Below are 72089 nucleotides of genomic sequence, written 5' to 3'. Positions count from 1 at the left end.
AAGCCTATAAGCTTAAAGAATATGACGGTATGACTATTCCTCAAACTTGAACTATCGAGAACCTAAGAATGTATTATCAGTAAGCTTTCGAGCTTGTATAACTAAAAATATTAATAAAAAATATTGTTCAGTTTACTCTCTTTCAAGATTCTTGTGGAAAAGTTGTCAGGTAATGTAGGTTGGGATTCAACCGATCTTATTAGGGATTTTCCAGCTTGGACCAGGATCTCTAAATGAAGAGGTGGTTGGGGTTGGGATTCAATCGATATTTTAGATATATCCCAGCTTTGGTTGGGACCGCTAAATAAATGCACAAAAGCTCATTTATCATATGGAGACACCTGGGTTCTAACCTGGACCACCTCAATTTGGTTGGCAGACTGACCTCTTGGAGATATTCCAGCTTTGACTAGGACCTCCAAATATATGTCCAGCCAAGGTTAACCACAAGAAAACACCCCAACCCAAGTTGGAACTTCCGAACACTACAAGAAAATTGTGATACACCCATGTGAAAGATACACGGGTAAAGGCCTAAAAAATGTGGGGATACGCCTACACCCACATTGATACATACGTTTGGTTAAATGTGAGTATATCTGGCATGGGTGTAGCTTATACCTTCTGTGTGTGTATCCCCACTTTACCCACGTAACATCTAACGTAGGTGAGAGTGTATACGTGGATATAGACCTAGTGTACACCCTTCTTTATTAAACGTGGATAACTAAATACACATGAATCAGAATTCGTAGAAGTCACCAAAGTATGGATATAAATGGACCTCTACTATCAATAATAAAATATGGATATATAATCAATTTTTAAACGTTACTGTCCTATCCAATTTCAAAATATAGATCACCTATAATAATAAATAAAAATAGAAATAATGTATTGGTAATTTTTTTAAGCATTCTGTATCACTGAATAATATATGAAAACTAGTAGCTTCAAAGAGATGAAACAACTGCAAATAAGATAATCTTTCCTATCGTATTAAAGAGAACTGAACTTACATAGTGGTAGTCTCAGAAAAATTATCCCAACAATCTTTTTAGTTTCATCGAAACTTAAAGAACAAGGCCATACACCATCAAATTTTAAATATAAAAGAAAATAAATATTAAAACTCAAAATATAGAGTAAACAAGTTCCAGCTAATCTCCTGCACTTGATACATAAGTTCTAAGCTCACTTTTGCTATACCAAAAAGAGAATAAAGTAAACTTGAATTAATGACATCAAAAAATTAATTTTACAAAATTTGAGAGTTCATCAACCTATGAAGCCATCAGCAAGATAATTTCTATCTTTCCTTAGCACCATCTATCATATCTCCGACCCGAATCTACAAAATATATATATATATATATATATATATATATATATATATATATATATATCATTTTAGAGCTTAAATCACTATTAAAAATACATATACATAGACATATGCAAGTACTGATTTGATAGTATTTTGATAGTCTGAACAATTATCCCAAGCAGTACAGTATCAAAGCTTACCGGACATGATTTCATTTTTAAGACAAGTTTGCCGGACATGATTTTAGAAAATATCATCATCACTTGGAACTTGTTCAAAGTCTGGGAATATGAGCCGTAGTTTTAGTCCAAAAAATTTTCATTGTTAATGCAGTTGATGGCATCAACTATCAATGATACTGGCGGGTGATGTAGTCACTGTTTCTAATCAGTGACAACATGTTATTGTTAAAGATTGAATGAAGAGAAAAATTTGTCCAAACACCACAAAGGCTGAGCAAGCCTCATGTTCAATGAACTTAAATAGAAAAAGCTCAGTCTATTAGCTAATATCACATCAGTACTTCAAAACAGACATATTTAAATGCCTAGTAGTCACATGAGTGTCACTAACAACATCTTCCAGTAGCTTTTGAGGAAGTTTTCACCGTACCTATGATGTCAGCTGCCAATAGAAAATTGTTCGCCACTCATCCTCCCTGATGTTGGAACAAATATGTTAGGATTTGACGTCTCGAGATTCAGCCCACATTGAGCCCACAGCGAGGTTCGCGGCGAAAAACGGAGTCTAACGAGACCAAGATCACCTGAATCGAAGTTTGGATGGAGGAGATACGAGCTTTTGAAGTCGGCACGAGAATCGAGACGACGGAGGACCGCCGGCAACCGGCGGCGGGCGGCAGCGGCGCGGCCGCAGGCGGCAGCGTGCGGGACGCGCGACCCAGGCCTGCGCGGGATGCGCGACCCAGGCCCGCGGCCCAGCGGGGCGCATGGCCCAGCGGGGCGCGCGGCCCAGGCGGGCGCGCGGCCCAGGCGGGCAAGCCGCCCAGGCGCGCGCAGGCGCGACCCAGGCGGCCGCGCGGCCCAGGCGGGCAAGCCGCCCAGGCGCGCGCAGGCGCGACCCAGGCCCGCGCGCGTGGGCCGGCCCAGGCCAGCGGCCTGCTGGCCCCCTTGCCCCGGTCCATCGTGGACCGGGCGGTCCATGGCGGGGCCTGTGGACCACGTGGGCGTTTTCCACACGTTTCTCGCAGTCCATGGTACTATTCCGTGGACCGGAGCGCGATCAGACGACATGGGTGGCTCCCGATCTTGATCGGACGGTCTGAGACGTGATTTGGGTTGATTAAGGAGTCCTAATCACGATCTAAGTCGTGATTAAGGTCTATAAAAGTCCTGTGACGAAACAGAGAGGTGTGGATCGATTTTCTCGCGCCGTACGAATCCGATTGAAGAGAGAGAGGCGGACGTGCTGTGAGAGAAGGTGCAGGAGGCTCCTGGACAGCGGTCGCCAGGCTCTTCAGGGGTTCAGGGGGGTCTCCAAGAGAGAGAGAGCTTTTGTGAGGGGAACTTCAGGTGAGAGAGAATTGGGTGTACAAGGGTTGAGGGTGAGGTCTCCTCTTGTAAAATTTCTTTTTCATAGTGAAGTTTGCATGCCCCATGGAGGCGAGCCCTTTTGTGGCTGATCCACGTATTTTGATTGTTTTTCTTTTGTTTTGTTTCTTCTTTCTTTCTGCTGCATCGCGTGGTACTGAAAGAATCTTGGGAGGTGGTGTCCTGGCCAGACATCCTCCCAATAAGTGGTATCAGAGCAAGGCGGTACAAGGACGCAGATTGCAGCAGTGGTGAGCAAGACTGAAGATGGAGAAAATAGGAACAATCAAGATAGAGATCAACAAGTTCGATGGTAAGAGCAATTTCTCCTTGTGGCAGGCAAGGGTGAAGGACGTGCTCATCCAACAGGGGTTGATCGATGCTCTCTTGTGCGATGAGAAGCCGACCACCATGGAGGTGCGGGATTGGAAATGGCTACAGATGCAGACGGTGAGTACCATCTGCATGTACCTGGCGAATGAGGTGGTGATCCATATGCTGAGCGAGACTTCCCCGACGGTGCTGTGGTCGAAGCTCGAGGAGTTATACATGGCGAAGTCTCTCACCAACACTCTTTTCCTCTGGAGACAGTTTTACCAACTGCGGATGACTGAGGGACAGAGCGTGCAGGAGCATTTGAGCCACTTCCAGAAGATCCTCACCGACCTTCTCAGCGTTGGCGAGAACGTTGAGGAGAAGACCAGAGCGCTGGTTTTGCTGGCGTCGCTTCCCTCTTCGTACGAGTCCTTGGTGACTGCTCTTCTAGTGGGGAAGAGCACTATCAAGATGGACGAGGTCACCGCGGCGATACTCCAGAATGAGGTTCTCAGGAGAGAGAACCCAGCTTCGAGCTCAGGTGTCGATAGCTCAGCTTTGGTGGCTTCTGGAGGTGTAGGAGGTAGTAGACGGAGCGACAGGAGATCGCAATGAGGGCGGTCCAAGTCCAGGAGGGACTTGAGCAAAACCAGGTATTACCGGTGTGAGGAGTTGGGGCATCTAGCCAGAGATTGCCCTCAACTGAAAAATCGGACGGTGGTTGCTGTAGCGACGGCCGGCAGCGATTCAGATGGAGATGTCCTGGAGATATCTGATGAGGTATTTACTTCTTCTCAGCAGTGGATATTAGATTCTGCATTCCCCTATCATGTGTGTTGCAGAAAGGAGCAGTTTGACTCCCTAGAGAACAGTGAGGGCACTGTATATCTGTCGGACGGATCGAGCTGTGCGATCAGAGGCATTGGGACGGTCAGTTGGAGGACACATGATGGTGCAATGAGGAGATTGGGGGAGGTCCGATACATATCCAATTTCAGGCAGAATCTTATCTCACTTAGTAGACTGGATTCGAGAGGCTACAGGACGGTAGCGGGTGGAGGAATCCTGAGGGTGCTACGCGGTGATAGGATTGTGTTGGAGGGAAAGAAGGGGAGCAGAGGACATTATTACCTGACAGGGAGCCCAGTGCGAGGTGGAGCTCAGAGCGAGGTGGAGCTCCAGGAGGCGGATCGGACACGAGACAGGAGACTCAGGAGGACGAGAGGCGACGTCGCAAGGTAAGATTCCTATTGCCGCAGGATGATGCCCCGAGCAGGTCTCAGGTCAAGAGGAGCACAGCATACGACGGAGATGGGATCGAGCAGCCTGGCTCGACTCCCATGTTTGCCCATCCATGATCAGCAGGCGATTGCCCCAGGGCATGGGGGCGAGGAGATCCAGAAGCTCTCGGAGTTTGGAGGAGGCCGAATATCGAGTCGAGGTGGAGATTGTTAGGATTTGATACCTCGAGATTCAGCCCATATTGAGCCCACAGCGAGGTTCGCGGCGAAAAACGGAGTCCAACGAGATCAAGATCACCTGAATTGGAGCTCGGATGGAGGAGATACGAGCTTTTGAAGTCGGCATGAGAATCGAGGTGGCGGAGGACCGCCGGCGACCGGCGGCGGGCGGCAGCGGCGCGGCCGCAGGCGGCGGCGCACGGGACGCGCTACCCAGGCCCGCGCGGGACGCGCGACCCAGGCCTGCGCGGGATGCGGGACCCAGGCCCGCGGCCCAGCGGGGCGCACGGCCCAACGGGGCGCGCGGCCCAGGCGGGCGTGCGGCCCAGCCGGGCACGCGGCCCAGGCGCACGCAGGCTCGCGCTCGCGGGCCGGCCCAGGCCAGCGGCCTGCTGGCGCCCTTGCCCCGGTCCACCGTGGACCGGGCGGTCCACGGAGGGGCCTGTGGACCGCGTGGGCGTTTCCCACGCGTTTCTCACGGTCCACGACACTATTTCGTGGACCGAAGCGCGATTCGACGGCATGGGTGGCTCCCGATCTTGATCAGACGGTCTGGGACGTGATTTGGGTTGATTAAGGAGTCCTAATCACGATCTAAGTCATGATTAAGGTCTATAAAAGTCCTGTGATGAAACAGAGAGGTGTGGATCGGTTTTCTCGCACCGTACGAATCCGATTGAAGAGAGAGAGGCGGACGTGCTGTGAGAGAAGGAGCAGGAGGCTCCTGGACAGCGGTCGCCAGGCTCTTTAGGGGTTCAGGGGGGTCTCCAAGAGAGAGAGAGCTTTTGTGAGGGGAACTTCAGGTGAGAGAGAATTGGGTGTACAAGGGTTGAGGGTGAGGTCTCCTCTTGTAAAATTTCTTTTTCATAGTGAAGTTTGCATGCCCCGTGGAGGCGAGTCCTTTTGTGGCTGATCCACGTATTTTGATTGTTTTTCTTTTGTTTTGTTTCTTCTTTCTTCCTGCTGCATCGCGTGGTACTGAAAGGATCTTGAGAGGTGGTGTCCTGGCCAGACATCCTCCCAACAAAATAATTTTCTGAAACTGTAAGAACTGGCAGTTGCTGCTGTTAGATAATAGCAAATTGTCCATCACAAATTTAAAAGAACAATTTTTTTTATAATTCTCAAAACTTCACAGGTACTTCTTACAAGAAACTCAGCTGGATCTCCATTTCATCATCAGTAAATAACAAGTAGGCTTTAGAGAAGAGTTGAATCATTTTCCCCCTTCAAGACCAATCAAAACTAAGAAATACATGTTGATCTAGAAAATGCTAGCAGCAGTAAAACTGGAAGACGTCAAACACTTAATTCCTTGCAGATACAGCTGAAGGTATAATTTTATCTCTACAAGGAACGAAAAGTTTTTTTCTTGGCAGCAATTGCAAAACTTACCACCATCTGATTCCTCAGGGATATTACAAACTCTTCTACCTTATCTCCGACAAGAACATAACAATGTGCATCAATAGTAGAGTCCAAAGCTGCATTATTGAAAGTTCTCAATGCTGGTCATCAGAAAGTCCACCAGACAGGCATCTGCAGCATCTCATAAGTTGTGAAAACAATGCCAACATTAGGGACAACTTTATACTACTCAGTCAAGATACCTTTGTACAATCCTCGAAATTCTTCAGTGTCAATTAGCTGCCCTAAATATTCCAAACAGGCCACAGTTGTAAACACAAGCCTTTCCAGCTGCCCCTTGCAACTGCACTCACCGGCTCACTAGATCTAATGGGAATATAACTGCAAGACCATTTTAGATGGATCAGCATTTTGGGTTTTCTAAATGCAATCAAACAAAATATATATTGCTAGGAAATCTGTTATGGCCCATCCTGCATACTAGCTCAAATTATTACTACAATTATCATTTTCTCATTCTACAATTGACTGTGCCAAAAATTATCAATGCTATCCAAAAGTCAGTACAAAAAATCAGGTGTTTGAAAAAAAAAATAACATCAACATATCATGCATGAGTTCACAATCCTTGAATTAAAAAATAATAATAATTGGAGTCTTAATGTGTGTTGGGTATAAAATACCCCTAGCCAAAGTTTGTAAAAGACCGACCCTTCCAGGACTTTTCCGGTTTCCGACCTTGTGTGGCGTCTTTCTGAACATCCTCGACCGTCCGAGCTTCCATAATACCATCCGAACTTCTCCGATAATGAGCTTCTCCGTTCATCTACCGGGCCGCTCCAAAGGCTTTCTGGACTTCACTATCAGCCGATCTTCTACAGTGATCAACTATTCTCCGAATCCCTTCCAGACTTCTTCCGGCCACGGACGACCCTACTCCGAACTTCTTCCGAACTTCGTCAATATCCGAGCTTCTCCGACAATAAGATTTCTATAGTAACCAGACTCCATCCAAGTTTTTACGACGGTCGACCGCCTTCCGGATTCCACCCAAGCTTCTGCGAGAGCCGAACTTCTACAGCAAGCAGTCTACTCCGAACTCCTACTGTAGGTGGTCTACTTCGGATATCTACTCCGAATTTCGGACGAGCTTCTATAATAGACTGGCTCCAGCAGCTGGATTTCTACAACGATCGATCGCCTCCGGTGTCTGCCGAACCTCTCCAACCATCAACCTTCAATAGCGTCAACCGGACTTCTCCAATAGAAAGTCTTCGTCCGAGCTTCTACAGTAGATGGTTCCTGCCTACAGCATCAGTGCTCTAAGCATCCAACAACAGTAGACCCATCACAACCTCGGAAACATCCGAGCTTCTCCTAGATCGACGAGATAGAGAGCCATTCCGCTCCATCAGACATCCCAGTCGAGTTTCAGCCGACAGATCCGAACTCTCTAGCAAGTCACGACAATGGTTGCTACCCTACCCCACACTCTGTAACAGATTCCTCATGGCTCCACCACTCTTTAGCAAGTCGCGACAATGGACACCACTCCACTCTCTGTAACAAACTCCACATGGCCCTGAACGGCCCCTGACGCCACTACTCTCCGTAACAAACTCCGCGTGGCTCTGAACGGCCCACTACTAGGCAGTTACAGACATCGCTGTCAATCAGTTACGCTCTCCATCTATAAAAAGGAACCCCCCAGAAACGTTCTTCTCTAAGCTCTAAACTCTATCTCAAAACTCTGCTAAAATTTTTACTCGAGCACTCTATTTCTGTTGAAGCAGAGTACTGACTTGAGCATCGGAGTGTCTTGCTGGAGCACCCCCAACTCCAGTTTAGACTTTCCTTGCAGGTTCCGATGGCGGCCGCAGTCATCTCAACTCCAGCTTCTCCGGCTTCGATGAAATTTTGTACCAACAGAATTGGCGCTAGAGGAAGAAGATTGTGTCTTCGCAGTACCTTTGTTCTTAAAAGAGCGCTCAACGGGACTGTCTCCGATCATCTTCTCCGACATCCTCTTCTCCTTCTCCTTCTAGATCTCCACCTGATGCCTCCCCGAAAGGCATCCATTAGGCGATCCACGGCCTTGCGGCCAGATCTCAGCGAGCTCCGCAAGTTCCGACCTCGTCTCCAGTTTTTCAGCCTCCTCCTCCTCCGGCAACGGCAGTCGGCATGGAGCAGTTCGACCTGCTGGTTCAGCAGGTCAGAGGCCTCACCGAAGCAGTGTAGGCCATGCAGCAGTAGCAGCAACAGCCGCAGACGTTAGTGTGGCTGGAAAGAGCATCGTCGGAGTTCTAAAATCCGGCAATCGGGCAGGCCACCTAGGCCAGTCGCCCTATCTTTCCCAGAAAGGGGAAGCCGAGGGTGGAGAGCCCTCAGTCTGATCATGATTTCACCCTCGGAGGATCCCTACCTCCATTCTGCCAGAAGACCCTCAAGACTCGCAGTCGAGAGGACCTCCTAGATCAAAGGCTTCAGAAGATGAACCGGTGGATCAAAGAGCTCCGCCATGCTCCCCCTATCTATGGTGAGGACATATGTACTGACCCTCCTTTCTCTCAAATGATCATGCAGGAACCGATCCTACCAAACTTCAAGCTCTCCCAATTCGAAAGCTACGACGGGACCTCGGATTCGGTTGACCATCTGGAGGCCTTCCAAACAATGATGCTGCTCCATGGTGTGCCAGACGCCATCCTGTGCCGAGCTTTTCCATCTACCTTGAAGGGAGCAGCAAGGAACTGGTACTCGATGCTGAAGTCGGGTACTATCTTCTCCTTTGATCAGATGAGCCATCAGTTTGCGGCTCATTTTGTTAGCAGCCAGCATCTCCGGAGAGGTTCGGAGTCCCTTATCAACATCAAGCAGAAGGAGGGAGAATTCATCCGAACTTATGTCAACCGATTTAATGCCGCCGCATTGGAGGTTCGAAACTTGGACCAATCAGTTGCAATGGCCATCCTAAAGAGCGGTCTTCAAAAGAATGATCTTCTGTTCTCCCTGAAAAAGAAGTATCCCAGGGACTTTGCTGATTTACTGGCTCGGGCCGAAGGATATGCCCGAGCAGAGGAAGCCTTCAAGTTGAAGGACGAGGAGGCCGCGAAGGAGCGGCAAGCGGATGGCTCTAGCAAGCCCACAACTGAAAAATGGTCAAGTGAAGCTCGACCACGTTCTCGAACTCCTCCCGGACACAGGCATGTCCGGACTCCTCCCCGAGCTCGTAAGCAGAGGAGCCCGAATCGCAGAGTTTGATGGGACTCTCCCCCAAAAAGATTCTACAGCTACGCCCCTCTCAATGCTCCAAAAGCCCAGGTGCTGATGGAGGTCAGGAAGCAGCTGTCGAGGTCGGAAAGGATACGCTCGCACCTCGAAAAGCGCAACCCAAACAAATTCTGCCTCTATCATCGTGACCATGGCCACGACACGGAGGAGTGTATTTAGCTTCGAGATGAAATCGAGGAGCTCATCAGGTGGGGTCGACTCGACAGATTCATCCGACGCTGGCCTGAAGGTAGGGAGGATCGATCGAGGGCCCTGCCACAACCGGAGCCGCCAAGGAGGGAAGAACAGCCTGGAGATCGATCTCCAATCAGGATCATCAACACCATCTCTGGAGGGCCCCGGAGGGGAGCGCCCAGTAGATCGGTCGGACCGCTCAAGCGACAAAGAACTGAAGGATCTATAACCTTTACTGAAGAAGATGCCCAGGAGATCCAATTTTCCCATAATGATACTGTTGTAGTTTCTTTAAATATTGTTGATTATGATGTACGCCATATTCTTGTTGATAGTGGAAGCTCGGTCGATATTTTATTTTACGATATATTCTCAAAAATATCCATCCCTGATGGTCGGTTAGGGCCGATTAGCTCTCCATTGGTAGGGTTTACTGGCGATGCTGTGCCAGTGGAGGGAGTAATAACTTTGACTGTAGTTGCAGGTCAGTATCCAAAACAATCTAGAGCGCTAGTGAATTTTCTGGTAGTGAAGGCGCCGTTTGCCTACAACGCAATACTCGGCCGACCTGGCCTCAACGCCCTCCGAGCTATAGTATCGATCTACCATTTGAAATTGAAATTTTCTACTAGCCAGAGGGTCGGAGAAGTTAGAGGAGATCAAGCCCTGGCAAGACATTGCTATAACATAGCCCTACAAAGAAATGGTCAGCCTGACCCCTGTCCGGTTGATGGATTGGACATCCGCGACGACCTGACTGAAGAACGGGGTGAGCCAATAGAAGATCTTGTCTCAATTCCTTTGAATGATGGGAATGAAGAGCACGTGGTGAAGATCGGCTCCAACTTGAGAAAAGAGGTGCGGACACAGCTTATCAATTTTCTACAAAAGAATGCGGATGTTTTCGCTTGGGCTCCGACGGACATGCCAGGGATCGATGCTGAAGTTATGGAATACTGTCTGGCTGTTGATCCCAAACACCAACTGATGAAAGAAAAAGTTTGAAGTCATGCACCGAAAAGGCAAATGGCAATAGCTGAGGAAGTTGATAAACTCCGAAAAGTCGGGTTCATCAGAGAGGTCAACTATTCGAGCTGGGTTTCCAATGTGGTCCTGGTTAAGAAGGTGAACGGTAAATGGAGGATGTGTATAGACTTCAAAAAGCTGAATAAAGCCTGCCCGAAGGACAGTTATCCTCTGTCCAGAATCGACCAATTAGTGGATGCAACCTCGGGCCACGAGCTTCTCACTTTCATGGATGCATTCTCCGGCTACAATCAAATCAGGATGGCGCCAGAGGACGAAGAAAAAACTATTTTTATTACTAACTGTAGCCTTTATTGTTACAGGGTCATGCCTTTTGACCTCAAAAATGCAAGGGTGACCTATCAATGGCTGGTAAACAAGATCTTCAAAGAGCAGATCGGCCGCAACATGGAGGTCTACATGGACGATATGCTCGTAAAAAGCAAATCCTCGATGAACCACGTCGCCGGCCTTGAGGAGACCTTCAACGCCCTCCGAAAATACAAGATGAAGCTGAACCCAGCCAAGTGCGCTTTTGGAGTAACCTCAGAAAAATTTCTGGGCTTTATGGTATCGGATAACGGGATCGAAGCAAATCCAAAAAAGATTCGTGCCATCCAGAAAATGACCGCCTCGAAGTCAATAAAGAAAGTTCAGCACCTTACTGGGAGAGTAGCGGCTCTAAATCGCTTCGTCTCAAGATCGGTCGAATGGTGCCTACCTTTCTTTCAGACTCTCAAGCAGTCAAAAAACTTCTGTTGGACCACTGGATGTCAGTAAGCATTCGAAGAACTGAAGAACTACCTCGGCTCATCTCCACTATTGGCAAAGCCCGAATCTGGAGAGGAGTTGTTCCTGTACCTGGCGGTCTCCCCTGTGGCTCTCGCAGCAATTCTGATTAAGGAAGAAGCAAAAATTCAACGGCCGATCTACTACATAAGCCGAGTATTGAGAGACACCGAAACTAGGTATACTAAGTTAGAGAAACTAACTTACGCCTTGTTGATTGCATCTCGAAGGCTCCGATCTTACTTTCAAAGACACACCATAACACTACTCACCGACAAGCCGATCAAAGCAGTTCTGCATTGAGCGGATGCCTCTGGGAGGATAGCGAAATGGACAATCGAGCTCACGGAGTTCGACATCGACTATCGACCTCGATCGATGATAAAAGCCTAGATATTAGCAGACTTCATGGTGGAATGCACTATCCCGGAAGAGGCCAAACTTGGACGAGATGAAGCCGACAACCCAGGGCTCCAGTCGAACTCCCCTAAAGAAAGAACAGATCTCCCTGATGGTTTCTGGGCCCTCTACGTGGATGGTTCCTCCAACATGTCAGACACAGGCGCGGGCCTGATCTTGGTCAATCCAGATGGAATTATCGTGGAGTATGCGCTATGCTTCGAATTTCCTGCGATAAATAATAGAGCAGAATATGAAGCTCTAATTGCAGGATTAAGGATCGCCAAAGAGTTAGAAGTAGATCAGCTTCAAGCCTACAGTGACTCTCAATTAGTAGTGGGATAGGTCAGCGAAAATTATGAAGCTCGAGAGGACAATATGGTCAAGTATCTAGAAAAGGCAAAGGAGATCATCCCTATCTTCGGCAGCTTTGACATCAGGCAGATCCCAAGAGCAGAAAATACCAGGGCCGACCTTCTCTCCAAGTTGGCTACCCTGGCTCCGACTGAACTGCCTAAGGAAGTCTTCTTTGAAGTTCTGAAGTGCCCAAGTATGGAAGAATCACAGCTTGTGATGGAGATCAGCCGTGAACCCAACTGGATCGACCCACTAGTTTCATATCTCAAGGACAGGGTTCTTCCTCCTGATGCAAAAGAAGCTCGAAAGCTTAGGAACCAGACCTCCCGATATATCCTTTACGAAGGTCGTACTCTTTGCCCCTCCTGAAATATCTCCGACCTTCTGAAGCCGACTTCGCCTTGAGGGAGGTACATGAGGGAGTCTGTGGAAGTCACCTGGGGGCCAAATCTTTATCCCACAAACTGCTCCGATAAAGCTATTACTGGCCTACCATGTACCACGACTCCATCGAATATGTCAGAAGGTGTGATTGGTATCAGAGATATGCAAATATCCAAAGGCAACTTGCCTCCAAACTTACACCATTGAGTGCCCCATGGCCGTTTGTGCAATGGAGGATGGATATCCTTGGACCTTTTTCCATGGCATCCGGGCAGTGAAAGTTTCTCCTGGTGGCAATAGACTATTTCACCAAGTGGGTCGAAGCTGAACCTTTGGCAAAAATCACAGAAGCTAAAGTACAGGACTTCATCTGGAAGTCAATTATTTGTAGGTTCGGCTTACCTAGAACCCTCATTACTGATAATGGGCGACAATTTGTTGGACCAAGGTTTGCTGAATTTTGTGAGGATCTAAATATCTCCCATAACTTTACTTCGGTAGCCCATCCACAGGCAGACGGTGAGGCCGAGATGACTAACAGGACTCTGTTGCAAGGAATCAAGGCAAGACTTAAAAAAGCAAAGGAAATTTGGGCAGATGAGCTTTATCATGTGTTATGGGCATACCGAACTACTCAGAGATTACCCACAGGGGAGACCCCCTTTGCCTTAGCCTTCGGGATAGAAGCCGTGATCCCGATTGAACTCAAGCTTCCGTCGAGTCATGGCATTCGACGAGCAGCGCAACCCACAGGATCTTAAGGCCAACCTCGACTTGTTAGAAGAAAAGTGGAAGACAGCTCAAGTTCGGATGGCGGCTTACAAGTAGAAAGTAGCCCGCTACTACAATTCTCAGGTCAAAAGCAAAGCCTTCAGAGCGGGGGACCTGGTACTTCGGCGAGCTGCTGTCTCACAACCTCAGAATCAAGAAAAACTTATCCCGAACTAGGAAGGCCCATATGAAGTCAAGGAGATAGTTCGGACCGGAACATACTATCTAAAAGAGCTCGGAGGAGCAGACCTTCCACGATCATGGAATTCAAAAAATCTGCGAATGTATTACCAATAGCTTTGCCTTAAATAAAAGTTTCATATTTGCATAGTTTTTTTTTAGCATGAGCTTATAACAACAGGAAGTAACTCATACAATTGAAATTAAGCGTGTTAGGAACAGGAGAAAAATCTCGTCCTAACATGAGCAAGGCTGAAGGTCCGATTATTTAAAGATCAGATGGGAGGAGAGGCCTTTGCAACGGTCCTTATGTGCCCCCACAGTTTTGTTAGGAACAGGAGGAGAACCTCATCCTAATATGAGCAAAGTTGAAGACTCGATTACTTAAAGATCGGATGGAGGGAGAGGCTCTTGCAACGGCCTTTATGTGCCCCCACAGCCTTGTTAGGAACAGGAGGAGAACCTTGTCCTAACATGAGCAAAGTCGAAGGCCCGGTTACTTAAAGACCGAATGGGAGGAGAGGCTCTTGCAGCGGCCCTTATGTGCCTCCACCGCTTTGTTAGGAACAGGAGGAGAACCTCGTCCTAATATGAGCAAAGTCGAAGGCTCGGTTACTTAAAGATCGGATGGGAAGAGAGGCCCTTGCAGCAGCCCTTATGTGCCCCCACTACCTTGTTAGGAACAGGAGGAGAACCTCATCCTAACATGAGCAAAGTCGAAGGCCTGGTTACTTAAAGACCGGATGGGGGGAGAGGCCCTTGCAACGATCCTTATGTGCCCCCACAGTCTTGTTAGGAACAGAAGGAGGACCTCGTCCTAGCATGAGCTGAAATTGACTATGTCGGGGACAGGAAGAGAATCTCGCCCTAACACAAACAAAGACCCGATCGATCAGGATCGGATGAAGAGAAAAGCCTCCTTAGCGGCTCCTCTACATCCCCACAACCCCGTTAAGAGCAGAAGGAAAACCCTCGCCTAAAGAAAAAATCTTCACCCAAATAAAAAGAAAAAGGGAGATAAGAAGGGAAGGCAACGAACTATACCAGCGATAAGCGAAAAACAAACTACGTCAAAGATACGAGGGACCTCGTCTCAATGAGGAAGGATATTCCTATAAAAAATCCTCAATCGCTAAGAGGGAACTCAACACAGGCCGAGGAGAAATAGACAAAAGAAGTTCGGTAAATGACAACTCAATACAAGAATGAACAAGATAATGAAAAATTTTCTTTTCATTTCATTAGTGAAGTGTACATTACAAAGCCTTGAAGGCCAAAAAAGAGAAACGACAAGAAAAGAAAAAGAATACATAAAAGAATGAAAGAAAAAAAAAAGGGGCTCTAAGGAAGCCCAGCTTCTTCCGACTTCGAGCTCTCGGTTCCAGTCCTTATTAGGGATTGCTTTAAGTTTTCGACTTCTTCCTCCAATTTCATCTTTCTCAGCAGCATCTCCCGATACATCTGGTGGAACCGCCGGCATTCGCCCTCCAACTTTCGAAGCCTCTTCCTCAGGACCTCGGACTCCGTCTCAGCATCTTTGACCATCTGCTGCTCGTGGACCAGCTGAATCTTCAGCCGCTGCAGTTCGGCCTCCTCCCGCCCAAGGGCCACAGACAGTTCTGCCGTGGTCCCCCTCAAGGAGCGGAGCTCGTCGGAGCCTTGTGCAGAGGCAGGCTGGACTCTCTTAGACAACTGCCTCTGAAGGCGGGCAACTTCGTCGATCGCTGTCTGGAGCTTCCTTCGGTAGTCCTCTACCTGCCCGCACCAGCCGACCCGATAGGCATTGTAGTTCGCCTCAGCATCCTACAGCTGCTTTTGAAAGTCGGAGAATTTGATCGACTAGTCTTGATCGCGTTCGGCCTGAGTTGCGAGCCAGGATGAGCTCCCTTCCAACTGACCGATTTTTTCTCATGCAGCTGCTAGCTCAACTTCAAGAGAGCTGATTTTGAAAGCCTGAGTCCAAGATCGGTCGTTGGCGTATTTTCGGAGTTCCTCAAGGTCCACCACGAAGTCGGCCTTCCTCCGGGTGTATTCCATGAAATCCTTCTTGTGGAGGTCCCGAAAGCGAGTAGCCTCCGCAGTGACCTCTGAATGGCTCTCCCTCAGCCGGTGAAGTTCATCTTCCAGCTTCTTGGATTTCTTCGTCAACTGACGAACTTTCCTTCTGAGGTCTCGAATCATCGACTTCAGAGAAATCCCCTGTGATAGGCGAAGAGCTTCGGCAGGGCACTGTCGTTGGGAGACAAGAGCGCCATGACTCAAATTAGTGCAAGAAGACAAAAGAGAAGGAAAAGAATGCAGAAGAAATAAAGGGGGCTCTCTGTAAAAAAGAATCCAATTTCATTGATTAAATAATTTTTAAGTACAAGAGAATGAAGAAAAGTCACCACAAAGAAAAAATACAAAATTAGATGTTTTGGACCTCTGGGGCAGAAGTGAAGGGACTCGGCATCCCCGAAAGGTCGGTAGCGGCAGCCGCAGCGGTCGAAGAGGTCCCGACTGGAGGAGGACCGGCAGTGGCTTCAGAAGGTCCGGCTTCATCGTTGGATGCCTCATCCAGGAAGCCGAGGTCTAGTTCGAAAAATTTTGCGGCCACCTTCTCTTGGTAGAGTTTGAAACCCTTGATGAAGGCGTCCTGGCCGAACTGGACCTGTAGATCCTCCATCTTGGAGGAGGCCTTGAACTCCTCCACTGCTCGGGCCCCTGCCTCCGAGACCAGGGATGGGATCCGCACTTTCAGCTCTGAAACCTGCGCCTTCAGTTCGGAGACCTCGGCCTCTGCCTTCTTTCTCTCCTCCTCCAAGGCGGTTCTCAGATCGGACGAGGTTTGTCCCTCCTTTTGCAGCACCTCCTGGAGACTTATGACCTCGATGATATTCTCCTCGAGGCGGGCGGCTTCAGCCAGACGACCTTCCTCCGCCCGAGCTGCCTCCCTCTTGGCGATCTTCACCGTCTCGATGTTGGCGACAAGCTGGTGTCCAATCTGCAAGAGAGGCTGGGGAGTCAATATAAAGGCTAAGGAGTAAATTAAGTAAAGAAGCAAGAAGGAGAAAAAAGTAAATTAACCTACTTCGAGAAAAGATCCCAAAGAGTCCCAGATCCGCAGCTCAGGATCAGCAAGGACGATCCTCTGGATGATCTCGGACAGAATGCACCCTTCGACCAGCCTCTTTATTAAATCCCTATTGTTGAAGGAATTTTCCCCCAGGTCTTCCTCGGAGCCGTCGGCCCCCTCGACGGCAGCCTTGCAGCTGCAGCTCTTGCGGGCCAGGGTCTTCTTTCTCCTCCTCCTTTCGGCCCCGGATGCCCCCTCGAGATGAGCCTCTGGAGCGGGATCCTCGGTCGGAGGGCTCCTTGAAGAGGCTCGGGGGACTTCGGATTCGACGTCGGAAGGGACGTCGACGGCAATGGCCACCTGAGCAGGGGCGACCGAGCTTGTCTCTTCTGTCCTGGCTCTCTTCGCCGACCCCGAAGTCGAGGTGCCTTTTCTCTTGTGGGTCTTGAGACCCTGGGCTAACCTCCGAGCCATGCCTGTGTCCATGTCTGCAATAAAAGAAGATCAATATGGCTCAGGGATAGAAAAAGAGAAAGGGGAAGCAGCAAAAAAAAAAATGGTACCGGCAGGGTTAAGAGGACTCAGGCCGACGTTGAACAAGAGTTGTTCCTTCAGAAGTTCAGAGAGGAGGGGGGCTTGATAGGCCTCGAGCTTTTTGGAGGCTTCGAGGCCGTCCCTTTCCAGGCTAGAAGTCCGGTGGACGGAATCCCTCAGAGAGCCCCAAGGGGGTAATCCCAGCTCCAAAGTCGGGCATCGGACATAGAAGAGCCTCTCCTTCCAGTTGTGGATAGAAGAGGGGGCGCCTTTCAGCAACCCCTTTCTATCGAACTGGGGGGAGAAGTACCATCAATCCTTTGCCGAAGGGTGACGCTTAAAGGTATAGAAATTCCTGAACAGAGAAAGGGTTGGCTGGACTTCGGCTAGGCGACAGAGAGAAAGAAATCCTATCAGAAATCTAAAGAAGTTCGGCGCTACAGAAACTAAAGAAATATTTAAAAAGCAGAAGAGAGCGATGACAAAAGGTGGAAGCGAAAGTCGAAGTCCGACGCGGAAAGCCTCTTGGTACAAACAGAAGCAGCCAGGGGGAGGAGCACTGGCCCGGCCAGTTGGCCAGGGAAGCTCCAGCTCGTACTCCGAAGGAACCCCGTACTGAATCCTAATCAGCGAGAGTTCTTTCAGGGTCAGAGAACAGGGGATGGTGTTTGGTACAAAGATCGGACGAGGTTCATCTACAGAACTGAGATTTTCGGGAGCTGGGACGGACGAACTCCTAGAACTACTAGAGGAAGAAGTGCTAGAGGACATTATAGATCGAGCAAAAATCCTAAAAATCCCAAAAAAATTGAAAAAAATAAGAGATGGAGCGCTTGCGAAAAACTGAACAGGCGGAATGTAACAGGAGAAAAATGGAAGAAGAACAACAAAAGAAAAAGTGAAGAGGAGAGTTTTGGAACTAACCTAGACTGGTCCGAGAAGTGTAGAGATGCAGAGAAGGGGATCGACTCGAAGAATGCCTAAGGCCAAAAGGGATGGAGCTCTTGGGGAAGAAGAAGAAGGGCACCAACAGGAGGCAAAGTGAAATTCCTGAAAGGGGGGAGCGGGTTTAAATAGGCAACAGGGCCCGACGCAGTAATGATTGTGGATCTCCTCTGGCCGACCTACACTCACCGCGTGTCCCACTCACCATGATAGGCTGCTGAAAATGGCTGATAGCTGACAAAATCATCATTTTTCTGTACTTCCTTCATTCAGAACCCGAACTCGGAAGTAGAGGGACTGGTATTGGGTATAAAATACCCCCAGCTGAAGTTTGTAAAAGACCAACCCTTCCAGGACTTTTCCGGCTTCCGACCTTATGTGGCGTCTTTCTGAACCCCCTCGACCGTCCGAACTTCCATAATACCATCCGGAATTCTTCGACAATGAGCTTCTCCATTCATCTATCGGGCTGCTCCAAAGGCTCTCTGGGCTTCATTATCAGCCGATCTTCTACAGTGATCAACTATTCTCCGAATCCCTTCCAGACTTCTTCCGGCCATGGACGACCCTACTCCGAACTTCTTTCGGACTTCGTCAATATCCGAGCTTCTCCGACAATGAGATTTCTACAGTAACCAGACTCCATCCAAGTTTCTACGACGGTCGATCGCCTTCCAGATTCCACCCGAGCTCCTGCGAGAGCCGAACTTCTACAGCAAGCAGTCTACTTCGAACTCCTACTGTAGGCGGTCTACTTCGGATATCTACTCCGAATTTCGGACGAGCTTCTACAATAGACGGACTCCAGCAGCAAGATTTCTACAACGGTCGATTGTCTCCGGTGTCTGCTGAACCTCCCCAACCATCAACCTTCAATAGCGTCAACCGGACTTCCCCAACAGAAAGTCTCCGTCCGAACTTCTACAGCAGATGGTTCCCGCCTGCAGCATCAGTGCTCTAGGCACCCAACAATAGTAGATCCATCACAACCTCGGAAGCATCCGAGCTTCTCCTAGATCGACGAGATAAAGAGCCATTCCGCTCCATCAGACATCCCAGTCGAGCTTCAGCCGACAGATCCGAACTCTCTGGCAAGTCGCGACAATGGCTGCTACCCTATCCCACACTCTGTAACGGATTCCGCATGGCTCCACCACTCTCTGGCAAGTCGCGACAACGAACACCACTCCACTCTCCGTAACAAACTCCACGTGACCCTGAACGGCCCCTGATGCCACTACTCTCCGTAACAAACTCCGCGTGGCTCTGAACGGCTCACTACCAGGCGGTTACAGACATCACTGTCAATCGCTCTCCATCTATAAAAAGAGACCCCCCAGATACGTTCTTTTCTAAGCTCTAAACTCTATCTCGAAACTCTGCTAAAATTTTCACTCGAATATTCTATTTCTGTTGAAGCAGAGTACTGATTTGAGCATCGGAGAGTCTTGTTGGAGCACATTCAACTCCGATTAAGACTTTTCTTGCAGGTACCAACGACGACTGCGGTCATCTCAACTTCAGTTTCTTCGATAGAATTTTGTATCAATAATGTGCATGTAGGCATGTAGAGACTAGAGATTGCAAAAGTACCTTAAGAAGATACTTGAACATTATTATCACATCTGCGGTGCTAATTCCAAGCTGAATTGAAAAATATTAAATTATTTTAGAAGAATACTGAATTAATGAAAGTGGACACTTGCGGATGACATCACATCACAACGGCTTTCTTGAAATTTCGGACGAACTTCAACCTTCTTTCATGTTGCTTTAAATACCATCCCAATGAGTTTGTCTCTGAAACTTCTTATTTTGGAAATAAGTACATGAACAAACTTGAACTCTAGTAATAGTACCTTTTGGGTACAATTAGTGTTTATTAGAAACACATTATTTCATGCATTAAAGGTAGCGCTTAAGAGTACATAACTCTTCTGTCAGCCCATTCTCCATCTGCTTCCCTACCCTCATTCTTTTTTCTCATTTTTTTCCTCCTTCCAATTTTCCTTCTTTAAATGCAAGAAAGTTCTCCCAAAACCTATTTTTGTTCACATAAGGCAGAGTAAAAGAAATTTTGCTAGAACCAACTCGCATAAATGACCAAAAAGTCCCATGATAATCAATCTCATTGTGGAACTTATATTGCAATTGCCATAACTAATAGGCATGGGGCAGCAATTTTTATCATAATTGCTTGAGCAAGGATTTTGGTACTTTGTCTTCATTACTGACTTCCCCAGTATATCAATTTATCAAGATCCTGCATGCTCCTAATTAGTCCTGTGGTGCTTCCCCATTTTTTTTCCTTTCTCACTTTTGGTTTTAATTACTAGTTGATCCAAAATACAAATATAAAAATAGATTAAGTATTAACTCAAAATTTTATTATTTGATCGACTATCCACCAGGCAACTTAGCATACAGTTGGGAAAAAGAGTCAAATCAACCAATTTCTTCATGTCCTTTCTTAATTCCTCAAAAATACTTCTGCAAATATTGTTTAGGTGGTAGATATTTTTACTTCTTAAAATCAATTAGTGCTATGACTCATCCTGGTATTAGTTTCCATTCACCTCCAGTTTTCTCATATAATTCTGTGTTTATAAACCCGATGCCTAGATTCCAGATATCAAGTCAAAAATCATTCGCCTGTTGATGAAGCAATGACAGAAAGACTTCCACAAGCCAAACTAACAAAAAATACAGCAGAAGCATGTGGTCTAACATTTAAAAGTAAAAATCCAGATAATAGTATTTACCATACAATTACAAAAATTTAGTATCTCCTCACCAAACACCGAAAATTATTCAATCAAAGCACAAGGAAATCACCTTTGTAATTTCCAATGAGATCACAAGGTTCCATAGACACAGAAGCTGATTGCTATGCTAGGTCAAACACCCTGCATTTTATCAGTTGTCAACGGAAACACAAGTTTAAGAAGCGTGACCTCAACTGGGATTAACCTCAAAAGCTTACCAACAAAGTTGCTCCAAGACCCTTATACAGCCCTCTGATACCCTCGTCTCTGCAGATGGCATAAAGTGCAATACATAGGCTTCGTCTTCATAATTACAGATCACAAGTTAATTATACGCTGCAAATCCTGGTATAGATAGTTCTGTAAAAAATGAACAAAACATTGCAACAATGCAAACTTCAATATTTGTAAAAATATCAATGCCATTTAGACAAAATTGGACTTGTTAGAGTGTTAAAAAAACTGACAAGAAAGTTGGGAGTCAAGCAATTATGCTAGAATCTTTTCAGACCTGCATTATGCCCTTACACAAGCTCCATAGATCCAAGGTTTTCATCTAGGCTAAGATCTTGGCTTGTCCTAGTATTGGCACCTCCTCTTTCCTATCACATTTTATAGGAAATCTCAGCATCTAATATCTCAGCCAATATCAATAACTAAATCCTGACTTAGCCGATATACATGGCCAGGATTCTGTCAATGACATTTTTACTTCCTTAAATAGATTTTTAAATGAACAAGTAGCAATAACCAGTGCCCAATATAGTTGCTGATCTTGGATATACCATGTCAATTTTTGATATCTTGGTCCTAAAATATCAGCCGAGATTTCATAAAATCTCAGTTTTATTTTCAAATTTTCCCACCTTTAACATTCAGCCAAGATAATCCGAGACCTCCATTCATCTCGATCCAGTCACTCACCAAAATAACTAATATCTCTGTTTTTCAAAACCTTGCCTAGATCTTGGATGAACTTAAACCTAGATTTTGTCTAATCTAGCAGATTGACGGTCATAAGGGATGTGTTCTTTTGCCCAAGCACTTCAAAACATTTCACTAATCTCTCAATCAAAAAGCTATAAGTAATGTAGACAAACTCTTGATACCGACCCGTTTTCTAATTCTTTCAAGCGCAGATATAAGCATGTATAACAAGCAAGACCATTATTAGATTAAGCAGAATAACAAGTAGTAATTTTCAACCATAAAGACAATATGAGTACTAAAGGTTCATCCAAGTGAAGGGAATGGTGAGGTAGAAGTGCACTAAAACTTGAAAATTACCATGACATAGAAAGCCCAAAAAAAACTTAAAAGCCAGTCACATGGACGTAGGCGGTTCCTTAGTTGCACTATTTGGCGCACAAGTACAGCTCCTACATGCAGCTAACCACCTGGTGAGTAATCTAGCAACCTGCACATGGTTAGGAAGCACAGGCCTAATGGGTTTGGACTACTTTTTGGTACTAATTGAGTACAAGCAAAGTAGGCTTACGTATTAGGCAAATGACCGCTGCCTCCACCGCCATTCACGCCAGGCCTAAGGCCTTCACCTGGAGAGCAAAGAAAACAAGATTAGGGCATGTCGATTTGGGAGAAATAAAGAGAGAAAATGGAGAGGGAGTGGGGAGCAGAGAGCGGAGAGAACAGATGATCGCCGCCAATGACCGTCGTTCCTAAACCTCATCCTCACCAAATTGATCTAAAATAAGCAAATTCCATCGTAGAACCAAATCAACCACAGATCAGACACAATACGGACAAAAAAAAAAAGAAAAAACACACGAAGGTCTAAAATGATGCAAGCATTCTTCATATTGAGCCGCAAACCTTGCAAGCAGTTATAGTTCTCGGCCTCCTTCCTGATGACATCAAGAACGGCATCGATGAGCTTAGCGTCCTCGGTGTAGTGCCCCTTGGCCCAGTTGTTCCTGGATCCAGACTGGCTGAACACGGAGTTGTCCAGGCGGAAGACCTGGTCGAAGGGCCAGGATCTCAGTGAATCCATAGTCCCCAGCTCCAGATCCATAAGCACAGCCCTCGGGACATACCGCCCCCCGCTCGCCTCATTGTAGTAGATATTGATCCACTCGAGCTGGAGGTTGGAATCGTTGGAGTACTTTCTGGTCTGGTCAATCTCGTGCTCATCGCAGATCACCTCCCAGAACTTGGCTCCGATCTGGTTCCCGTACTGCCTGTCCTAGATGTGGAGGATCTCCCTCATATTCTCCGCTAAGTGCCGCCCTCATGCGGTGGGTCTCTGACAATCGAGCTTCGGTTCGGACGAGGAGGTGGCAGCAATGGAGGATGGGTATGTGTCGATGGGAGCAGAGAGTGAAGACAAGTGAGAGCTTGTAGAGGGATTTTATTTAGGGATCGGGGTTTCCATTGGTAGGGCGGGCGGTAATTTTATTATTTTACTTAATCAAGAGAGATGGGGCCGGTGCTTTTTTTTTTTTTTTTTTGACACTTCTCTCTTGGCATCAATTACTTTCCGCCAATGCTTTTTATATTTTTTAGTAAATTTGAGTTACCCAAGTTTACCTATTAGCAGATTTGATTTACTCATGTTTAATCATTAAAATATAAGTTAAAAATTAATTATAGCATTTTCACGTTTGACAAACATGGATATATATAACTTTTTTTTTTCAAAATTTGATCTTTTACCCATATATGTACTTTATATAACTAAAAAGCATGGGTGTATGTGATTTTTCTTGTAGTGGAAAGTCGACTTCAGATGATCAACGTCGACTATGAAATGTCTTACGGCCACAAGAAGGTCCTAGCCTTAGCTAGAAACTTATATTTAGGAAGATCCTAACAAGAGCCACTTCAATTTAACAAAAAACTCCTAAGTCAAGTCAAACATTGACTTTGATTTGAGACCATATCTGCTTCAGTTATGATGTAAATCCAAGCTTGAAAATCTACTGCGACCTCAAAACAAAAGAAACAAAGCATACAAGTAAGAGATAAAATGTGGCAAAAATGAGATTCAGTTCATTAAGTTTGGGACTTTGGTTACAAAAGGAAGTCCGATGATAAAAAGGAAAGCAAAAAGCTACAAAAGGAATAAAACGCAAAAGGGTCTCCTTGGCAGAGGACACAACAATGTCTTCCACATCGACTTTGGAGGCAAGCCTAGGGATGGCTTCGACAACAGCATTAGTAGTAAGTTGAACAATAAGCTTAGCAATGGACACCTCGGGGTGGCTCTAAAAGCGGTGCCAATATTTGCACCATCTTTCTTGGTTTTAGAAGTGGTGCCAATATTTGCACCATCTTCTTTGACTTTGGAAGTGGTGTCAACATGTACACCATTCTCTCAGCTCTGGAAGTGATATCAATATTTATACTATCTTTCTCAGCCTCATCCTCATTCTCCTTGGGATTCAAGCAACTTACATCAACCCTGGAGATGAACTAGACTACCTATGCCTTGCAGAGGTCAGACCCCATGATGAAGGCTATGGCCGAGCCTTTGACGATCTTTGCTTCAAAGGCTTCAAAGATGTTGTATCCCTCCATAGCTAAAAGCTTGGCTTCATAAATAGCTGTTGACTTCAGCAGCCCTTGCCTCAACTGTCTCGATCCTCTCTTTGGCCTCCTTTTGAGCTACTTCACTGGCCACCAGCTACTTTTCCAATTTGGTAATTCTCTCCTGATGGATGTCAGCTATGGCCCTCTCAAAGATGACCTTCTCCTAAAGTATCCCCATCTTGTTAAGGGGCTGTTGGAGCTCGGATCGGGCCTGCGAAGCTTCTTCGGCTGCCTTCTTTGCTTTCTCCTGGGGAGCCTTAGTTTGAGCCTCAATAGCACGAGCCTCACTATCCAACTCCCGCCCCATCTTGTGGAAGCCAAAGACTCCTTCGCTAAGCATGGCATAGTGATGAATGGTCATAGAAAAAAAAAAGACAGAAATGTTAAGTCAAGGATGTGAAAAGAAAATCAGAAGTGCTATAGAAGAAGACTTACTAGAAGGACTCCAGTGTAGCTCGAGCTCACCACCTCATTTGTGTGGCACCCTTGCTTGCTGACCAGTCAGCTAGCAAAAGAACTATGTGTATCAAATCCCGGGTAAGTTGATCATCTTGGAATCCGAAGTCAGATCTCTAGACTATCTTTGACAAAGTGATGAACTCTTTCTCAATCCCAGACCAGGTGGGTACAGCTGATGATCAACTTGGCTTAAACCCAGACCTCCATCAATAATAAGATGCATAGGAGTCTGGATTAATTTAATGTTTTTAGATCCAAACAGACCCTGTCCCTAGATGGTCCTACTAATTTATCGTGTGCTTGCTGATACACGTGTAATATTAATTTCACTCATGTCATCCATTTGTGATGAAGCATCAGAGATTTATAACAATAGTTCCTTAAGATATACTTTGAGAGCAATACATTTAATAATAAAAGTCAATACCAGGTAGTCTGTCGGATCGTAGAGCCCTAACTAGGGATGAAAGTGATATGGATATTAACCGTCTGGATTCATTTTCATATTCGAATCAATTAAGATATAAATAGAAATTTGAAGATTTGACTAATATCCATATCCATATTCATCAAAGAAAAATAGATATGAATATTGATGGATAACTATCCAATCCATATCCGAATATCCGAATCGATATATAATCTTATATAATTTTATATAGCAGTTATTTATTTATTTTTTTAAATATAAGAAATATATAACCATATAAATATGTTATTAACTTGATTTATTATCTATTTACAAATATTTTTAATTCTATAGTCATAAAGTTTAATTATCTAAGTTATATCTGTAATTATATTCATACTTTCTGCATTCGAATTGTATCCGTACATATTTAAAATAAATATGAATATGAATTTTTGTATCCGAATAATATCCATATCCGTATTCATCTTCATCAAAGAAAACAAATATGGATATAAATATACTGGTATTCGATGCGTATCTGATCCGATTTTAACCTTAGTCCTGATTGAAGAAGTAATTATTGGTTCGATCGAATCTACAGCTGAGTTGATGGGCTGATTCAGCCGCAGCAGAGCAACACGCATATGAACGGACAAAATGGACAAAAGCGCAATACATGCGCTCCTCCACCTCCGGGACCGGGTGGTGGGTGCTCCCGAAAGGTTGTTTGGATTGGAATTGAAGCTAATACAGACTTCTGTGTTGGATAGAGACTTTGATATATATTTTGTTGCTGAGGTTCACAAGATAGCAACCATTTGAAGCATATGTTATATAAGATGCGGTGTTTGAACGTCGCCAATTACAATGTGAAGCACAAAGTGATGGCATGTTGCAAGCATCTGTCATTGCTATGGATGGTTCAACTTGAGAAAGCCCTATCAGTTTATTTGATATTTTTCCTATGTCAATGCTTTCTATTGAAAGTTTTCTTTATTTTTTTTCCTTTTCTAAATGACTATTGTAAGTTTAAATAACACCAGTTTCTTGCTAGAAAAGAGTCAGGTGACATAAAATTAGTTTGTTTTCCCATCGAGACCTGGGTAGGATCCACACTTATTCGAACCCAACCCTGATCAAAATATCTGATGGATCTAAGGATTGGCTAGGGTGAGGACATGTGCTCTATTGTTAATTTGCTATAACTTAGTACTTTTAAAGCATTAGTTATTTCCAGCATTCCTATACATTTGGACCTACCCTTTTTTTTCCAGCAGTCAAACACAGTATCGTTTGCAAATAATGGGTTTGGATTGTATCAAAGAATGATTGAGTCTTTTCTCGCTACATCAACCTTGGTTCGCACTATACACAGATTTCAAAGCATTCCAAAATTTTTCTTTTATTTGTCGGCATACGGTCAAAAATAATATTGTATTGTAGAGATATCTTGCGTTTAGATTAGCACTGGTCATAGAGATTGTTGTGGATCAGGACTCGGACCGTCACGTAAAGTATTATCTGCTCTGGCCATGAGACTCACGATTTTATCCTTCAAAAAATATTTCATGTTGGAAGAATTTTTTTCTTCTTATAAATACGAATCTTTTTTGATTCACAATCGATGTGGGACTATTGGCGTCCTTCACATTATTAGAACCACAACAGAGATAATAGAAGCATTTCCAACTTGTTGGACAAAGAGTAGCCCAATACCGTAATGGAATCAATCTAGTTCTGATTATATCTCGGTGTATCTATTTTGGTGAGACATGTTGTCTTTGAGATATGAGTGCTTTTCTAAGATTTTTTTTTTTAATCTTATACTCTGTAATCTTCATGATTGAAGATAGTGAAAATTTCTATCCTTCTCCGTTTGTGATTTTTTTTTTTGATTTAAAAATTTTTTTATATAAATTCTGCATTTGCATTGATCTTTATCTTTTCGATTTCTCTTTTATTGGCACCTTGCTACAACAAGTATAGTGTTTTTTTCCCCCAAAAATACTAGGTTGAAGAAATTATGGGAGGGTGATTGGGATCCGAAGTCTGGATTTTGGTACCAATGCCCAATACTTTATTAACTGCAGTAGTTAGTACCCTAGCCCAAGCAGCAAGCACACTAACCCTTGCACCCTTTTTGATTTTATTATTTTGATCGTATGCTAATAAGCCTAAAATTGTGATCCAAACAATGAAGCCCCTTCTTGTCTTGAACATTGTTCCTTTTTCTCTCTTACAGTGTAGCTCAAAAATCCATGATGCCATCAAATTTATATCTCCAATTCATCTATGTTGCTATGTGTTGTACTCTGATACTATTTGTTGGAGGAAGAAGAAAGAAGAATGAGAGAAAAAAATATCATAAATAAATCAAGATAATGTGGATTGGTCTCAAACTTATCTCTACGAGACGTGCAAGCTTCACTATGAAAAAATAAAAAAAAAAAATATTTACAAAAGAAGAACTCACCTCAACTGTAGCATATCAATTTCTCTCCCTCTTTCAACTAGAAGCCTCTCTCACCCAATACAAAGCTCTCAATAAACCCCTGAAGAAGTCCCCTAAAAACCACTCCTGTAGCGCTGACCGTTGTCTAGTAGTTTGCCCCGAAGCACCGGTGCTTCTGCTCTCTACCGGCACTTCTCCATGGTCTGCTGCTCACTACCGATTCTAGGCCTCCAGCCCAATTTATAGCCTGTAGCATGCGTCAACCATCGCATCAAACGGAGCTCGATTTGGGTTCGGATAGGATTCAGAATCCTATTACAACACAACTCCCAACGCTAGAAAAACCTTTTTAACGGATCCGCATCCATGTTCGCTAGCTGCATTCGAGCCTGCTTGAGCACCACAACATTGTAGCTAAGCTACAGTACCTTATACGCCATGATTTTTCCCCGTGGACCCTTAAGGGTCCACAAGGCCTATATGAGCTGCAATATTTGGTGACTAGTCCATCGTGGACCAAAGAAAGTAACTGCCTGGGCTGTCGCACGCATGCGCTTGTGCAGACCTGGGCCGGCCCTGTGGGCCCGCGTCACCTGTAGGGCCCTCTCTGCGATTCGTGGGCTGTATCGTTTCACTTTCTGACATTCTTTCGTGCGTAGTTTTACTGTCTGAACTCCGTTTAGACTGTTTTTGAGCTCGTTGGATTTTGTTCGTCATAAAGGATCTCATTCTAAGCTTATTATAGATCGAATCTCGAGATATTTTTTTCAACAATCTCTATCTCGGCTTGATATTCAGCCTCTACGTATCTCTGAGAGTCCATGATCCATCTTGCCCCCATGCTTTGAGGTATGCCTGCTGCCTCATGGATGGACAAATGTGGGAGTCAAGCCAGACCGCTCGATCCCACCTCCGTCATAGACTGTACCCACTCTGACCAAAGATCTATTCGGAGAAGTCTTCTGCGGTAATAGGAACTTCACTCTGCGATATCGTCTTTCATCCTTTTGAGTCTCTCATCTCGTGCTCGATCCATCTCCACTTGGAGCTCCATCTTGCTCTGGGCTCCCTCTGGCTCCTGAAGCTCCAACTCACACTGAACTCCCTGCCAGATAGCAATGTCCTCCTCTGGTCTTCTTCCCTTCCAACATCACCCTATCATCGTGTATGACCTTCGAGATCCTATCACCAGCTACCCACCTGTAGCCGTTTGAATCCAGTCTGCTCAATGAGATAAGATTCTATCTAAAATTGGATATGTATCGAATTTCTCTCAATTTTCTCACTACACCATTATGTGTCCTCTAGCTAACCGTTTTAATACCTCTGATCGCATAGTTTGATTCATCTGACAGATGAATAGTGCCCTAACTGCTCTTCAGGGAGTCAAACAGCTCCTTTCTATAACATACATGATGGATGCATGCAGAATCTAAAATTCATTGCTGAAAAGAAATAGATACCTCATCAGATATCATTATAGGACATCATCCTCTGATCTGCTATTGGTTGTCGCTGTAGTAGCTCTCGTCCGATCTGTGAGTTGTGGGCAATCTTTGACACAATGCCCTAATTCATTACACGGTAGCACTTGATCTTGCTGGGGTCCCTCATATTGGACTTGGATTGTCCTTCTCGCGATCCTCTGCCGCTCTGTCTACTGCCACCTGCTCTTCCAGAAACCACCAAAGTTGAGTTGCCGCCATCTAAGCTCGAAGTCTGGTTCTTTCGTCTGAGAACCTCATTTTGGAGAATCACCGCGGTGACCTTGTCCATCTTGACGGTGCTCTTTTCCACTAGAAGAGCAGTCATGAAGGACTCAAATGAAGGAGGGAGTGATGCTAGCAAGACTAATGCTCTGATCTTCTCCTCAACCTTCTCACCTACACTGAGAAGATCGGTGAGAATCTTTTGAAAGTGACTGAGATGCTCCTATACGCTCTGTCCCTCATCCATTCGCAATTAGTAGAACTGCCTCCAGAGGAAGAAAGTGTTGATGAGGAACTTTGTCATATACAACTCCTCGAGCTTCGAGCACAGCATCGTCGGAGAAGTCTCGCTAAGTACATGAATCACCATTTCATCCATCGGTATAAACGGATGGTATTTATCGTCCGCATCTATAGCCGCTCCTAGATTTTCTCCTCCATGATGTCCGGCTTTTTTTTGTACAAGAGAACGTCGATCAACCAGTGTTGGATAAGCATGTCCTACACCCTCGCTCGCCATAAGAAAAAATTGCTCTTTCGATCGAATTGATTGATCTCCATCTTGATTGCGTTTATCTTCTCCATCTTCTATCTCGATCAACATCTCCTCTGTCTGAATTATCTAGTACTACTTGTCTATAGTAACTAGATTCTGATATCAATTATTGTGCTTTAATACCACTTGTTAGAGGAAAAAAAAAGAAAAAAAAAAAAATACCACAAATAAATCAAGATAATGTGGATTGGTCTCAAGCTTACCTCCACGGGGCATACAAGCTTCATTATGAAAAAAAAAAAATTTATAAGAGGAGAACTCACTTCAACTCTAGCACATCAATTTCTCTCCCTCTCTCAGCTAGAAGTCTCTCTCACCCAATACAAAACTCTCAATAAACCCTTGAAGAAGTCCCTTGAAAACCACCCTTATAGCATTGACCATTGCCTCATAGTCTGTCCGAAGCACTTTTGCTTTTGCTCTCAGTCGGTACTTTTCACGATCTGTTGCTCACTACCGACTCTGGGCCTCCAGCCCAATTATAGCCTCCAGAATGCATTAGCCACCGCATCAAACGGAGCTCAATTTGGGTTCAAATAGCATTCAAATCCTATCACAACACCACAACTCCCAGTGCTAGAAAAACGCTTTTAACGGATCCGTATCCACACCCGCTAGCCGCATCCACGGCCGCTTGAGAACCACAATACTGTAGCTAAGCTACAATACCTTATGCGCTGCGATTTTTCCCTTGCGGACCCTCAAGGGTCCACAAGGCCTGCATGAGCTGTGATATTTGGTGACCGGTCCACCGTGGACCAAAGGTAGAAACCACCTGGGCTGTCGCTCGCGGAATACGTGCGCGCGCTCGCACACGCTTGAGCCGGCCCTATGGGCCCACGCCACCTTTCGGCCCCCTCTGTGGTTCGTGGGCTATACCGTTCGTATCTAGTTCAACCATCCGAACTCCATTTGGACTGTTCTTAGACTCGTTGGATTTTGTTCGCCATCCTGAACCTCATTTCAGATTCATTATAGGCCGAATCTCAAAATATTTTTCTCAATACTATGAATATCTTTTCAACATCTTTGCCCATTTCCCCGTTATTTTGTAGCTTTTTATGGCAATGCAATTGCAATATATTTACGGTGTCCATAACGAATATAATTGTATTTGGGATCACCCGTGCCATGTGCAGAACTGTACTATTCATAGATGTGAGCCCCAGTGTTTCTTTTTCTTAGTCTTGACTCTTGACATCTATAATTTTGAATGCCGGGTCTGAAGTACATGTAAAACAAACACATCATTTTCCTATCATGTTGACGGAAAAACATCCTTTTGAAGCATTTCTCTTTCGAACGGGTTCCAAAACTAAGACATCGTATGTTTTCAGAAACATTGTTTCTTTTGACTTATTTCTTTGTTCATATCGTATGGGTACACCTTATTGTCCCCTTCATAGGTTGCATGTGCGGAGATGTCGACCTTTCTTGCATTTATCCATGAGGCATTAATTTTGCTTCCTTTTTATATGCGTCCATCCTTTCTATCAAAATATAAATTCCTTGTTCACTCTGAAATAGCCCAGTGAATGAAGAAAAACGCTTAGATTAGATGGGGATATATTTATCATTGGAAAGTGTATTAATATAAATACATCAATGAGAAAGGGCGATAAAAAATATGTAAACTATATAAATGAGTTAAGTTGAAAGTTAGCTCATTTCCTCTTAATAACGCTATCAAAGATGATTGCATCACTAGAATAGTGCCCAATATACTGGTCGTGATTTTTGCTGCCCAATAACCGATTTAGTCCCCGGCCTGTACATCTATCCATCAACTAATTTTCCAATGTTTCTCCATTTGGAATCGCATTCATATTTTCCACCTTGTATTGGTGAGAGCATGTGATTGTTAAACAAATGGTCAAAGGTTTGAATCTTTATTCTAGCATTTATTATCTATTTATTCGAATAAATATTATATGCACTCCATACTCTAGTTTTGTATAAGCATGGTATGTACTAAAGGAGATGCACGGTTCCTGGATATTAGCGTAAAACCCAATAAACATCTGTTTAATTTGCAACACATGTTTATTTACTAAAAGAATCACAAAAATATCTTTTCGAGTTTGGGCCATTTATATTTGACTCTAATTATTTTCACTAAAACTTCAAATTTATTTCGATGTGCCTTGGCCATGTAACACTGTTGATGAAGTAAGAAAAAAGATAAAAATATCCTTAATTCAAAGAATCTGTCTTTGTTATTTATCTATTTACACAAATTTCAAAATACTCCATTATTTATGATCCATCTACCACTACAGATCTTAAAACATTTTATTCTCTATCATCTATCTACCTACATAGATTTCAAAACACTCTATTCTTTGTCATTCATCCACCTGTATAGATCTTAAAATACTTCATTCTCTATAATTCATCCATTTATATAAATCTTTGTCAGGCAGTGGTAATCTGGATTACCTGTAATTTGGATAAATTGCGAGTAATGTTACTTACTGTGTTTGGTACATACAGGTAATGTTGTAGTAAAATTATTGAGAATCTTAATTGACATGTTTGGTATGACAATCAGATTATTGGTAATATAACATAAATTTTTTTTGAAATATCTTTATTATTAATTTAATATTTTAAAATATTTATTTAATTTTTTTAATGATAAAAATTATTATATTAAAAAAATATTTTTAATTAACTAATCAAATTATTTAATTTTTTTATTATTTTTTAATATTTATTATTATTATTATTATTATTTTTCTTCTTCTTTCCCCGCATGCCACACCCCCGACCCTCCTTCCTTCCTCACTACAAGAAATAGGGCTTTTGCTAATGCAACATTTATCTATACAAAATTTTACATAGGTAAAGAGCATAATTAGCTACACAAAATTTTAAACGTCAGTAAAAGGGGCATAATTAGCTATGCTTCAAAATAAACGTCGCAAATAATAATTATCGATGTAAATATAGTATCATTATTTAAACCAAAGCATCGACAATAGATGGTCTTAATTTTTTATTTTAGCAAATCCTTTGCCGATGCTAAATAAGCATAAGTAATTTCGCTTATTTCCTGCACTAAACTAAAGTACAGGCAATTAAACTAATTACCTATGCTTATTTAGCATCGGTAAAAATTCTCTTTTTATTAATTTTTTAATTTTGATAAACTATTTGCTGATGCTAAATTTTTGTAGGTAATTATCCTTATTGCTTACAGAAATCTGAAGCGTAGGCAATTAATGTAATTGCCTATAACTTTTTAGCATCGTAAATATTTTTTTTATTAATTTTTTATTTTGGCAAACTATTTGTCGATACTAAGTAAGCGTAGGAAATAAGGATAATTGCCTACACAAAATGAAAGCGTAGGTAATTAAACTAATTTTCTATACTTTTTTAGCATCGATAAATATTTTTTTATTATTTTTTATTTTGACAAATCATTTGTCGATGCTAAGTAAGCATGGGCAATAAGGATAATTACCTACACAAAATGAAAGCATAGGTAATTAATGTAATTTCCTATACTTTTTTAGCATCGATAAATATTTTTTTATTAATTATTTAATTTTGATAAATAATTTATCGATGCTAAATTTATGTAGACAATAAGGATGATTGCCTACAAAAAATAGAAGTGTAGGCAATTAATGTAATTTCTTATACTTTTTTAACGTTGATAAATTTTTTTTCTTTTTTATTAGTTGTTTTATTTTGGCAAATCATTTGCCCATGTTACGTAAGCATAGGCAAAAGATAATTGCCGATACAAAATATAAGCGTAGACAATTAACACAATTGCTTATATTTTTTAGCATTGGCAAATATTTTTTTTATTAATTTTTTTATTTTGATAAATCATTTATCGATGCTAAGTAAATGTAAGCAATAAGGATAATTACCTATACAAAATGAAAGCATAGATAATTAAATAATTATCTATACTTTTTTAGCATCGATAAATATTTTTTTATTAATTATTTAATTTTGACAAACTATTTATTGATGTTAAATTTGCGTAGGCAATAAGGATAATTGCCTATGCAAAATATAAGCATAGGCAATTAAAAGAATTTCCTATGCTTTTATAGCATTGGCAAATAATTTTTTATTAATTTTTTTATTTTGATAAATATAATTATTCCGTACTAAATTGATCATGATAATGATCTTCGATTGAAGTAAAATTTTAATAGTATGCTATAAATATCATCAAGATCATTGTTGTAAGTTTTTGGATTCATCAGTGGTCTCTATCTATCAGATCATTATATAGTTATTCATGACCATTGAAATCAAATTTTATTGATCGACATAGCTAGGACTGTCTGATCAAGGCAGATTTTTGTAACGATACTCTAACGATAATTATTTAGATAATGAATAGTGAAGATGGACTTTAAATTCTAAAATTATATTGATAAATTATTTAAAAAAATTAATTAAAAAAAATATTTATCGATGCAAAGTTTGTATAGGCAATAATCCCAATTGCCTACGCTTTTGTCTTGCGTAGGTAATTATTCTGATTGTCGATGCTAATTTAGTATCGATAAATATTTTATGAAAATAAAAAATTAATAAAAAATAAAATCATTTGTCTATGTTAAATTAGCGTAGGCAATTAGTATAATTACCTACACAAGACAAAAGTGTAGGCAATTAGGATTATTACCTAGGCAAACTTTACATCGGCAAATATTTTTTTTAATTAATTTTTTTTATAAATAATTTATCGACATAATTTTAAAATTTAAAGTTCATCTTCACCGTTCATTAGCTAAATAATTATCATTAAAGTATCGCTACAAAAGTCTGCCTCGATCCTGTAGCCTTAGCTATATCGATCAATAAAATTTAATTTTGATGACTACGAACAATTGCACGATGATTTGATAGATAGAGACCACCAATAGATCCAAAAATTTGTAACGATGATCTTGATGATATTTTATAGCATACTATCAAAATTTTACTTCAATCGGACAACATGATCGTGATCAATTTAGCACGGGATGATTTCAACCGTTAAATTAAAAATGAGTGATTAAAAGGCCAAACGATGTCTGATTAAGATAATTTTTTAGATAAATGATCTTTGTTACTATTTTTATTATTATACGGTGATGATCATAAAATTCAAATCGTACATATATGAACAATCCAAAACTATATATATCTTGATACTCATTCTTAAAGTTCTTAAGTAATTATACTTGTACTTTTATAAGATCTACTTAACGTAGATGGTTTATACACATATGATTTTGATTTTACGATCATTACTATACAAAAGATGAAAGTGGTAACAAAGATCATTTATCTGAAAAATCATCTTAATCGGATATCGTTTGGTCTTTTGATCACTCATTTTTTATTTAACGATCAAAATTATCTCGTGAATAATTGATCATGATAATGATGTCTGATTGAAGTGAAATTTTGATAGTATGCTATAAATATCATCGAGATTATCATTATAAATTTTTGAATCCATTGATGGTCTCTATCTATCAAATCATCGTGCGATCATTCGTAATCGTTGAAATTGAATTTTATTGATCGACATAGCTAGAGCTACCGGATCGAGACGGAATTTTATGATGATATTTTAATAATAATTATTTAGATAATAAATGATAAAAATGAATTTTAAATTTTAAAATTATACCGGCTATTTAGATAATGATAAATTATTTGTAAAAAAATAAAAAAATTAAATAAAAAAATATTTATCGATGTAAAATTTACATAGGTAATAATGCTAATTGCCTATGCTTATGACTTGCATAATTAGTATAATTTTCTACTCTAAATTAGTGTCAGTAAAAGATTTTATTTTTTATTAATTTTTTAATTTTTGTAAAACTTTTCTCGATGCTAATTTAGCATAGGTAAATATATTATTTTTTGACATTAAATTTTGCATAGGTAATTAATCTTATTGTCGACGCAAAATTTATGTCGACAAATATTTGTGAATAAAAAAAACCCAAAACCCTTCTCCCCCCTTCCTTCCTCCGTGTATTTTCGTCTCCTACCCCTGTCTTCCTATTTTCCCATCGAACCTATCTCCCCGCCAAACCCACTCCTGCCCTTCTCTCCACTTCCCTCTCTCCCTCCCTCTCCCTCGGCTCTCTCACTCCCTCTCTCACTGTTAGTCATCGCCGTCGCCACCACCGCCGTCGTCGACTTTCAAAGGTAAACTCTTTTTTTTTTGCTCCGTGGGGAAGGGGGGAGCAAGGGGCAGGGAGGAAGGAGAGGGAGGCGGGGTTTTGGCGGAGGTAGGGGGCGGTGGTGATGGGCACAAACCCGCGGGCTGGGGCAGAGGGGCACCATGGGGGGTGGGGGGCACGAGCAGAGCGGGCCCGCACCTTGCACGAGCAGGGTGGGACGGAGGGGCACTGTGGGGGGCGGTGGTGACGGGCTGTGGGATAGTGCGAGTGGTCGAGGGGTGGAGGACGGGGGGATGGGGGGTTTTGTATTCCCACGGATGGTCGCCAAGGCCCGGAGGGAGGGGAGGGGGGCTAGTCGAGCAAAGGCGAGCCGAGAGACCAAGAGCTGATGCAGGGGGTGGCGTAGACGGTCGGGGGGCCGAGGGCAGTGCCGAAGACATGACAATCGGTGGGCGGACGGTCGTGGGGCCAGGGGCGGAGCGGCCAGGGATTGGGGGGTTGTGGCGTGCGAGAGAAAGAGAAGGAAGGTGAAAAAAAATAAAAAAATATTTTTAAAAAATTATATTTTAAAAATTAATAATTTATTAATAAAAATAATAATAAATATTAAAAATTAATAATGATAAATAAAATAAAATAAAATATTTAGTATTGATATAATTTTTTATCTATATTATATTAGCTTTAATATATTATTTGATGTTGGCATGGCACCCGGAGGCTGACCACGTAGGAGGGCCCATGTGGAGATGAGGCAGGCACATTATCTTCCGTCATGACAAGTTGATTTTATATATTATAATTTTATATATTTAATTTATTTTAATTTTTTTATTATATATAAATAATTGATTTTAAGTTATATCATCAGAAGGACCATCTAACAAGAAAGAGCCACATGGAGATGTAGATACATCTCCATCTCAGCAGCAATCACATCAACCAAAGGCAGGCACATCATCTCCTACCATGATAGGTTAATTTTACATCTTATAATTTTTTATATTTAATTTATTTTAATTTTTTATCATATATAAATAGCTAATTTTAAGCTATACAACCAGGAGGACCATCTGATAGGAGGGACCCACACGGAGATGTCGATACCTCTTCATTTCAGCCACTCTTTACTGAGACAGGCACATCATCTCCTACCATGATAGATTAATTTTATATATTATAATTTTTATATTTAATTTATTTTAAATTTTTATCATATATAAATTACTAATTTTAAGTTTTTATTTTGCTGTAGCTGATACTGTCATTAGGCGGACTCGTGGAACCATCAAAAATGAGAAGCTGGAGGAATAGAAGAGGGCACATCACAAGGAGAGGATGAAGGTTGTCATCCCATTAGGATATGTTATGCCACTTCAGCACCACGTCAAGGATCCATACATATGCGAGGTTGGCATCATTGTCCGAGCGTATGCTCCCTTGATGATGTTCGATTGGTGGAGAGTTTCGAGGCCGCATAAGTAGATTCTCCTCGACTATTTATTGGTAACTAAATATAAATTATGTTATATTTTTTTAATACTGATTTTTTTATTTATTTTATATTTAATTTGATAAGTATTTAATTTTTATTTTTTTAAATCTTATATATTGTATATTATTTGTGCAGCACGACTTTGATATCGAAGAGATTGATACCCCACGCATGCGGGAGGCTATCCTTAGGCATATGGAGAGATTGCTTAAGGGATTTAGATATAACCTCCATAGCCATTGGAAGGAGATCTTCAATGCACGTGGGGCGATGGCAACCGCACATGAAACACCCCATAGGAATGTTTCACATCTCGACTGGGATCTCTTCTACAACAAGTATGAGAACCTTGCATACCACGTATAACTATTATATATAATAAAAATATGAATTATCAAATTGATGTGGTATAATATGTTCATTAATATCTTGAATGCATTTGTTTATTAGGTCTTTTGCGATGAGAATACACAGAACTGGTCGAGGCTCATAGTGATGCATTGTGGCAGATCGAAGTTGTTTGTGCAGCATCAATATGAGCTGGTAAGTACACATACATACATCTCTAATGATTTTTTAGAATATGTATATATCTGTGTACTTACATTCATAAATTTTAGAAGGACATCGAGACAGGACAGCTATCCAAGCGAATTGACGTCTACCAGAAAATCCATCACTAAGCGATGGGGAGTGGCTTCCTGAGTCTAGGGAGAGACATGTAAGTATTAATTGATTAAGTTCTATATTTTAATTTCATTATGAAGTTTAGATTTTTGATTATATTTATTTTTTCTTTATTTAGGAGCGGAAGATGGATATACGATCCCGACTCACCGCTGAGGGCTCCACCCCACTCACAGATGACGATATCTGTGACGAGATGCTTGGTAGGAGATCGGGTTGGGATATATGGTTGTGGCCCCCAACTCCTCTAGAGCACCACATATTTCTTGTGATGTTCATCTGCGTGAGGTGGATACTCAACTACGTGAGGCAGAGAGGAGACATGAGGAAGAGATGCATCGAGCTGAGGAGGAGTGCCATAGATCTCAGGAGGACATAGCGGCCCTACAGTGGGCTAATGTTGAGCTTATGTCCTAGCTTGTAGCATTTGGGGTGAAGCTTGATGAGTTATATTGCCGCATGCCTCCCCCACCGACTCTCGACATCACTGCTGATGCTTATGATAATGACTCCACTGATGATGATGATAGATGTTCTCCTATGATCAATATTATTTTATATTATTTTTAATCTAATATTTTCATCATTTAGTAAATAATTAGTTTGCTAACTTAATTTTTTAATCTATTGTAGGTCAGTGATACGGCCTGACATGTGGAGTTTTATTTTATATGGATGTATATATTTTTATATGATATTTTATATAGTTGTATATATACTTATTTTGCTATATATGTGGTTATAAAAATGAACACAATATTTTGATATATATATATATATATATATAGATTATGTTATTGTTAAAGTGAAATGAATTTGATTCTGGCATATGTATAAATGAAGAAGGTAGTGTACATATTGTATATATTTTATATATATTTATTTGTTTACAGGTTTATAGAAAAAATATAAAAAATTATCACGAAGGTAATCAATTTTTTTTTGTTAAAAGGATAATTAGTGATGCAAAAGACAAACATAGGTAAATCCATATAGCGATGCAAATTAACATTGATAAATATTCTGTAGCATCGCCAAAGGGCGTACCAGGATGCCTGGCATGCCACCATTAGCGATGCTATAAAATATTTATTGATGCTAATTTACGTTGCTAAATGGATTTACCTACGCTTGTCTTGCATCGCTAAATGGCGCTAGTTTTGACGAAGCTTAATAAGTATAGGTAAATTAAAACTTTTTTTTGATATAATTTTTACATCGCTAAATATATATTTATCGATATTTTTTAAATATAAGTAAATTGACTATTTCTAACATTAATTTTGAATCGCTAAAAATATTTTTTATCGATGTTTTTCTGTTGCGTAGGTAAAAGGAATCAATGATGCTTTCTATAAGTGTTGGCAAAATCTGATATTTGTCGATGAAAAAAATTAAGCATCGGTAAATAGAAGCAACGACCCATCTATTACCGACACTTATTTTCCGACACTTTTTATGTCGGTAGCTATTTTTTGCGACACTTTTTTAAGATTTAGCTACATTTTTTTTTACGTAGCTAATTTTCTTATTTCTTGTAGTACCTCCTCCCTCACCCTCGATCATCCAGCATCGCCCCCTGACCGTCGTGCCTCTAGCACCGCCCCCTGATTGTCCGTGCCTCCTCCCATCCTCCCGCACCGCCCCTTGACCCCTCAATGAACCCGCACCCCGCACTCCCTGCAGTCGCCTCCATCTCTGCACTCACCCACCCACGCCGCTGCCCTCACCCACCCCATCGGAGGCCATGGCTGTAGAAGAAGGCAGAAAGGGTTAGGAAAGAGATGGCTGGACGATTGTCTCCTCTTTCCATGTGCAGTCATCCCCTTGAGACCATCGGATCTCAATAGACTGGCGGTTTCTCTTTGATTATCGGTGACTGCCGTCCAGGAGATGACGATGATCTGCTAATTGGTTGGTTTTCGACCATCGCTGGTCGAATTTTATAAAGGAGGACACCGATTTTGATCCTCCTCTTTCTATTGCCCATCGTGAGGAAGAAGACTATGGGATGGGTGGTGGTGGTGGGAGGGACGATGGCGAGGGCCACGATGGTGGCGTAGGAGGTGGCCCTACTGTCGAAGGCACAAGCAAGCGATGAGTGGCACCACACGGGAAGGGGGGAGGGGAGGCATGGGTGAGCAACAAGTGGCACCGCATGAGAAGGGGGAGGGGAGGAGGGCAGTTTCATCCAAAAATTTTATTGTAAGATTACCAAAATAGTGGTAATCTGGATAGCCATCCCTCCCCTTGGTAGTCCAGATTACCTCATGAGAGATAATCTGGATTATGTGGTAATCTGGATTAGCAATACAAAAAATATATCAAATGTGATAATCTAATGGAGCCCCTTTAAATTGCCAGCTACCAAATGCAACCTTAAAGCCAACCTTCATCATTCATTTGCTAGCATAAATCTCAAAGAGTTCCATTCTTTATTATCCATCTACCTATACAGTTCTCAAAGCACTTCTTCTGTGATCTATTCTTATGCACAGATGTCAAAATGCTCATCCTTTATTATCTATTATCCATATAAATCTCAAAGTGCTACATCCTCTATTATCTATCCATTTGCACAAATCTTAAAGCACCATCCTCTATCATTCATATGTTTACACAGATTTTAAAACACTTCATCCTCTACTATCTATCTACTTGCATAAATCTTAAATGCTCTATCCTATATCATTTATCTTCTTATACAAATCTCAAAACACTTCGTCCTCTATCATTCATCTATCTATATTTATACCAAAGCACTCCATTTGTCTTTCATTCATCCATCTATATGAATTTGATGTGTCCTATTCTCTGTCATCAATTCGGCTACACAAATTTTAAAGCACTTCATCCTTAACCATTCATCTACCTACATAGATCTCAAAGCAATCCATTTCTATCATTCTTCTACCTATATAAACTTTGAAGTGCTCCATTCACAAACATGAATCTCAAAGTGGTCCTTCCCCCATCATCCATCTTTTTGTATAGATCTTAAAGACCTTCATCCCCTATCATGTATCCATATATGTAAAAAATACTTTATCCTTTATCATCCATTCGCATGCACTAATCTCAAACCGCTTCATCTATTATCATTCATCTACCTATATAAATTTCAAATTACTTTATCTATTAACGTTTATTTGCCTGCACAGGTTTGAAAGCACTTCATCTTTTATTATTCATTCATTTGTAAGGATCTTAAAGCATTCCATCTTTTGTTATCTATCCATCTGTATAGATCTCAAAGCACATAATACTTTGTCATTCATCATCATTCATCCACTGGTATAGATCTCAAAGCGCTACTCTTCCTCCCTTTTCCTTCAATTTCTGCTAAAATTAGAGCTCCTTGCTATGCTAGTAGGAAAGACAGTTCTAAAATTTTATAAAAAAATTAGTTATCATGTAATCCTCGTATGATAACGCCAGCCATATTGTAGTATATTAAAAGTTTTGATGGCTTTATCATTTCTTGAACTTTTGGAGTTTAAATGCAAATAACCCACATTTCAAGAAATATCTTTATAATTTCCACAAAAAAAAAAAAAAACACGCAATCGGATTACAAGATGATTTTATCCATTTAAAAGTTAGTTGGATAGTGGAGATCTATTTGTAAATCCCGTAGAGCCGGCTTAATTGGTTTATCGACCAACGAGATCATCGGCGTCGGCGAAACGGACAGATTTTGACAACTTTGAACGCAAAGAAGCTTGGATGGCGGACCAAACGATGACGCGATGCTTTAGAAATTATATAATTTTAAAAAAAAAAGTATTCGTGGATTGGAAAATCCGCACTATCAGCTAAAAGTAGAAGATTCCTGGAAGCATATTTCTTCTTGAAGACTGCTAACATGAGAGACGCAGGAGAATCAACGACTTCAAAAAAACTTACACGTGCGAGGAATGAATTTTTTTCCCAAAGTGGTATCAAAGGTGAAGAAGGTGCCATTGAGGTGGCATATCAGCAGAACGGTTCTTTATTTTCAACGACATGATTCGAATTCGAGTCATGATAGATATCGAATCTGGAGTCACGGTGAATATCAAATCGTGATTAAATATCAAGACGTGAATGACGTTCGAATGGAGTATATTCCCTCGATGATATTAGGATGACATACTCATCTATTGGGTTCGCCCATATGGTGGGGAGGAGACTATCTGTTTACCCAAACTGCATCTCAAATCGTCCAAAAAAAAAAAAATAGATGTGCCGGTTCACCCCCTCCAATCTTTTTTTTTTTTTATTTTTTTAGAAAAAAAAATGAAGAAGGCCAAAGTTGTAACAAAAAGTGATCCCCCGTTTTGTTTTAGCAAAAAAAATAAAAAAATAAAAAAAAGGTGAAGAAGGCCAAAGTTGTAACGAAAAGTGATCCTTTGGTTACGAAAAAAAAGGTGAAGAAGGCCAAAGTTGTAACAAAATGTGATTCTTTCGTTACAAAATTCCAATCAAATTATCAGATAATCCTGAGGTAATCTATATAAACATTCAAGTTCCCCCACTCTAGACCAAAGGAGAGACCAGAAACGAGGGAGAAGAATAGAGAAGAAGGAAGGATGGTGAGGGCTTTTTTGTGCTTGTTTCTCTGCTTCTTCGCGAGCATCGCAACAAATGATGCAGCAAGGCAAGGAGATGCCCTTAACAAGCTCTACTTCGACGTCTTCAAGTTGAAGAGACCAGCACCTGCAAGTGCTGATACTTACGCCACCAATGCTTTATCCGATCTATCGTTCAAAGTTTATCCCCAGCAAGGGTTGAAGGAGGGTGACAAGATCGGCAAGTTGCCTGGCCAGCCTGAACGTATAGATTTTGATCAGTATGGAGGCTATGTCACGGTCGATGCCGAAGCCGGAAGAGCTCTCTTCTACTACTTCGCTGAGGCTGTCTCTGCTGATCCTTCTTCCAAACCACTGGTTCTCTGGCTCAATGGAGGTGAACAACTACTGTATCATTTATAAACTTTGTATCTTAAGAATCTCTAATTGTCTTCTTCTTTTTTTGTTTTTAATGTTATCAGGGCCAGGCTGCTCGTCTCTCGGATATGGAGCAATGGAGGAGTTAGGGCCCTTCCGCGTCATGAGCGATGGCAAGACGCTCTTCAGAAATCCATATGCATGGAATAGAGGTGTCATTAAGCGTTCACATTAAATTTTATCGCTTACTACTATTCCTAAATTTCTTGACTTGCGACATATTGTTTGGTATGTGATGATGTTATTAGTTGTTTATTTCTAAGGGTCATTCGTGTAGTTAATCAAATGTTATATTGATTGGTATGCGATCATGTTTTGGATGCTGCAGTGGCTAATGTGCTGTTCTTGGAGAGCCCAGCTGGTGTTGGCTTCTCCTACTCCAACACCACCTCAGACTACGACAAGAGTGGGGACAGGAGGACCGCCGAGGATGCTTACGTATTCCTGGTGAACTGGATGGAGAGATTTCCAGAGTACAAAGGCAGAGATTTCTTTATAGCTGGGGAGAGCTATGCTGGCCATTATGTGCCCCAGCTAGCTCATACCATTCTCCAGCACAATGATACCAACATCAACCTCAAAGGCATCATGGTATCTAGTTAACTTTAGCTCTAGCTTCTCGCAGTATCGTAATATGAAGAAAGTCTTATATTTTGTTCATCTTGTTGGACGTATTAATTGGAATTGGTATTGGACGATGCTAGATTGGCAATGGGGTGATCAATGATGAAACCGACAACAAGGGGCTGTATGACTATTTCTGGACGCATGCATTGATCTCAGATGAGACCATTGATGCAATCCACAAGTACTGCAATTTCTCGCCTGACGCCACTGACCAGACTAAGCAGTGCTATCAGGCAGTGGACGTTACCGACCAGGTCTTTGAAATGCTGGACATCTACAATATCTATGCTCCTCTCTGCTCCTCATCCGGCGTCACGCCTTCTCCTAAGAGATACTCGGTTCGTCGCCTCTTCTTGTCACCTATTGCTGCTGCTTTAATAGAGCATCAAGCTTTCTAAAGGGTCTTCATGATTGCTTTGTGGATGAACAGATTAAAAATTTCGACCCATGCACCTATGACTACGTGGCTGCTTATCTCAATACTGCTGAAGTGCAGGAAGCTCTTCATGCCAATGTCACCAAACTCAATTACACTTGGTCTGGTTGCAGCAGGTATGTCCCCATGCTATTTTGTCTGTGTTAATTGACAAGAATATTTAGGTCCCTTGATGATTAGTGGGACAAATGGGACATGTTAATACGTGTGATCATTCGATGGAGTGATTGATGCTGCTCGAAGCTCACGTTGCCCTCCATAGCTATGATTAAGGAGAGAGCTAATCCAATATCCACCACTAAACATTGAGCCTCAAGTCATGTTCTAATGTGTGTGGTATGCACTTCCTATATCAAATACCCATGCAACAATTCACAAGATATGGAGAGGGAAGACAACAGAAGGGAGAAAACACCTATTGTGGGAATAGATAGGGATTGCTCTCGTCCTCACCTGTTGTAGATTCCTTCGGTTCCAAAATAGAAAGCTCTACAGTCAGCCAGCCACCCGAATTACATGACATAGATGATGATTGCAGCCCAGCCCAACCAACACTGGCTGAGGAAATCTACACAACACTTCTGTGGTCATGTTTTGTTTTTCATTCCTGATAACCCCTCCAAGCTACACTAGGTCATAAGCACATGATAGCGGGGCAATGGTGTAAATGAGTGGTTAAAGTTTCTTTTTCTGTATAGATCAAAGACAACCAATGCTGCAGGGCCATATAACTCCAGAACCATTTGCAAGCATTCGTTCGGTGAAATTTTTAGTTCGACCAGGTCAACTGCTAAGTTGGTGGATCAATCTAACATGAAACAACATGCACAGATATGCCTGTATTACTCTCATTTGTCTCCTATTTATTTTTTATCTGTCTTTGTGCATATTGGTTCATGGTTGGATTGGTTCACCGTTGAGCTGGTAGATTTGGTCTAATCAGTAATTTCTTGTTCACTTGAGTATCTTTGTCTGCAAAGCATGATGAAGCTTAGATCATGACATAAATATGTAAAACATATATTCTTGAAAGACTAGACAATCTTTTCTCCTTTTGCTACCTCTCTTTTTTTTTTAATAAAAAGATTATCTTGGAACATGGCTAGTCAACAAAAAGTAAGAGGAATAGAGGCCTTACTTCATGCCCGAGCCTTTGAACTTGGACTTGGAGGGGTGGACCAGTGCTGTTATAGAACATGGTTATTTATGTGATTTGTGGAATATTTCCCATTGGATTAGTTTTTTTTTTTTTTTTCTGATCATATCATGTGCATCAATTTTATATAATCATTATTAACACTTTGTCCTTGCACTCTTTTTTTAATACCCTTGCAACTATAACTATCATAGTATCAAGCTTCTATTCATTTTAATATTTTAATAGAAAATTAACTTAATTAGTTTTAGGAATGTCATCCTCTAATCGCTGGAAAATAATAAAACAATGCCCTATTGCTTCATACAATTCATTTTTATTAGGTGATATGCTTCCTCTGTCCAAGTTAAGACTCTACTATGTCCCATACATATATATTGTTATGTCTACTTATTATTTCTTATGAATTGGACACCATTGTCATCATATTGATGAAATATCTTTTTATAAAACACGTTGACTAAACTTCAAGGGGGTCTTTTTCATAATAATTCTCACCACCCTATTTTTATGGAGTGATCTTCCCTAACATTATTTGTGCACTTACCAACTCACTTTCCACTATTGGTGGTTCTTAAGCATCCTAAATTTGGATTAGTGTTCCTATTATAAATTTAGGGGAATGGGGTTAGATGATCTTAATGGGAGCTAATATTAGTAATATTGCTGGTGCAATCCAAACTATAACTTCATCTCTTTCCCCTTGAATAAAAGAACAAGCATAAACTAGGTATGCAAGACATTTCATTTTTATTGATTTCTAATATCACAAGAGATATACTTATTTTGACTATAATTCATTTGTTCCACCTAAAATAAATTGGTTTAGGCAAAGATGGGAATCATTCAATGGCATATTATGCAACCCAAAATCACTGCTAAAATTGTCATTACTAGCTAAAGATTACTCTTCCTCATTCATTTGTGGTTGGCTTATATGTTCTTGATAGAATATATCTCAACAACATGCATGGTAGGTGTAATTACAAGACAAAACAAATTGATCAATGGTGCATAAATATAAAAATAAAGTATGCACATTATTGTGTTTCAGGGTTACAACAAAATGAGTGTTGCATTCTAAGTCACAACTTTAGGTTACTTTTGAACTTTCCCTATAATAATATAAATTTTATATGGTATGTTTTTTATTTTTGCATAGAGGAAGCACTTCATATTTGTTGAAGATTTCTTGATAACTATTCAATTGTCACCCAAGATTACTTAAAAGTTTTAAATATGTAAATTCATAGACACGAGGATGGAAAGTAATACTCGGGTCTTGGAGCAGGTCTTTTTTTCACCCTATAGGATTGGGGCCGGCCCACTCCAAAGGCTTCTAGATATTTGAGAATATAAGTCTAGCTTAGGCTAACTTTTTAATTTAATTGTACTAGCCCAGTCTATGAAGTTTATAAGATTTTGGGACTAATCATCCAAACAAACCTTTCATATTTTTAATAGCCTTTCAAGTTTTATGATTTCATTTAATTTTTAAATACTTTTTAACCCAATAATATTATGATGCAGGCAATTTGCACAATGGATGGATAGCCCTTCTACAGTTTTACCACTTATCAAAGAATGTATGGCTAATGATGTACGAGTTTGGGTGTATAGGTAATATTAATGAGTTAATTTTTACAAAATCATGTTTTAAAAGTTCATAGATATTTTTGAATTAATAATAATTATATATCATTGTAAATATGTAATTAGTTTCTTTCTAATATTAAATGCAGTGGAGATGTTGATGGACGAGTTCCTGTCACTTCATCAAGATATTCTCTCAATCAACTAAATCTGTCAATAAAAACTGAGTGGCAACCATGGTTTATCAATAATGAGGTATACTATTCACCTAATATTTGGATTAATGAAGTCAATAAATTTTTTTAGTTAACTTTTTAAATATACACATAAAAACATTAGATAAAACAAAAAAAGTAATTAAGAAAATTAGTAAATATGTAAGATCATAACATAATTTAAAACTTAAACAATAATATTTGTTATATAAAGAAAACACACATCATACAAAAATTGATAACAATGTTTTTAAGTCATATGCTCCTATATAAAGTCCTTTTCAAATGCAATTAGCCCATTTTGTTGTTTCACTTTTTTCTTCATTGTCTTGAAAAGAAGCTCAGCGCCTCCTTCTCAATCTCTTATTAATGGTAATTTAGGATCACTTGTCCAACTTCCCTCTTGTTGTAATGAAGTTATAAGAAACTTCATTATCCTTTAATTTTGCATTTGAATAATTTGATAATCTTTTCAATTACTTTAATGGTTATTGATGACCTAATCCATAAAATCTAAAGAAAAATTTTACCTAGCAATGAATGACTTTATATAGTGAGGAAGATGTCAATTTTTGCTCATACTATTAGGCAAAATAATTTTAATGCCTTATGAGAATATATCAAGCCATTCTAATTTACAAGAGTCCTATGAAGCAATAGCTTATGTTTTTGTAAAATTCATCCCTTTGCCGAATTTCTCCTTTCCAACTTAAATCTAATGACTTTGCTTCTATCGATCCATATTTATAAATATAGAATTAAAAGAGTTCCTAATGAATTTTGGAACCATTTTTGTTACTTACCTTTTCCTAAAAAAATCACATAATTCAATTAATTAAGATTAACTCTCAAATGCCAATAAAAATCCTAAAATTCTTTTGCTATTGAAGTAGTATTTAAAGAATGTAAGGGTAAACTAAGAATTTTCATGGAATTCTATAATCTTTCAATAATAAAACTTCACTTAAGCAACTATACTAACTTCTCTTACTTTCGCTCTTTTAAATATTTTGGACAGGTTGGCGGATATAGTATTATTTATGATGGTAACTTAACATTTGCCACCGTTAGAGGAGCAGGACATGAGATTCCGAGCTACCAAGCACTTCGAGCACTTATCCTTGTCAAATTTTTTCTTAATGGAAAGCCGCTTCCTTCTTGAAACTACTTTGATTTAAATTTTTCTTAGATATATAGGTCTAAAGGTAATTACTTGTTATCCATTTGGACCATGTTTACTCATTTGGCCATTTATTTACTATCATTGGAAGACATACATCATATTTCGTAGTTGAAATATATAATTCTCTCTCTCTCTCTCTCTCTCTCACACACACACACACACATATATATATCAAAGTTCTATTATAAAGCACAAAGGCAATGCCAAACCATGTATTAAGCCATTCATTTTAGAAGATGCTTAAGCTCAAGCCTTTCATGATGTTATTCTTAAAGTACATGCTCAATATATTTTACAAAAGAAAGTACATGCTTAATATTCTTTCTTTTGCCTTCTATATGTGTGAATTCAATTATTTACAAATCACAAATCAAAAATTATGTCAAGCCATATCATGAGGCTTACTTGTGGATTATCAAGCTAAAGTCAAGCACTCGATTTATATCACTATAGACTTCCTTAGAAGAAGTTTCTGTATCGTAGAATTTTTCAAGATCTCATTGCAATGGTTTTATTTTAGCATTTTTGCCTGTGAAATATCGAAAGTTTGACATTGCAAAGAAAATAATGGTTTCAATATTTTTGCATTTTTCCAGTTAACTGGTGGAGATATTGATCACTTTCATTTCGTTCACCTTCTTAAACTGCTTCATATAGCTCCTTGTTCTCTTTGCCGTCTTCCTGAAAAGTGTTCCTGAAGAAATGATGATGTTAAATCTACTGAATATGGATTTTGGAACTTGAATATGCTCTAGTCTGGCCATGAATTATTCAAATTCATTGTCATACTTGCACAATGTTTGTACCGAAGGTTTCTAATTTGCAAAAAATTATTTTGCTAGCAGATCTACTGTCAGGGTACTGTATTATTATCTGTATATCAGAGGCTAGGACCTAAACCTGTGGTGAATATGGCTTCCTCTAATATTACAATATTTTTGTTAATGAGTTCCTTTGAGCAGAACAATTCTAGTTTATCTACCAAGACTCTTTGACATAAATTGATGTTTCACGGCTGGCCATGTTATTTGTCCCACTGGAACTAAACCAGAAAGCTATGAAGAAGCTTATATCCTATCCTCTCTTCAGGTTGTTGGCCAGATGTGAACATGATTGCACAGAAAATTAACTTTTGCATCATGGTAAACAAGGGCTATTTCAATAGCTAGTAATATTGTTTCCTAGTGGAATATTGATTCTCCTAATGCAAAAGAAAGGTAACAGGAAGATGGATATATGATTAAGTTCAAACTAAAGCTGGATGAAGTGGAGATTTTCTACTATATATCATGATTGCATCATGCCGGCAACATCGAAGGGAGGTTGTTACAATTCAAAAGGTGTGCAGTCTTGTATGTCAGAAAGTAAGCAAAAAAATTGAAGGACAGTCATATGAAACACGTTGCATTTAGGCATACTAGGTGAAGCTTCTGAGTTGCAACCTAGAAAATAGTGACAGATGTTCAGTGGAGAGTATTGTCACAGATGCAAAACAGAGGAATCCCTTGGAGGACATTACCTTTGATTGTTTGGAAATATTAGGAAAGAGAGGGAAGAAGGTAAAAGGTTGACAGAAATAGTGAGAAAGGGAAGATTTAAGCATAGTGCTAGAAAGAAAACATTAACAATCAAATTGGATGGTATAAAATCTGTTAGTAATTTTTATTCGAACAAATCAGAATATTCTAGTGAGAGCTCATAGCCCGATTAAATCTGCAAGTTCCAATTCCATTTGCATGCTTGGAATTTTCCATTTACTCAAATCAATTATGCAAGAAAGACGAAATAAAAAAATTTCGAGCTTCATGGTTAAGATCTGTTAGTAATTTTTATTGGAAGACATCAGAATACTCTTCTGAGAGGTTTACCTAAAGATTTTCAAGTTTTATGGTTTGAGCAAAATATTCGACGTCCATGCATAAGGAATCCATATAACTAAGATTAAGAATGAAAGTAGTGATAAATCAAAGGTCAGTACCATCTACATGGGAGAGTGAAGGACCCAATCTCTGAGGTTAAAGACCTACTCAAGCATAGGGTTAGCTGTGTATCACAAAAATCTAAAGGTGCTCCCTAGAGCATTACAAATGTGAGCAAGAGGCTTTAGAACCCTATTGTCACAACTCAGTCACTACTATAAAATGAGGCTACCGCAGCAGTTAGGACTTCAGAACCCTATTGTCACAACTCAATCACTACTACAAGATGGGCCTATCGCAGTGGTATTCACTACTGTAGCCCAAAAAATCACTGCCATAGCCTACGGCAGTGGTTAGACAACCACTGTCATTGTGGCCATCGCCATATGTCTATGACAGTGGTTATTGCAGCGATTGGGTCAACCAATACCATAAACAAGTATGGCAGCAGTTCTGCAATCACTGCTATAGAAAAGTTATTGCAGTGTTTATCCAATCGCTGTCATAGCTTCTATAGCAGCGGTTGTCCAATTGCTGCCATATTGGCTATAGCAACGATTATCCAACCGTAGCCATATGGTAGGGACTAAAGAGTAAAAGACAGTGAAAGATCAGTCAGGAGCCGGCTATCGGTGGGAGTCGATGGTGATGGTGGGGCCGCAGCGGAGGCGGCACGATGGTGATGGAGGCGATGGGGCCAGGTGGTGGTTTGACCGTGATGAAGGCAGCGAGGCTACGGTGGTGCCGACGGTGGCAATGGGGTCGCAGCGAAGGTGGCACGATGGCGGCTCGACCGTGGCGTGGCCACAGCACAGCCGCGAGGTTCGGGTAGAGAGAGAGATCGTGAAATGCTTAAGCCTAGATGGTTGTTGGTTGACTACTTAAGTCATTGTATATAGATCATTTATTTCTTTCACAACTGATATGGGACTATCACAATGAATCATAGATTGGATCTATCGCAGCGGTTATAGATACCCGCTGCCACAGGTCAATTTATGATAGCGGTCATCAATAACCGCTACTATAAATTCGAGATATGATAACGATTAGTAAACTGCTGTCATAGACCTATAGCAGCGATATTATACAACCGCTGCTATAGAGACATAATATATTTTTTTTTCTATTTTTCTTTGAATATGATATAATTTTAAAATTTAAAGTCTATCTTCACCGTTCATTATCTAAATAATTATTGTTGGAGTATCGTCACAAAAGATTGCCTCAATCCGATAGCCCTAGGTATGTCGGCCATTAAAATTTGATTTCAACGGTCACGAACGGCCGCATACTGATCTAATAGATAGAGACCACCGATAGGTCCGAAAATTTTGAACGATAATTTCAGTGATATTTGTATTATACTATCAAAATTTTACTTCAATCGGGCATCACCATCATACTTAATTTAGCATAGAATGATTTGGACTATTAAAAAAAAATGATCAAGACACCAAACGATGATTATAAAATAATTTTTTAGATAAATGATCTTTGCTACTATTTTGATTGTTTGTACAATGGTGATTATAAAATTCAAACCATGCATATATGAATGATCCAAAACTATATATCTCTTAATTCTCATTCTTAAAGTCCTTAAATAATTATACTTATGCTTTTATAAGATTTACTTAACGTAGATGATCTATATATGTGTGATTTGAATTTTATGATCACCATCGTACAAATAATTAGAATAGTAGCAAAGATCATTTATCTAAAAAATCATGTTAATCGGATGCAATTTGGCCTTTTGATCATTCATTTTTTAATTTAACGGTCAAAATTATCCTTTACTAAATTGACCATGATAATGATGTTCGATTGAAAAAAATTTTGATAGTATAATACAAATATCATCGAGGTCATCGTTGTAAGTTTTTAAACCCATCGATGGTCTCTATATATCGGATCATCATGCGGCCATTTATGATCATCGAAATCAAATTTTAATGATCGACAAACCTAGAGCTATCGGATCGAGATAATCTTTTATGACAATACTCTAACGATAATTATTTAGATAATAAACAGTGAAGATGGACTTTAAATTTTAAAATTATGTCATATTCAGAAAAAAATAAAAAAAAATATTTAGAATAACCGCTGCTATAGATCCTATAGCAGCGGTTGAAGAAGAACCGCTGCTATAGGATCTATAGCAGCGATTGCGCAACCACTGCCATATATTATATGGCAGCAATTTATCAACCGCTGTCATATCTCGAACTTTTGGTAGCGGTTAAGTAGAACCGTTGTCATAGTTCGAATCTATGGTAGCGGTTATCGCCAACCACTGTCATAGGTTAGATCTACTGTAGTGGTCACCTATAACCGCTGCTATAGGCTACCTATGGCAGTAGTAATCTATAACTGCTGCTATAGGTCTAACATATGGTAGCGGTTGGTGATAATCGCTGTCATAGATACTATGACAGTGATTTTGGAACTGCTATCATAGTAAAAGTTGCCATAGCCTCTTATTATAGTAGTAAGTGTTTAGACATTGATACGGAGCTGACTGCATTTTTTATTGAAGATGTGATACCCTAATCTCCAAAATTTTGAAATTTATTGGTACCTATGCAAATTATTATTGTTGCCATAATCTGTAAGACGAGTTTTGATGGAACTGCTTTATTCATCAACATCATAGATCACTTCTTATGCATACATAATCATTGGATTCTTGTATCCTCTGTATGGCTTTGTATAAACATAAAATGAATGATCCTTATATGTAGTATACCTTGAAGAACTAAAAATGAAAAGTAAGAACACGTGCAAGACATACTGCGAACTGCGCAAACACTATGGAATCTTTTGACCAATAACAAATTACCCTACTAGAAATCTAGGATTATGCAAAGCTCCTTCTTGCCTGAGTTAGCTAGAAAGTAAGCAGAAGCTAACATACGATAACATTTGATTATGTGATGGTCATTTAAATTCCTGAAAATTCAATAAATTATGGTTAAAACCAGAATACCTTCTTGTATAGGTGGATAATGGCTGCAAACTAGGGTTTGGTATTTCACGAAGTTATTGCAAAGCCTCGATTAATAAGTGATATGCATGGAACTTTTTTGCTAACTTGATCCAACTCGATCAGTTTCTATTAGTTGTTTTCCTTTGGACATATTCTAAAAAGTATCCTTGCTTCTTTTTATTTACCCCACTATACCTTTTGTTATTAACTTAGCCATGTGATATTCCAATTAAAACTTAGAAATTCGTGAGATAAATTTAGTTCATTTGGTTAACTAGCCAAGTCAATGAAGTTTTACAAATAACATGATGTTTTAAATAACTGAAGAAGTTTTAATGTTTCCTAGTTAATGGCTGCAAACTGGGGTTTTGTATTTAAGGAAGTTATTGCAAAGCCTTGATTAATAAGTGATATGCATGGAACTTTTTTGCTAACTAGATCCAACTCGGTCAGTTTCTATTAGTTGTGTTCCTTTGGACATATTCTAAAAAGTATCCTTGCTTCTTTTTATCTACCCCACTATACCTTTTGTTATTAACTTAGCCATGTGATATTCCAATTATAACTTAGAAATTCATGAGATAAATTTAGTTCATTTGGTTAACTAGCCAAGTCAATGAAGTTTTACAAATAACATGATGTTTTAAATAACTGAAGAAGTTTTAATGTTTCCATTTGGTAGAATAAAGGTGAAGTACAAAATTTCTCTAGCCATTACAACTAATTAAAGAACACCTATGGGCTCGTTGATCATGTTAAGAACATTGACAACAATCTCATAAAACCATTTAGGTTTTATGCATGGAAACTGGAAAGTGAGTTTGGGAGCTCTCCTTTCTTAGCTAATTGAGGAATATGCTGTCTTTTAACACTGTATGTCACAGTTGTCTTTGAAATGGTTATTCATCTTGAAATATTTTGATACAGTTTTGTCTTCTTTTTGCTCACTATTCAAGTTCCCTAGTATCATTAGCTGAAACATGAATCTGATGCAGCTTAGATCACATGTCAATGGAGAGAGAAAGAAAATGCATGAAACAAAGAAAACGTTAAAAAAAGAAGAAATTCTTTTATCTGGAGTTTTGATTCAATAATCACGAAATAATCTAAATTGGTTACAACATTAGTCAAAAAGGGGCCTTATTTATGGAGTAAAAGTCCTATCCTAATTGCAAAAAAAATCTGAAATAAAATAGAAAAAAGATTAACATAAAAATTAAAACTCCCAATTCGACTAGAATTCTTCTGGACTCCCATTGACCTGTCAAATAATAGAATTTGGCTTCGAAATCGGATATGATCGTAAAGCAGTTAAACCCATAGAACATAAAAAGAGCTTTCTAAATAGGGTTATGATAGTAATTCTTACACTGGATGAGAAAGTTATGACCATTCTAGCACAACAGTATCAAAATTGACAGGATCAAATGAAATTAACTAGATTTTCGATCGTTTTGGATTGGTTCATCAAATCAAGGTATTGATCGGCCAAAACATCTGTGTCATCATCTCCAGACTGAAAAGAACTTATTCTCGAGCTAAAAATCTCCTCATTCTCTAACGAATCACCTATATAGAGAATCAAGTGCTTCACATTGAACACATCAAAGATACAAAGATGACTAGGCAGCTTCAACTGATAGGCATTGTCATTGATCTTTTTGATGATCTCGAGAAGATCAACTTTGTGCTTGCTTAGCTTGTTGTATTCACCAACAGAATACCAGTTCTTGGTCAGAATAGCCGTACATAATCGCCAACTTCAAAAGTTAACTTTTCTCGATGCTTGTCAGTAGCCTCTTATATTTGGCATTACTGACCTCAATTTGCTCCTTGACTGATCGATGGATGGTCTGAATTTCTTTAGCCCAATTGTTAGCTTTTATATTGGATTGTCCCATAGAAGTTATCAAAGTTAAGTCCAGACCACTACTTAGGTTTGACCCATAGACTTTGGAATGGATTGTAGCTTATGGTCCGATTCACCAAACGGTTGAAGGCAAACTCAGTCTGCATCAAGGCCAAGTCTCGCTATTTTAGTCATTCACCAGCAAAGCATCTCAATAGATTTTTTAAGCTCATGTTAACAGACTCGATCTAACCATCTATCTCAGGATGATAAGCTGAGTTGAACTGCAGGGATGTACCCAACCTTTTCCATAGACTTCTACAGAAGTAGCTCATAAACTTTGTATCTCAGTCAAATATAGTAGTCTTGGGCATTCCATGTAAATGCATAATTTTCTTGAAAAACAGCTGAGCAACATTGGATGCATGCAGCATTTTATGATAGGCTATGAATCTTTAAGAATCAATCCACAATCACGAGTACTGAATCGCATCATTTTTAGGTCACAGGTAGTCCCAACACAAAATCCATACTAACCTCTTCCCATGAGCGATTAGGGACCGGCAAAGGGATATACAATCCAGCATTAGTTGCCGTATGTCCCCTTCGACATCTGGCACACCCGACAGTGCTGCACATGTCGGATCACATCATACTTCATCTTTGGTCAATAGTATTTGTTGTAAATCAATGTGAGAGTCTTGTCTCTATTGAAGTGATCTTTTCTATGGAGCTCCTATATAATCTTCTCCCACAAAGAATAATTAGGAATACAGAGCTGTACACCTCGAAATACAAAACCATCCTACAATTGATAATCAACTCGATCATAGGTTTAGACCTCCTATAGAATACTGACAAAGTCTGGATCGCTAGCGTAGAGATCCTTCAAGGTATCAAAATTGACCACCTCCATCCGAAGAACATCCAGAAGCTTGGTTGTCTTGCTCAGCATGTCTGTCACTCGATTTTGAGCACCAGACTTATGCTTCAGAATAAAGTGAAACTCCTACAAGCAGTTCACCCATTTGACATGCTTGCAGCTCAGCTTCTCCTAACGATTGATGTATTTCAGGGCTTCATGATCAGTGTAAAGGATGAACTCTCTTTAGAGTAGGTAGTGCCGCCATTGTCGAAGCACACTAATCACAGCATAAAACTCAACATCATAGGTAGAGTAGTTCAGCTTGGATCCTAATAATTTTTCGCTGTGGAAAAAAATGGATCGCTCTTCTTGGTTGAGAACTCCACCAACTCCAAAAGAAGCATCGCACTCTACCTTGAAGACCTTGAAGACATATGGAAGAGCAAGAACATCAACAGAAGTAATTTTTTTCTTGATCTTTTTTAAGGCAATCTGTGCCTCAAGAGTCTACTGGAAATGTCTCCTTTTCATGCAATCAGTCATCAAAGACATGATAGAGCTGAAACCCTGGATGAACCTATGGAAGAAAGAAGCCAAGCCATGAAAGCCCCATACTTCATTGATGTGCGAGGTATTGGCCAATTATGGATGACCTGCACCTTCAATGGATCCACTCGCAGTCCCTCAAAGGAAACGATGTAGCCTAGGAAGGTAAGACTATCCATCATAAAACTGTACTTATTAGGGTTAGCATATAATTTCTCCTCCCTCAGTGTGCCTAGGATCTCTTTAAAATGCTGTAGATGAGCTTCCAGAGTAGGGTTATAAATAAGAATATCATCAAAATAAATCATGATAAATTTATCAATATATGGCTATAGCACGTAGTTCATCACCCTCATAAAAGTATTTGGCACGTTGGAAAGCCCGAACAGCATCACCAACCACTTATATAGGCCCTCCCTTATCTTGAAGGCTATCTTCCACTCGTCCTTAGGTTGAATACACAACTGATGGTACCCACTCTTCAAATTGATCTTTGAAAAGATCTTAGCTCCAGCAAGCTAATCAAGCATGTCATCCAGCCTCAAAATTGAAAAATGGTATATGATAGTGATCCGATTAATTGCTCTACTGTCTATGCACATGTGCCATGAACCGTCCTTCTTTGAAACTAGTAAAACAGACACCGCGCATGAACTCATGCTCAGTCTGATGTATTCTTTGTCCAGCATCTCCTATACTTGCCGTTGTAACTCTTGATGTTTAGCTAGACTCATGCGGTCTGTCGGCTGGTTCGAAAGATTCATCCCTGATGCAAGATCAATGTGATGCTGAATATGCCAATCTGGTGGTAATCCCATGTAAATCTTTAGAAAAAATATTAGTAAACTCTTGAAGGATAGGTTGTACGATGGATGAAATTTTTTGCTCAGCTAACTTGGCCTTCTCCACCACCGCCAAGATGTAGCCGGCCTCCACAACTTCCTTCAGGTAAGAGTGCTTGATCAAAATGTTGATGTTGATCTCTAACTTTGGCTTAGGTAGATCCTCCTCCTTCATTGGCGCTAAGGTAATATTCTAATTATCCTTTCAGAATGAATAGATGTTTCGACAATCATCATGAGTAACACTGCAATCATATTGCCATGGCCTCTCCAAAAGCAGATAACAGACATCCATGGCAACAACATTGCAACAAGCCATTGAAATACTCCTGTCCGATTGAAAATGACAGAACCATGAAGTTTCTACGGCCAAGGATGCTTTTCGATGGTCAGGTTCAGCTTCGTGACAGTCTTTTAGGAGATGACATTCTCGTAGCTCCCTCTATCGATGATAACTTTGCAAACTTTTTTTTCAATGGTATAGTAGGTATGAAAGATGTTGGTCCACCTCTAATTTTCTTTCTACTTTTTGAAGCAAGTAGGCTTTTTTGAATAATTAGAACCTCTCCTCTATCTCCAAATAATAAGGAATCATCCTCCTCCTCACCTTCTTCATCGTAGGTAGGCTCTTGATCCTCGTTAGATGGTTCTTCTTCTTCAATCAGCAACTATTTCTCGAGCTGTCCTGCAGGCTTCTTGCACTCATTCGCATATGCTTGATCTCCCGACAGTTATAGCATCTCAGCATAGAAGATCCCGCCAAGGATGACTTTGTGGACCTCATATCAACAGCAATACAAATAGGCGGGGTAGAAGTTGTATTGCACCATGTTCCATTGATTCTCTGGTGCTAGGTTGCTTTGTAGGGGAGGATTAGATCTGAACATAGGCCTGCGACACAACCGCTCCTCAGTAACTGCAGCATGGTGGTATGCTTCCTTGATCGTCTACAGGATGTGGAGTCTCAAAACATCCTGGATCTACTACCTTAACCCACCAAGATATCTCACAACCATCTGCTTTATTAAATTTTGGTACCTTCAAATTTGATCCACAGCAAAAAAAATCCACAGCAGTGAAGCCCAAGATGGAAGAGACCTACAGGCACGACGAACAGTCGTACACACCGTGCATAGGCCTGCAGGCAACAAACCCACAAGCCATAGGCTCGACCTGCAGGCGTCCAGGCCCACAACGCACAGCTCGCAATGCGTAAGTCCACAGTGCATAGGCCTGCCATCAGTGTGTGGCCCAACATGCATGGTCCAGGGCATGCCCACGCGTAAGGTGTGCGGTGCACATAGTCCACACACGATGCACGTGTGGTCCACGGTGTGAAAACACACCTAGGCCACTACAACAAAAATAGGTTTTGATGGCAATTTTTTTACCTTTAGCGATGATTATAATCGTCGCAAAAGGGTTTCTGACAAAAGATATTCTGCCACCTAAAGTAGTATTGAGAAAGATTTCACCGATGATTAATGACAATGTTCGTAAAGGTCTTTTAATTACCGAAAAAGGTCGACTTTTGGCAGCAAATGTTTGTGGCATTTATTTTTGCTGCAATAGAGCATTGATCAGATGAGGGTTGAAACATCTATTACGGCAATTACAATTATCGAAAAGAAAATTTAAATTTTAAGCTAGCAATTGTTACTGGCGTAATAGGATGAGACAACCAACTGTTACAACATATATTGTGACAATTATAATCGTCAAAAAAAATTCAAACCTTAAATTGGTAAATGTTTATGCCATTAAAATCTGTGAAAATTGCCTCTAAATCTAAGCTTTTGTAGTTGCAACAATTAAGACTAAAACTATAATTCTATATTTTGCGGCAATTAATATTACCATGAAAAAGTTACTCTAAACCATATATTTATATGCCATACAATTTTTTTTGGTAGAAAGAGTAACAAAGCTAGATTAAAATAGGGATAATTCTAGATCTCAAAATTACAGATAGAGATATGATCTACCAAAATATAACTCCAAAACAAGGCATAAAGAGGAGTGAGAGGTGGCTGGTGACCTGCCTCCCTACACAAACAACAAATAAAAGGGAGGAATATGAAGTTACAAAAATATTAGAGGGATAAAAGCTAACAGTGCCTTGCCACCCTTTCCATAGACAGATATCCAAGGAACAGCAGCAGTTAGAAGGAACTAGAAGATATTTTGGATCCTGAAGTATTGAAAGACCTCCCATAATCCAATTTGAAGCCTGTTAAGCAGCAGATGAAGCTTGAGAAAACTAGCAGTACATAATAACAAACCCCATCTACTCCCATCAACTGGGACTACCTGTATCATGGTCACGCATAAAAGTAGTAAGAAACCAAATTTTCTTTCTACAAATGGTGAGAGAAACATATCAGCAATATGGTGAGTAATATGTGCAATAGATAACACCACATGATATGGAAAACTGGTAATCATAAAAATCTACCCAACAATAACATAATGAATTCAGTAGGATTATACAGGCACAAGTATATCCATAAGAAATATGTCTCTTGTGATAAAGCCATATAAGTAGGAAAGATGAGAAGAAGCCTGAAATGAGATGAAGAATTATAGGAGCCCAAACTGAGTATCGCAATCCGGCACAGATCAATGTGAAACAGCTTGTATTACTATACAAATATGCAACAACAAGACAATTAACGCAAAACATAAGTAGAGAAACACTGCCATGATCTGCAGAATATGACAACTAAATAATAGCTGGAACAATAAAAAACTGCCATTAGCTATCACTCCTTTACCTCTCTTGCAAGGACTCCTACATCCTAAATAAAAAACTGACCAACATTTTCCTTATATCAGGTGAGCAAATATGAATTAAATTTCTTCATATTAGGAAATTAGATAAATGATAGATTGTTTTAAGAGAACCAGATGAAATTTATTCATATCCCAATCTGAATTCTACTATAACTCTTTAAAAGAAAGATAAACTCAAAATTTTGGACATCTGAAACTCCTTTCGATCATGCGCAGAAACAGGGAAACAAATCAACTAAGTTTCCTTTTCGTGTGAAAATAGGGACACAGGCATCACAATGCACGCATGAAAACCCCTTTCAAGAAAGTTTGCATAGCAATGTAAAACTTAAGAATCCAAAGCATATACCAAAAAGAACTAAGTGGGAAGTTATTGGACTTGTATGCCTTATAAGCCATTGACAGTGGTGAAATTAAGAACATGAATCTCATGTTTTTTGTGATACATATGTTATCACAGGGTTAGTAATGTGTTTCACATCAAGTTGAGGTTAGTAATAGAGCCTATAGGTTGTGTTGGTAAAAATACCAAATGATTAGCTCTAAGCATAGTCTAGAGGATAATTTGACAGTTGTCAGACCTAAATTCTTTTATGTACAAGTGAGGTTCTTATTGCACCCATGTCTTCTGGCACAGATAAGTGAAGGAAAATTTTTCAAGGAAATTAGAGGTGGTAAATATCAGCAAATCTAAAACTTTACAACATCTTTATGTTTGTCTTCAGATCATACATTCCCTTTCTCATACATCTTGACATAAGAGAACTGTCGGTGATTCTGCCTTACATTAAGAAATATAGCACCATAAGAATGAGCATGCAGTATGCACATGTATGGTGCACATTCTGTTAAGGTGCTGAGTGCACATGTTTAGTCACAGAAAAAAGGCCAGATAACAACACAAAATCCAACAATGAAAATAATTTCAAATCAACAACATAAAAAACTTTACAAAAATTGTACCTGTTCGAGCACTGAGTTCACATCTCTACCTCTCTCAACTGTATCACGCCTTATTCTTCGGGCCAGCCTTATATCAGCATGTAAAGGCAGCATATAGCAGAGAACGGAATAAGAAAGAGACATGTTGGAAAACCTGTTGAAACTATGATCAAAATGATGCCCAACTGCCCAACTCCAAAACTATCCCAATTAACTGGACTTTGATGCCCATATGCACTAGTTTGAATCACATAGAAAAATGGGAAGATCAAAAGTTCACGTCAGCTTTAAAATGGAAAGGGTCTAACGTAAAATGTTAACCTGCTCCTGATGCACACATGCGTGACAACTTAAATTTAAAATCTCTACTATTGCAAGTTAAATTTTTATATCTTTTTTTTCTGCATTTTGCAATTAACTAAATATTACACTACTTGCCAAATTATTGTGCAGCAAATCATGTACTTCAAGTAAATTATAAGTCCAGTGACTAATTACAGTTTCAGATACTTCTACCACAATATGACGTCTCAGGAAGCAACATTGAACATTCCATTGACAAATCAAGCCATGAATGCCTGACACTAGAAATTATTCTAAAACTGAAGTTAGGCCATATATCATAATACAGGTGGTTTGCATTTTTAATGGCTTAAATAGATACCTTGGATTAAAAGCATGTTACTTGATAGCATTTCAATGATTTTAACAGATAAGCACGAAGTTTTCCTTGGGTATCATGCATGATAATGGTTTGAAGAAATTGTCAAATACTTCTTTCTGTAAATAATCCACCTGACATGAAAGATAACTTCTAGGAACAACAACACAACCTACTAATTGAAATGAATTACCTGGATGGTCAAAATTGTAGTCATGGACATGCTCAGATTCTTCAAAGGTTAGCCCACGGTAAAACAAATCCTGGATAATCACAAGTTAAATGAATATGCAAGTACGGATATAGCAACAGCCTGCACCCAATGGGCAATGAACACTGTGCACATGATAAGGCAGCAAGGAGGCAGAACCGGAGGAGCAATAAGGCAACGAAAGCTTTGCGATAACAGCAATGCAACCTCTCCCCAGAACATTGTAATGGGAACAGATCAGAATAGAAGAATCCGTCCCATCAGATATGTTTAACTGTGTAACATCATTTGGGACAAATAATTCATAGCAACCAAGGGCCACCAATATGTAGGATAAGACAGTGGTATGAGCATCCCTATCAGTACTTACATGGCATGAAACATCATTTAGGATGAAGTAAAAACAGTGGAAGAGTCGATACAACCAGCGAAACCCATAGGAAATATGCTTCATTTGCCACATATACCATATAAGACCTGGAATAGCATCAGAATTCAGGTAATTATAAAGGTCCAATACCTGATGCATGGTGGACACTAGAAATAGAGGCCGGCTCCCATCAGTAAGGTGAACATAAAAAGCATCAGTTGAGAGATAAGTAAAACACCAGTCAGAAATCCAAAGTATAATTTAAGAGAAGACAAATACACAGACACAGATCCCATCAGTGAACACATCATCTGGGGACAGATTAAGGACCATAATGCCTCCCGATGTCGATGGCATCTGGTCTTGGCCGGATTGGATTTCTTTATGACTGACATGGTCTGATCTTGTCTCCCCACAATCTCTTTCTGGTTGAGGAACCCACGTCTTAGCTTGACCGATTCACTCAACTGATACCACTAGCCTTGCATTGTGTGGACTTCCCTTCCCCAATGCAGAACTAGTCGACCTTTCATCACAAATTGAAGCAGAGGCAGTTGAAGATCCAATTGCAGATCCCCTTTGTGGAAGCGGAACCAACTCCACGGATAGCATATCCCTTTCTTTGTTTCAGTCGGATACAAAGATTACAGAGGAAAAGAAAAGTGGCTTCGTCAGTCAATTGAGCTGGAAGGCCAAACAGTCCATTTCTGTGTTGCCGTTGACGAGGCATAATGATGCAACAAACCCTTCAAAACCTGATGCATGTTGGACAGTATAGATAAAAACCAACTCCCATCAGTAACATAAACATAGGAAACTTCATTTTGGAGATAATAGCAGCACCAGTCAAATTCGGAAAACATAGTATAAAGAGAGAGAAATATACAGCCACTGATCCCATCAGTACACACATCATTTGGGGTCAGGTTAAGAGTCCAAGAACCCTATGAATTCATCCGACCATTCGATATCTGAATTGCAACTGTCCAAGCATACTGATGTAACAAGCCATCCAAAAATTCCCTTATAATCAGTAAAATCCTTTGAGTAAGGCAAGTAGTAGTAGAATTGACACTGTATATTAATGTATGTAGTATTCAATTAAAATAACCTTTTTTGCCATTAAACGTGCAAAACTCTTTGATCCTGCAGTGTGAGCCATCTTTTGCTTTGCACAGTTACTTCTATTTATCTGACTACGTTTCTATGATTAAAAAATCATAAAAGTATAAGTAGAAAAAAAAAAGAAGAAATAATAGTTATAAGTACTTGAACAGAAATGAGATAAGAATTATACCTTCTCTTTTTCTGAATGCCAATAACTAACCAAAGTGTTCCATTGATCTCTTGGTATACGGTCAGGTTTATTCAAACGTAGCTCCTGCAGAGTTCTATATTTTTCTATATACTCAGTCTTCAAATTACTTTTGTGACCCCTTCACTTTTTTGCTATGGACTTAAGTACCCAATCATCTCCAATTCGTGGAATAGTAAATTTTGTCTATAATGCCAAAAGATTAAAATAACAAAAAAAATATGAAATACAGACTCCATACAATTCATAATAGTTTAATAATGAAAAAATAAATATGAGTAACTATTTTACCTTCACAAATGCCAAAAGTTTGCTTTTTTCCTCCTCTGAAAAGATTCTCCAATCACTAAAATTCAAAGAAGTTAGTGTAGCATCCCTTGCCATGATACCTAAAAACTAGCTAGCACTCGCCCTTTTTCATCAATGGGTTGTCCACGATCACTAACTTTACAATAATTGTGTTTCCTTCAGGCATGTCCCAAATATCAGCCAATAGAGTAGGTCCACGTACAGCCCTTTTATTTTCTAAGGATTGTGAATGTCAAAATTATCATTAAGTAGTAAGCATCCTGATGCAATAGCCAATGAGGAAAAATATATACTAATAAAGACAAAAAAGGCAAACAGCCATTACACTCCTTAAAGTCAAAATACAATACCTACCCACCTAGTTCAATCTTAGCCTATATTTTCAATCTCAATTTTCAGCAAGTTCGAAATAACTATTCATAAGTACTGTTCAACCTTCTAAATTCCAAAATCTGAATTATTTTAGTTTCTAGAAACACATGACCATCTTAAATAACTCCTACCCTACTTTCCCTTATATGTATGCCATAAATTTTAAAGGCCCCACATTAGATTTTATCCTACACCACAAACAACTATATAATACTATATTATACTTGATATATTTTCTTCCTCTAGAAATTCATCATCATTTTCCATATCACTATTATTATGATGTTCCGAGTGAGACTCATCATTCTCCATGTAACTATTTGATTGATGACTATGATCAAATGACCTATATAATCGACATGATCAAATTTGTAGACTGCAAGCACTTCTTATGTACTCAGCCATTCAAAATCAAGTTCGATTGAACTTGAGATATCTAATACCTAAATGTCTTTCTGTCAGTAATTCTTAAGTTCAAAAAAACGAAGCTCATTCAGATAGGTATGATCCATAGCATACGATTTCAAAAAGTAAATCAAAAATATTAAATAAGTAAAATCCCAATTGTTGAGATTATGGAGCCGGATCCATCTCCTTGATCGGGGGGTCCAAGGGAGGTTGAAACCCCACCAAACAAACGGTAGAGGGTACATGATACTGATTGCAATATTTGATCATTATTTTTCTTTTCAAGCTGCTTAAAAAAAAAAGAGTCGAGACAATTACCAAGGTAGGTCAAATGTCGGAGAAGGGGAGGGAGAGCAGGGGGTCCGGCATGGGTTTCCTGCAAAATTTCAGCAGCAGGGAGGGAGAGCAGGGAGCCCAATGCGGTTCTGACGAATGACCCACCATCGATCGGAGACCAGAGGTGGGAAGGGGCCAACCAAGTTTCGAAGATTGAACCTCGCTGAGGAACATTGGCAACATCCTGAGAGAAGAGAGAAAGGGAGAGACTAAATCCAATCGGAGAAAAAAAGGATGCCTACCATAGGTGGGAAGGGGGCCACCCATTTTCAAAGATTGAACTTCGTCGAGAAAGAATGGTGACTCCACACCATATGCTGGAGGTGGTCTCGAGTACGGCCGGCTCCCAGCCGAAGATAGGGGAGCAGCAGAAAGAGGAGAAAGAAGGCCTCGGAGTCGGCCGCATGACTCCCCACAGAAACCCTGTAGCAAGGGAGCAAACTAGGGGCACAACAAGGAGGGGGTCTCGAGTACAGTCGGCTCCTGGTTGAAGATGGGGGAGCGGCAGGAAGAGCTGGGATACCCTCGCCATCAGTCGGAGAAGAGAAAGAAGGCCTCAGAGTCGACCATCATCAGAGGGAGGGGAGATGATGGGGGAAGAGCGGGGAGGAGAGGGAGGGAGGGAGAGAGAGAGAGAGGAGAGAAAGAAAGAGAGGGAGAGTGAAAGGGAAGGACAAGAAGAGAGAGGGGTCCGACGGCCGCCGGCCATCGGAAGAGGCCTCGATGCTCGAAGAAAAAGGGAAGGATATCTCGCCATCTCACGAGAAGAGCTGGAGAAGATAAAGATGGCGGGAAAGGCAAAAGAGAGGGGAGAGAAGAACAGGGGAAGGGGGAGAGAGAGAGAGAGAAAGAGGGGAGAGAGGAATAGCACCGGAGAAGATAAAGATGGGGGAAGACGAAACAGAGGGGAGAGAGGAATAGCACCGGAGAAGAGAGAGAGAGAGAAAGAGGGGAGAGAGGAATAGCATTGGCCCGATGGCCAGAGAGAGGGAGAAAGAGAGAGAGGCCGAGAAGATGAAAAAGGGAGGGGTCCGACGATCGGCCGACGCTGGCCGACCGTCGGAGGGAGGTGACGTCGATGGAAGTTTCTGCACTCAAAGAGAAATCTATGGATGAATTAAAAGGAAGAGAAGGCAGATGCTAACCTTTAGACAAGGTAAGGTGAGCAAGACAATCGACGGCGATGGCGACGACGACGGCGACGGCGACGAACGATGACCGGAGCAGCAGCGAGGATACGAGAATTTCACTGTTGGCGACGAAGGAAGGGAAGGGAGGAAGAGTGCGCGGGCTCAGAGCAGGGGAAATTTTCTTCTACGTGCGAGACGAAAGGAGAGCAAGAATTGATGAAAAAAAAAAAAAAAACATGGGTAAAAAAATAATAAAAAAAATAATGAATAAATTATGAAAATTATTAATAAATATTGATAAAAATATGTCTTATAATGATAATTATTAATAAATATCGATAAAAATATATTTTATAATAATAATTATTAACCAATGCCAATATAAATATGATTTATAATGATAATTACTAATAAATACCTGTATAAATATATTTTATAATGATAATTTATATATTTATTGATAAAAAATAGATATTAACGTCAATTATTTTTATTTGTCACTAAATTTTATTATCTTAAATTACATTCGTGGCAATTAAATCATTTTTTGTCTCTAATTAATTGTCACTGCAAATGAGTTTTATAGTAGTGGACGTTTTGCACAGTCTACAGACCGTTTCGCACAATCTATGCACGGTTCACTTGTGAAAAAGTGCGATCCAATAGTTGAGGACACTGATTGAGAGTTGTTTTGCACGGTCGGATAGTCAGAAATGCAAGTGAATGAGATCAGACATTTAGAAGGAATTTTCGAGTGCAAACAAAAGTATAGATGCAATTGGGACTCAATTTAGACTCTTTAAAAGGGGCTTGATAACTTATGGAAATACAGAGCGAGCCTGAGGATCTTAGAGAGTGACAGAAGATTTTTCTTGAAATTTTTTGAGAGCTTTGTAAGGGAGGATCGACAGCTTCTTGTTGAGAGAGAGAGATTGATGTATGAGAGTTGAGGATGTGATATCCTCTTATATTTATTTTTTCTTTCATAATGAAGTTTGCATGCTCCATGAAAATAAGTCTAAGACTGATCCATATATTTGATTATGTTCCTTCTATATTTCTTTTTTCTTCCTGTTGCAGTATCGACATCGTCACCTGGATGAGCGATCTTGGATGGGAGATCTGTATTCCGTACTCATAAAAGATCCTTTCCAACAAGTGGCATCAGAGCATATGGTTGTTCAGATTGCAGCGATGTTGATTGAGATTGAAAAAGATGGAGAAGATAAGCTCAATCAAGTTGAAGATCAACCAGTATAATGGAAAGAGTAATTTTTTTTCTATGGCAAGCAAGGGTGAAGGATATGGTCATCCAACAAGAATTGATTAATGTTCTCTTGTACAAAGACAAGCTGACTACCATAGAGGAAAAGGACTGGAGGTGGCTCCAAACATAGATAGTGAGTATGATCTACTTGTCCTTAGTGGATAATATGGTGATCTGTGTGCTTAGCGAGTCTTCTCTGATGGTGATGTGGATGAAGTTCGAGGAGATGTATATGGTGAAGTTACTCTCCAATACTCTTTTCTTTTAGAAGTAGTTCTATTAGTTGTAGATGAGCGAGGGGCAAAGTGTGCAGGAGTATCTCAGCAACTTTCAAAAGATCCTCACTGATCTCCTCAACATTAGTGAGAAGGTCGAGGAGAAGACTAGGATATCGATCTTGCTTTCATCGCTTTCTTTTTTTTTTGAGTCTTTGGTGACTGCTCTCCTTATGAGAAAGAGTACCATCAAAATAGATGAGGTTACTTCTGCACTTCTCCAGAATAAGGTTCTTAGATGAAAAAATCGAGCTTCGAGTTCAAGTGGTGACTCAGCTATGATGGTGACTGAAAATGGTGGTGGCAAAGGACGAAAGGGCAGAGGATCGTAAGATAGACGGTCCAAGTCTAAATCAAAGGACTACAGTAAGATCAGATATTACAAGTACGATGAGTTGGGACATTGAGTCAGAGATTGTCCATAGCTCAGAGATTAGATGAAGGCTATTGCGGTGGTGATTCAAAGTAGCGATATAGAAAAAAGTAATGATGTTCTTTTGGTGTCTGATGAGTATCTATTTTTTTTCACAGTAGATTTTAGATTCTACATATTCGCATCATATTTATTATAAAGAGAAGCTATTTGACTCCCTAGAGAGCAATGAGGATACTGTTCATCTATCGGATGGATCGAGCTATGCAGTCAAGGGCATTGGGATTGTCAGCTTATAGACCATGATGGCATAGTAAAAAAATTGAGCAAGATCCGATACATAATCTCAAAAATAATCTGATTTCACTAAGTATACTAGATTCGAATAGCTATAGATGGAGAGCTGATGATGAAATTCTGAAGATTTTGCACAATAGTAGTGTTGTGTTGAAGGAGAAGAGGTATGGAGAACATTATCTCTTGATAGGGAGCTCAGTGCGAAGTGGAGCTTCAGGAGCTAGTGAAAACTTAGAATAAGGTAGAGCTCCAGGTACAGATGGATTGGACACAAGATGAGAGACTTGAAAAGATGATAGGTGATATCGTAGGATGAAGTTTCTATTATCGTAGGAGACTATTCCGAGCATGTCTCAGATCAGACAAATCACAGCATATGACAGAAATGAAATCGAGCAGTTTGGCTCGAGTTTTATGTTTGCCCATCCATGAGCAGCTAGGTATTTATCCCAGGACATAGGGGCGAGATCATTTAGAAGCTCTCAAAGCTATATAGAGGTCGAATATCGAGTCGAAGTAGAGATTGTTGAGTTTTAGCATCTCAAAATTTGATCCACAACAAAAAAACCCACAACAGCGAAGCCTAAGATGAAAGAGATTTATAGGCGCGACGAACAGCCATGCACAAGCCTACAGGCACCCAGGTCTTTAGCGTGCAAGCCTGCAGCGCACGTCCCACAGCACGTAGGCTCGCCCACAGCATGCAGGCCCTCCTCCAACATGCGGTCTAAGGCGTGCCCATGTGCGAGGCATGCAGTGCATGCAATCCATGTTGCGAAAATGCGCCTAGATGTTTCGTGCAGTCCACAGACCGTTTTGCATGGTCCATTGGCCGTTTTGTGCGATCTACATGAGGAAAGGCTCGATCTGCTGGTTCAGGGTGCTGATCAGGTGCTATTTTAAGCGATCGACATATTAAAAAAGCTAATGATTAACTTCTTAATTATTCTAGAACTAGAGGGGCTCCAAAGTATATGTCAGAGCCGGCAGTGATGACGATGATAATGGAGTTGGATATATATTTTAATATATATCTCCCCCTCAACTCCTCAATAAATTGTTTAAGCAGACGTCAATATCATTACATAGAACAAATGGGAGCCTCCAGCATCCTTGCTACATATCATTCCCGTGTGTGATAAGTATGCCTCTGTTCAGATGATTTTCACTGTCCTGCAAAAGTATTTAATGCAATACGAGAAATTTTAAAAATGCTTATTATCTTTGATTGATGTTTCCAACCTACTTAAACCTAAAGATTGTAACTACCACCCTCCATTTCTGTTTTATATTGCAATAGTTCCATGAGTTGCAGCATCACCTTTGACTAAATCCTTACTATCTTCTGCTTGCAAGACCTCTATTTCCATGACCAACCAATAAAACTTCTACAAACTCAAAAAAATACCTTTCTCTATCCCCAGGTGAGGACAAAATTTTATCAACTCAATTATCCATGCAATATTCGCAGTAGGATTTTTAACATGTACTCCGGCTCAAATACTGGAACTCATTGTCATGTAACCCTGCTTCTAACTTCTTTTCTTAGCAGTCCAAGTTTAAGATTGAATTCCAAACGCCCCACAGCGCGCGTAGGTTATTTGTTTTCTGTGAAATTTTTAATTGCAATATTTAAACCAAATTCAAAAGCAAATAAAGCTAAAAAGCTGAAAGTAAGACTTAATTTCCGTTCTTGAATGCACCACTATTTGGTTGTACCAAACAAAAAGAGAAAACATCATTTTGGAAAGAATAATGCTATTTTTTTTTTGGTAGAAGAAAGAATAATGCTATTCAGCACCAATTGATCCTTGGAAGCCTCATCAATGCCATATGAGGATTTGTTTGATGAGGAGAACATGCCAGAGTCGGCAGCGATGATGATGATAATGGAGTTGGACATAAGGAACCAGAAGGTCGTATCTTTGAAGAGAGTGGAAGGAGGGATGTTGAGGAGAAAGACATAGAGGACAAGGGAGGGAGATGACAAAGATGGAGAGGGATATCTTGCTTGCCTTTGGGGGTTTGTTAGTGTTGGAGCTGTTGTTGGGCTTGGCCTTGATGAAGTTTGGTGATTGTTCCATCCTTTGGAGATTTTTCTCTTTATAATTTGCGCTTGTGGAAGCTGGGAGGGATTTTTATAGGGAAAGGGAGGGAGTTCTGATGGAAAATGTTTGTTCTGTGGGCAAAAATAATGGAAATCTAGAGGGAGGGGGTATTGTCCACTTCTTGGTCGAGCCCACAAAACCTAAATTACCTACTGCTGCTTTTTAATCAAACGACCACTCTTGGACGGTGAATTAAGTAAGCCAGGTTATTTGGATGGTCCACAAGTAAACAAAATGTTTTAGTTGATCAATTGATTAGGATAATGATTTATCCAAATCTTAATTTAGGATAGATGAATCTAATCATGACCATGAACTATTAGTGTGATTTTTGATGATCACGTGAATTCAGAGAATATTTTTTTTTACAAAACATGTATATTTCTAGAGAAGAGTAAAATCTGTCCCTTGTCTATAAAAAAATGAAATATATCAACTCGCAGAACTCCATTCAACAAATGACGATAGTCTATCATTCGATAGTCTAATTGTTGGAGCAACGCGCACCGGATTGAATCGATCTGGGCTTGTGATCTAATATCTAAGTTCTTTGAGACAATTCACCAAACACATTGCAGGCATAAATAAACAAAGACAAAGAATCAAGATTTACGTGGTTCGGCACAAAAGGCCTACATCCACGGAGAGGAGGAGCAATTCCACTATAAATCCATCCCGAAAAATAGGTACAATATAAGGTATAAAATACCTTTTTTCGAATCCCACAAGAAGGCAACAATATATCGAATAGAAGGCAACCAAGATCCAAAAGGATCAACCAATCTCAGCCTCGGCAATAGATCAAGATAAAAATAATACCTGAGATGAAGATACCTTCCTCAACCCTCGGCAAAAAATCAAGATGATACCTCTTTACCAGCTGTAGCAGCACAAGGTGTCCGTGAAACCGAGAAAGAAGAAGACAGGTAGATCACCACCCGAAGGCCAACAGAAAGAAGCCAGAAAGCACCTGCACACAAGGCACAGCCGAGAGATCGGCCAGAGAACAGAACCCGCGCACAAGGCATAGCCGAGAGATCGGCCAGAGAACAGGCCAGCACCGAAGAACAAGCAAGAGCGATCGGCCAGAGATCATAGCACGCGCACAAGAGATGACATAGGCCAGAGAACAGATCCCGCGCACAAGAGGCACAGGTGAGAGATCGACTCACAGGTGAGAGGTCGACCCGAGAACAAAACCTGCGCATACGAGAAAGCAAGGAAAAATCCCGCACAAGAAGCCCTAGAAATTTCTCCGCCCGCTCTTCCCTCTGTTCACAAAAAAAAGGATGCCAGTGGCCTCTTTATAAAGGAAGAAAACCTTCTTAAAAATAGAGTTTCAATCGGTGTAGAATTCCTTGATATCACGGGAGACGGAAAAGGAAATAAGATTTGGAGCCAAATATAACAATCCTCCTCCTTGCGACAAATATTGTACCTTTATATCATATGGAAAAATTTATAGCCTCCTCCTCACCACAAGCCCCGCAGGGCATTACCAAATATTTATTCCAATCAAGTTCAGGAAATTCCTGAACTTA

General features: G+C 40.3%; 1 protein-coding gene and 1 long non-coding RNA gene across 6 annotated transcripts; one reads left to right on the top strand and one right to left on the bottom strand.

Annotated features, from left to right (window-relative positions):
* Window positions 1–42580: 42580 nt before the first annotated feature.
* LOC105057751 (serine carboxypeptidase II-3-like) lies at window positions 42581–49275 on the top strand. 2 transcript variants are annotated; one of them, XM_073248661.1, is made up of 9 exons: window positions 42581–43114; window positions 43200–43307; window positions 43484–43746; window positions 43860–44120; window positions 44213–44334; window positions 46905–46994; window positions 47117–47222; window positions 48201–48387; window positions 48962–49275. In XM_073248661.1, the coding sequence occupies exons 1-8, from the start codon at window positions 42739–42741 to the stop codon at window positions 48342–48344; spliced, it is 1470 nt and encodes a 489-aa protein (XP_073104762.1). In that variant the 5' UTR covers window positions 42581–42738; the 3' UTR covers window positions 48345–48387; window positions 48962–49275. The 2 variants fall into 2 exon arrangements, with proteins under 2 accessions (XP_073104762.1, XP_010938742.1); XM_010940440.4 differs by lacking the exon at window positions 48962–49275 and having other exon boundaries at window positions 42582–43114; window positions 48201–48505.
* A 10088-nt stretch (window positions 49276–59363) lies between these two features.
* On the bottom strand, window positions 59364–66408 carry LOC140853819 (uncharacterized). 4 transcript variants are annotated; one of them, XR_012136928.1, is made up of 6 exons: window positions 66244–66408; window positions 65081–65282; window positions 62359–63113; window positions 61971–62262; window positions 61138–61270; window positions 59364–59691 (listed from the first exon to the last, which is right to left on the bottom strand). It is a non-coding gene; the product is annotated as an uncharacterized lncRNA (long non-coding RNA). The 4 variants fall into 4 exon arrangements; XR_012136925.1 differs by having other exon boundaries at window positions 61971–63113; window positions 66244–66407; XR_012136926.1 differs by lacking the exon at window positions 66244–66408 and adding an exon at window positions 65410–66231 and having other exon boundaries at window positions 61971–63113.
* Between the last annotated feature and the right edge of the window lie 5681 nt (window positions 66409–72089).

Source organism: Elaeis guineensis, chromosome 14 (genome assembly GCF_000442705.2).
Source record: "Elaeis guineensis isolate ETL-2024a chromosome 14, EG11, whole genome shotgun sequence".
Lineage (NCBI taxonomy): Eukaryota > Viridiplantae > Streptophyta > Magnoliopsida > Arecales > Arecaceae > Elaeis > Elaeis guineensis.
This window is presented reverse-complemented; position numbering and strand designations above follow the sequence as displayed.

Excerpts from the sequence above, each read along its gene's own strand:
- LOC105057751 (XM_073248661.1), top strand. The coding sequence starts at position 42,739 with ATGGTGAGGGCTTTTTTGTGCTTGTTTCTCTGCTTCTTCGCGAGCATC. Across the intron at positions 43,115-43,199 it reads GGTTCTCTGGCTCAATGGAG|GGCCAGGCTGCTCGTCTCTC; the intron begins GTGAACAACTAC and ends TAATGTTATCAG. Across the intron at positions 44,121-44,212 it reads CTTCTCCTAAGAGATACTCG|ATTAAAAATTTCGACCCATG; the intron begins GTTCGTCGCCTC and ends GTGGATGAACAG.